Genomic DNA, 72,089 nt, shown 5'->3' on the forward strand with positions numbered 1-72,089 from the left:
AAAATATGCTGGAGCACAGTCTAGTTAATACCATAGTTGTCTGACCAGCCCGGTCCCCAGACCTAACACTATTGGACTTCTTTCTCTGGGGTTGATTGAAGGAGAAAGTGTACTAAACGGAGATAGTAAACAGGGAAGAGCTTGTTGCAAAGATTAACACGGCTGCAATGGAGATACACCAGCATGGAAAGGATAATGTGCAGCGAGAGGTCAGACGGCGTTCTGAAGCATGTGTTCGTGCGAGAGAGGGAAATTTTGAGCATCTACTCTAGACAACTAACAATTAGCCTACCTTCTCTCAAGCAGACAGGACAATTAGGTGTGGAATCAAATGGAGATTAGATACGGTACATGATATTCGTGTAACTCGGAAACGGGGATGAATATTGAAAAAAGTATATTAGGATTTTTTATGTAAATAAGGTCCTGAATCACCTCCTTAAGGATTGACTTGACCTTTTGATACATCCTGTATTTTATATCTTCGTATGATTCTACAACTGCTATAGCACTATTATGCTCCAAAACCAGATACATCACATGGATTTGTATGATGAAAGAATAGTATTGGTTGTAAATCCTTGGTTCCTTGCAAACGTTTTTCCTTCATACTGAAAATTATGTTTTAGTGATGTACCTGATTTTGCAACTAAACGTCTCATATGTAAAGTGTTAACCCTCTCAAGTAATGATTATATATACGCCACAAAAAACTTGGAAAAATAAATATCTATCACTACAATCACGATAATCTTAAAATTCTCGCTTCCATATTATCGATGCAAGGAAAGTGATAACGAAGCTAAGAACAAGGGCCCTCTAAGAGTAGAGTAATTTGCAGCATAGACCTAAAGGGAAAGGCATATGTCTATACAAGGAGTATACACCCACTAACTCATGAATCCGAGACCATCGTGGCTTGTCAAGCAGTAAATGGCGAGAGACTATCAAGATGACAGAAAATTGTTTCTGCAGTCAGATCTGTACTGGGACGATCTCAAATCGATTATCTTTATAGGCACTGCCGCAGAGATAGAAACCCTTGCGCATGTTTAGGGATCCTGCTCTCACAGTGATTTATTAAGGAATACGCGTTATCATAACATTCGCTCCATTATAGCTGGAGCACTAAGAGATAATGACTTCAAGGTTTTCGAAAGAAGTCCACGGCCTAGTAGAAAATGGAAGCCGCAGAAGAATCGATGTAATTGCCTTTAAAAGCAAAAGCCAAGGTTACATTATTGACTCAACCATCAAATTTGAAAGCCATCAGTCCCAGCCTTAAGAAGTCCATCAAGAAAAGCAGAGCATTTATACACACGCATCATTTCATATTATAAAGAAAAATACGATCTCGACGATATGGAGGTACTTGGTTTACTCGTTGGTGCTAGAGGAACAATTCCAGGCTTTCTAGCAACATTTTGGAAATCTCTTCTCCTGCCAACATCTATCTTAAAAGAAATAACTATTGCCACTATCAGGAGTTCCCTACAAGTTAAAAAAAAGAAAAACTTTCTATTATCCACCTTAAATATTAAGCATTTCAGGATTTTCACTGTTGTAAACTTGTATTTTCTTTAATTAAACACTGTATTTAATGCATTACATAAATTCATTATTATCTGGTATGCCTTGTCAACGACCAACCTCAAAATACGAGGAAGCAATAAAATAAAAAATGAAAATATATACACTATCTCAGCCATTTTTAAGGTGAATTCAGAAGCTCTTAGTTATTTTATTCCTAAAAACACATTGTTTAAAATGTCTGTAGCATTATTTTGATATTCGCTTTCATAATGTTAAAATAAAGAATACATCTTAATCAGTTTTAGAGATACTTTTATAGAATACATCTTAAGAATCAATTTTAGAGATACTTTTATAGAAACATGGGAGGATATTTTTCAAATGCAACAAAATAACAAATCTCTGTTATATAGAAAAGTTTCCTGATCGCCTAAGAATCTGTGCTCCAAATATCATGCTTGCAGCATTAATATTTCCGAAGTTATAAAGATATTAACTCTTCTGTGAGAATAAAGCAAAAAAATTAAGGTTACCAGAAATTGCAATCCAAGTTTATGGTCATTTAAAACCCTATGCACCAGAGCTTTAAAAATGACAGAAAAAAGGGCTATAAATGTGAATTAAATGTTGTGTGATGAAATTTTCACATTTCAAAGATTATTTTTAGCAAGCATTTTTGCTTGTGAAAATTACTGGTTTTCTACCACATTATGATTTCTGATATTTTATTACCTTACCCTTTTAACATTGATAAAAATTTGAAATTAAGAGATTTAAATGAGGAATTCTATGCGACCACACGTGCTTAATAAAATAGTCACCGCATTTATTGGAGCCAAGGGATGGAGCGTGAGATTCAGACATTATTTTAGTGCAAAAAGAAAAAGGCCGCCAAACAAAATGTAAGTTTTAATGGTTGATAACTTTAAGGAATGTACATAATGTACTAATACTGTAACAGAATTGCTTAACCCTTTCCAGCCCAATGATTCCATATGGCATCATACACTTTACCTGCTCTGAGAATGCATGTAAAATGCCAAATGACTCCATATGTTATCATAGCCATATTCTTAGTTATTATTTAAAATAGCTGGCATCCCTGAAATACCGAAACAAAACACTATCGGGCAGCGTTTCTCCTTCATGTCAAAATATATATATTTTTTAATTTTCAATTTAATTTGGACTGGAAAGGGTTAACTGTGAACAAGATGAGGGAAACAGAAACACACTAAAAATGGCTCTTAGACATCAAAATTTATAACTACTTACGCCTAAAAAGACGCAATAAGAATCTAAAACATGACCTGAAGCCACGCTTCTTTCTTCTCTTACCTTTTTTTTCTGTTGCTAGGTGCTCCAATGATGGTAGTGGCATGGGAACTGGCATGGACTTTTGCATGGGATCTAGTATGGGATCTTTCCTGGGATCTGACATCGAATCTAGCATGGGATCTCGTATGGGATCTGGCATGGGATCTTGTGTGAGTAGTGGCATGGGAGATAACATGTAATCTGGCATGGGGTGTGGTGTGACGGTTTGCATGGAAGCTGCCAAGAACGTGGGATCAAATCTGTCACGGGAGCTAGCATGGGAGCTCGTATGAGAGTTTATATGGGAGCTAGCATCGGATCTAGCATGGAATCTATTATGAATGGTGACATGAGGGCTAACATCTGGTCTGTTATGGGAGCTGGCATGAGATGTACCATGGGAGCTGGGATCAGATCTGCCATGGATGCTGGTATCGGATCTGGGATGAGAGGTGCTACGAAAGGTGGCATGGGAGATGGCATGGAAACTGACGGACCTAGCATTGGCGCTGGCATGAGAAGTGGCATGGGAGCTGGGATCGGATCTGCCATAGGAGGTGGAATCGGAGATGGTATGAGAGGTGGCATCGGATCTATCATGGGAGCTGGGTTCGGATCTCCCGTGGGAGCTGATATGAGATGTGGCATGGGAGATGGCATTGGATCTCGCATGGAAACTGATATCGGACCTAGCATGGGCGCTGGCATGAGGGGTGGGATGGAAGCTGGGATCGGATCTGCCATTGGAGATGGGCTCGGACCTGGTGTGAGAGGTGGCATGGAATCTGGCATCGGGTCTATCATCGGAGCTGGGTTCGGATTTCCCCTGGGAGCTGATATGAGATGTGGAATGGGAGATGGCATGGGAACTGGGATCCGACCTGCCATTGGAGGAGGGATCGGAGTTGGTATGAGAGGTGGCATGGGAGTTGGGATCGGATATGCCATTGGAGGTGGGATCGAAGTTGGTATGAGATATGGCATGGGAGCTGGGATCGGATCTGCCATTGGAGGAGGGATCGGAGATGGTATGGGAGGTGGCATGGGAGGTAGGATCGGATCTGCCATTGGAGGTGGGAACGGAGATGGTATGAGAGGTGGCATGGGAGCTAGGATCGGATCTGCCATTGGAGGTGGGATCGGAGATAGTATGAGAGGTGGCATGGGAGCTAGGATCGGATCTGCCATTGGAGATGGGCTTGGACCTCGTGTGAGAGGTGGCATGGAATCTGGCATCGGATCTATCATCGGAGCTGGGTTCGGATTTCCCGTGGGAGCTCAAATGAGATGTGGAATGGGAGATGGCACGGGAACTGGGATCGGACCTGCCATTGGAGGTGGGATCGGAGTTGGTATGAGAGGTGGCATGGGCGTTGGGATCGGATCTGCCATTGGAGGTGCGATCAGAGTTTGTTTGAGAGGTGGCATGCGAGCTGGGATCGGATCTGACATTGGAGGTGGACTTGGACCTGGTGTGAGAGGTGGCATGGAATCTGGCATCGGATCTATCATCGGAGTTGGGTTCGGATTTCCCGTGGGAGCTGATATGTGATTTGGCATGGGAGATGGCATTGAATCTGTTATGGAAACTGACATCGGATTTAGCAATGGAGCTGGCAGGAGAGGTGGCATGGGAGCTGGGATCGGATCTGCCATAGGAGATGGAATCGGAGCTGGTATTAGAGGTGGCATCGGATCTGTCATGGGAGTTGTGTTCGGATCTCCCGTGGAAGCTGATATGAGATGTGCCATGGGAAATGGCATTGGATGTGGTAAGGAAACTGGCATCGGTCATAGCATGGGCGCTGGCATGAGAGGTGGGATGGAAGCTGGGATCGGATCTGCTACTGGAGATGGGCTCGGACCTGTTGTGAGAGGTGGCATGCAATCTGGCATCGGGTCTTTCATCGGAACTTGGTTCGGATTTCCCATGGGAGCTGATATGAGATGTGGAATGGGAGATGGAATGGGAGCAGGGATCGGATCTGCCATTGGAGGTGGGATCGGAGTTGGTATGAAAGGTGGCATGGAAACTGGGATCCGACCTGCCCTTGGAGGTGGGATCAGAGTTGGTATGAGAGGTGGCATGGGAGTTGGGATCGGATCTGCCATTGGAGGTGGGATCGAAGTTGGTATGAGCGGTGGCATGGGAGCTAGGATCGGATCTGCCATTGGAGGTGGGATCGGAGTTGGTATGAGAGGTGGCATGGGAGCTAGGTTCGGATCTGCCATTGGAAATGGGCTTGGACCTCGTGTGAGATGTGGCATGGAATCTGGCATCGGATCTATCATCGGAGCTGGTTTCGGATTTCCCGTGGGAGCTCATATGAGATGTGGAATGGGAGATGGCACGGGAACTGAGATCAGACCTGCCATTGGAGGTGGGATCGGGGTTGTTATGAGAGGTGGCATGGGCGTTGGGATCGGGTCTGGCATTGGAGATGGGGTTGGACCTGGTGTGAGAGGTGGCATGGAATCTGGAATCGGATCTATCATCGGTGCTGGGTTCGGATTTCCCGTGGGAACTGATATGAGATGTGGCAAGGGAAATGGCATTGGATCTGGTATGGAAACTGACATCGGCTTTAGCAAGGGAGCTGGCAGGAGAGGTGGCATGGGAGCTGGGATCGGATCTGCCATAGGAGATGGAATCGGAGCTGGTATGAGAAGTGGCATCGGATCTATCATGGGAGCTGGGTTCGGACCTCCCGTGGGAGCTGATATAAGATGTGGCTTGGGAGATGGCATTGGATCTCGCATGGAAACTGACATCGGACCTAACATGGGCGCTGGCAAGAGGGGTGGGGTGGAATGTTGGATAGAATCCGACATTGGAGATGTACTTGAACCTGGTGTGAGATGTGGAATGGGACCTGGCATCGGGTGTATCATCGGAGCTGGGTTCGGATTTCCCGTGGGAGCTGATATGAGATGTGGTATGGGAGATGGCATTGGATCTGGTATGTATACTGACATCGGATTTAGCAAGGGTGCTGGCAGGAGAGGTGGCATGGGAGCTTGGATCGGATCTGCCATAGGAGATGGAATCGGAGCTGGTATGAGAGGTGGCATCTGATCTATCTTGGGACCTGGGTTCGGATCTCCTATGGGAGCTGATATGAGATGTGGCATTGGAAATGGCATTGGATCTCCCATGGAAATTGACATCGGACCTAGCATGGGCGCTGGAATGAGGGGTGGGATATAAGGTGGGATAGAATCCAACATTGGAGATGGGCTTGAACCTGGTGTGAGAGGTGGCATTGAATCTGGCATCGGATCTAGCAAGGGAGCTGACATTAGAGGTGGCATGGGAGCTGGGGTCGGATCTGCCATAGGAGATGGAATCGGAGCTGGAATGAGAGGTGGCGTCGGATCTATCATGGGAGCTTGGTTCGGATCTCCCGTGGGAGCTGATGTGAGATATGGCTTGGGAGATGGCATTGGATCTCGCATGGAAACTGACATCGGACCTAGCATGGGCGCTGGCATGACGGGGGGGATGGAACGTGGGATAGAATCCGACATTGGAGATGGGCTTGAACCTGGTGTGAGAGGTGGCATGGAATCTGGCATCGCATCTAGCAAGGAAGCTGGCATTAGAGGTGGCATGGGAGCTGGGATCGGATATGCCATAGGAGATGGAATCGGAGCTGGTATGAGAGGTGGCATCGGATCTATCATGGGAGCTGTGTTCGGATCTCCCTTGGGAGCTGATATGAGATGTGGCTTGCGAGATGGCACTGGATCTCGCATGGAAACTGACATCGGACCTAGCATGGGCGCTGGCATGAGGGGTTGGGTGGAAGCTGGGATCGGATCTGCCATTGGAGTTGGGCTTGGACCTGGTGTGAGAGGTGGCATGGAATCTGGCTTCGGATCTCGCATGGGAGCTATTATGAGATGTGGCATGGTACATGGCATCGGATCTAGTATGGGAGCTAGTTTGAGATGTGGCATGGAAGTTCACATCGGCTCTCACATCGGATATGGCACGGGAGCTGTCATGTAAACTGGTATGAAAGTTAGCATTGGAGAAGGCTTCAAATCCGACATCACCGGTGACACCAGTGCAGGCTTCGAAGCTGGCATCGGAGACAGCATCCAAGATACCGGAACTGATATCGGAGTCGGTTTCTGACAGGAGCGGTGGGATAGGTGGCAATGCCCTGCAGATTTCTTCGAACTCTGCGAGAAACAAAATAAACTTGATCGTTAAGCATGTGCCATTGCATTCATAGGCTTTCTGGGAATGGCATATTAATAGGGTGAGGATTCTTATGCAACTGTATATTTTTACTGTCCATTTACAAGTCGTAGAAAACCATTGTAAAGGCCTACCTGCATTGAATGACTGTAATGACGAATATTTAAAATTAATTGTATAGATTTCAGACGTTCCTGTATATAATCGACTATTGAGCATGTAATGTACCATATTTTCAGTATTTTGTGGCTAACGGGCCAAATTAGCATATTTTGTAAAAACAATAATATTCTAAATTGTTTCTCAGCACATAATTTTTTCTCTTAATTGTACTGTTTAGTAGGAAATTTCTTGCTTATGCAGTATGGTGTGGGAAACCAAAACAACCACACTATGCTTTTGTTCCATTATGCCACTGTCGGTTAGCACGTCTAGCCGCGAAACCAGGTGGCCCGTGTTCGATTCCCGGTCGGGGCAAGTTACCTGGTTGAGGTTTTTTCCGGGGTTTTCCCTCAACCCAATATGAGCAAATGCTGGGTAACTTTCGGTGTTGGACCCCGGACTCATTTCACCGGCATTATCACCTTCATCTCATTCAGACGCTAAATAACCTAAGATGTTGATAAAGCGTCGTAAAATAACCTACTGAAATAATTAAAAAAAATTATGCCACTGCACAATCTGCACAACAAGAAGCATTCCCAAACATCTCTACCTGCCTTACTTTATCATCATCATGATCATCAAAGGAGTCCACACCTGTGGAGTAACAATCAGCGCGTCTGAACAGGTGGCCCGGGTTCGAATCCCGGTCGGGACAAGTTACCTGGTTGAGGTTTTTGCCGGGGATTTCCCTCAATCTAATACGAGCAAATGCTGGGCAGCTTTCGGTGCTGGACCCGCGACTCATTTCACCGGCATTATCACCTTCATTTCATTCAGACGCTAAATAACCTAGATGTTGATGCAGGGTCGTAAAATAACCCAATAAAATAAAAATAAAATCAAATAACGGAGCAGAGTGACTGTTCTTAAAAGTTTACTTACTATTTACTATTCTGTTTATGTTGAAGCAGAAACGGTGCCTCCAGATGTACACAATTGGCGCGTACCTGCAATGTCCGTACAGTTGTTCAAAAGAATGCGTACACTGTGGTGTACATGACGGCTGTGAATTTGTACTCTTATAAAACACTGCATTGTACTTACGTGTAAAGTAAATACAACATAGTCTGTGCATTGCAGTGGACATATGCGGAGATTGTCGAAAGTGAACGTTCCGCGTCTCTCACTTAAACAAAAATTATATCGTGAAAAACTCCTTTCGACATCGCAAGACTAATAAGTGCATACGAATAATATATTATATCAGGAATATCAATATCAGTGTCTGATATATTTCTTTCACTGTTTGATCTGGAGGACTGTTTGTTTTTGCAGCAACACATCTCGCTCACCACACATGATTGACGAACCATGATTTTTTGCTAACAAATTCTGAAGATTCTCGTTCACTTTTTTCGTTGCTTCTCCGGCTTTGGTTTCCTTAACTTCGATAGATACTTCTTCCACTATTTTTATAGCCTTTGGCATGTGTAAATCTGAACAAAGTTATGGTTTTCGATAAGTGAGGCGTTCAGAAGTCAACATGATTAACTCCACTTTTGGTTATTTCAGAGTTTCTAAGTTGGCAATGTATTAAATTGACCATATTTTCAGTGGTCAAAGTGATTAACTCCATATTTCAGTAAAAAGCCAACAGAATGCAATATTCTTCTTGACTACAACACAGAATCAATTGTGTGTATTCAACTTTAACTTTGAATATCTCAAAATCTTTGGAAAAGGAGTTAATCATGTTGACTTCTGAATGCCTCAAGTGAAAAAAGCTATTCTGTATTAAATCTAAACTGCTCGCAAGATCGACTGAAATGAGAGATTTTGTTATTTCAATTGCATGTGCCTCTGTAGAATCTAAACTATTGATCACTTTCACAATTTGAACATATTATGTGGTATAATAGAAGGCAGCATGCAGCCAATACCCCATCTTGGTATTATGGGGTTTGGTGAAACGGGAAGGTGTTCTCAGAAACATTTTCTTGACATTGCCTATAAAGCTATCGACGTCACTATAAGAGCGATTACTTCCGCCACCCTATGGAGTCCATGTGCTACGCATGTTAGGTGAACCAAATGTCCTTGGTCGCCTTTATCATATAGGGCGCAGCATCTGTGACTAAAAGATAACAAACACCTTTAAGAACAGCTTAAAAGATAACCTTATTAGCATTTCACTCCAATCATACTGATTTAAAATATTACTGACTACACTGTTGCTTTTTTCTTTAGACATCATCCTGATTGTGCTGCATTTTCAAAATTGTCTCATAATAATCTCTTTCTATTGTCTAATATCATTTGAAATATATTAACATTCTACGTATTTTAGTTTAATTCTGCTACACAGTTTATTTCAGTGTTTAATAGTTCATAGTATTTTGTTGTTTAATTCGTAAATAACTCTTGTATACATGTAACTATCATCTAAATCAAAATGTTGAATTCTTTGTAAGTTCATGCATATGTATATACACTTTTTGCTGGTTGAGTGGAAAAGAAGGCCTTACGGCCTTAACTCTGCCAGCTAAAATAAATCATCATTATTATTATTATTATTATTATTATTATTATTATTATTATTATTATTATATCTGATATCAGTAGGCCACAAAATATCCATGGCATTAGAAAATATAGTTATCATTGTTGTGTGGTTCATCTTTTCCATCGTCTCACACGTTAGTAAATACTGTATTTCTTTCCAGTAGAGTTAGGTATAAGTGTTCCTGCAATTACATTTACGACGAACCTCCCTGTTACATCTGTTATTTGATCCATACTAACGTATATTTTGTTGTCACCCACTTCGTTTCTAATTTTGTTCATAACATCCTTGTACAAAGAGGGAAATAATTTTTCCGTAATGTTGACCCGATGGGAATATGTTGCTTTGTATATTTACGTAGAAAGTCTAAAATAATGTGGATTGTCTAATTTTACAATGGAATATTTGCACCGATCATCATAGCATACAAGTCGTTGCAAAATGTCGCATTTAAATTTGCATCCGATGTCGATGGATTCTCTTGCATATATTCCCTGCGATATCTTCTGTTGCAGTGCCTTTTCTAATTGCCATTTTTCGTAGCTCTTAACGTCACTTTACATATATTACAGGTAATTACTTCTCCTTCACTGCTGAAGATATTATCTCCGAACTGGTGTACAAGACGTTCACTTTTTTCACTTTGCAAATATTTTTCCTTAGGCATTCTGACAGTTTATACATAACAACACCAATATCACATACTTGTTTCTAACTGCTCTGTTTAACTATAGGCCCACTACTATGCGTAGTTCAGCAGATACGTCGTATTTCCAAATAATAACTCCGCATTTGCTTTTACTAGTAGTATCATACGCCACCTGTTTGCGAAGCGGAACGTGATGTTCCTACTACATGTTCCTATAATTTTTTACCCACTGTCTGTACCTAGGGAACAAGTGCCGAGACTTTCTGCTCTGCATCAGTAACGTGAAGTCACGGAACCTGTTCACTCTGATCCGCCCCCTGATCATTGATCATCATCATCCATACATCCCTGAGTGGCGCAGTTGGTATAGCGCTGGCCTTCTGTGCCCGAGGTTGCGTGTTCGATCTCGGCCCAGGTTGATGGCATTTAAGCGTGTTTAAATGCGACAGGCTCATGTCACTAGATTTAGTGGCATGTAAAAGAACTTCTGCGGGACAAAATTCCGGCACACCGGCGACTCTGATATAACCTCGGCAGTTGCGAGCGTCGTTAAATAAACCATAATTTTAAAATTTTTAATTTGCCATACAAGTATTAGGCCATGTAGCCTACTACGATCTCATAATAAAGAGGAATTTTCTCCCTAAATCTTTCCGGAACGTCACAAAGATCTCTCCCCATGGAGTTGATACTGAAGCATGGCGTTTGGGATTGTGTGGGATCTCATACATCACAAATAACTCATCCAGTTGTCCTGATATTTCTGTTTGAAATGGAATACTGATTCCATACCGAGTTCTTTCATTACTTTACCGTTGCGTTTATGGTCCCATTTTGTATATAATGCTGTTCTTCGCCCTCGGGAACGTAGTTCGTATAGCGCTGGCCTTCTATGCTCGAGGTTGCGGGTTCGATCCCGGCCGACGTCGATGGCATTTAAGTTTGTTTAAATACAATTTACTGGCATGTAAAAGAACTCCTGCGGGACAAAATTCTGGCACATAGGCGACGCTGATATAACCTCTGCAGTTGCGAGCGTTAGATAAACTATAATAATAATAATAATAATAATAATAATAATAATAATAATAATAATAATAATAATTATTATTATTATTATTATCATGCTGTTCTTCGCATAAACTCATTTCGTTGGCTCTTATTCTGCTTTCATTCATTTGCCTTAATGTCCATGCCGCACTCCTCCTACCATAACAGAGTACAAGGTTTGTAAAAGTCATATTCTAACACATTTTTGTATCAGGGAAGATTTAATTACCCTGTTTATTATTCTCATAGTTTTAGAAAATTTTACAATTTTGCTCATTATATCCAAATCATTATCAAATAACAATTTGTAGTTAATATATGTAAAATAATTAACTCTTTCTAAAATTTTGCATTCTAAGCATATTTTATTAGGGACAGGGTATTTTCTCCAGAAGGTCCTAACTTTGTTTTTATTGCTGCATTTATTTTCATGTTATATATTTTTGCAACGATATTTAAATTATGTACTGGGTATTGTAGGCTAAATCATTTTCTATAGGTGCTATTAAAACTAGTTCATCTGCAAATATCAATGAACCTATTTTTAAATTTCTGTTTATCTACAACTGACCATGTTGCATTTGTCTCCATTCCTGAAGAATTTCATTCATGTGCATTATAAAGAGAAGAAAGGAGAGACAGCAACCCTGTTTAAATCCTGTGTTAATTTAGAGGCATTCTGATGTTCTATTATTAATTTTATCTTAAATTTAATTTGTCCTACCTGACTTAAAAATCTCATAACCATCTTTTCTCTGTTTCACTTATTCTCAGTTGGCATTTTTTTTGTGAAGTTTATTTATAAACACTTCAACAGCTGGTCACATCACATGTGTAGGCAGTGGCGGATCGTGAACTTGTGGATTGGGAGAGCTGCAGTAGGTTTCGGTACATACAAATTTCACTTTTTGATACCATTACTAATAAGTAGACTCCGTGGAATTTCCAAGAGAATCGTAAGGTTTACTACGCACGCAGAGAAGGGGACGTGCAACGGATCGAGTATGCCTCTGATGTAAACACTGAGCAGTATACTGCGGTTACAATAAAACCTGTATCCTGCATTCAAGAAATGTGATGAATGATCATTGAAGTAGGAAATGTCTAAACATATAAATACACAATTATTTTGTAGTGAGATATATTAAATCTTAAAATTTAATGTAATATACTCACATCATCCTTGAATATGTGCATTGCAGTGAAGAGTTACGTACATTTTGAGCGAGTGCAAAGTGAATCTCCTCCGATGGTCACTCAAACAGTTTTTATATTGGCAAATGTACGTTCAACATCACACGATGTATTAGGTGCATATTTGAAGAACGGGAAGTCACTACTTTTTAGTACACCAACTTCAGACGTCTTGTCGTGACCTGATAGTACATCATTTATAATACGAAGTTGTGAATAGGCAGAATTTTTTAGCAATAACGTTTCTCAACTTATATTTTACTTTTCTGAAATTAGTAAATTGTTATTTTGGATAACGTTTTGTGATACTTTATACAATATATTAAGGGATTCTGAGAGTTGTAGTTTAGACGATACTAACAGGGTGATGCTTTTGGACACATTTTAAAATTAGAGTCAGTGAACAGAATATCTTCCAATAGCTGTTCAGAACGCAGCTGCAACAGCGGAACTGTCTATGCTATACAATGCATCAATTACCTCCATTATTTTGCCGTAATATTCTGCATAATAATTAACAGCATCCAACCACGTTTTCCAACGGGTCAAGACTGGCTGCGGGGGTAAGGGTATTCCAGCGGCAATTGTTTGGAACAGCAACACTCTCATTGTAGTATGTTTGATTTAATTCTTGTCTGCACTGAACAACCACAGTAATGCAAAAACAAGTGCTTACTTAGGTATACATTAGCTGTAGTTGCTCTATCTATTTGGACCGGTCACAACTCTTAATATGAACTGCTTATACTACGAGACCGGGCGGTCGCTCACCTCTTCTATATTACCGTACATCGGCAACCTGATTGCATGCTGCATGTGGCAATTCAACGAAGTCTACTAATAAGTATAGGACAAAAATAAATGCACTACATATCGAAAAACCAAAACTTCCTGAGTTAGTTGGGAGATGTCTGTGGGAACATTTGCTAATCCCTAAGAAAAACTAATACCATCTATTTCAGTCTGAATTTCAGATCGGCAGACACTCAACTTACAATCTACCAGTTCATTCTGAATTGTCTTAAACCTTAAACCGTGGCATGTTCCAAATTATTTTTGAGAGGCTCGTTTAGATTACTCACGAATTGTAGCAACCCACGAAACACATCAGGGTTCTTCGAATCGTTTTTTTCATCATATCCCCTAAGGTTAAGTTCATATTGGTCACAAAATTTGATACAATCAATTTTTTTAAATAATTTCAAAATTTTTTATCACTTCTTGATTATGTTTGAAAATGTTTGTTCTGTTCGTTTCATTTAATTGCACAGCAGTATGAGTTGCGTAACATAGCCAATGAAACAACATTTTTCAGGTGAGACTGCGAAGATTCGTGCATTTTGCTTTTTAGGGGTAAATGTCCTAAATCTGTCACACCACTCCTAGTCCGTGCAGTATCACCACCGAAGAGAAGGCAAGGAAAACAAAATACAAATTTTTTTTGTTCACATCCACGTAACCACAAATGCTTAGCGTAGATTTCATTGTTACACTTCCTTACATATATGCACTATTTCGGCTGGATGAAGCTAAAGTAAGATTTAAGTCGGGTAACGGACGACCCTTTAATTTCACTTCATCACATCAATATTCTCCGCAAGGGAAAAATAAAATTAATATTCTGTAATTCACACACACTCATGCCTGCACATTTGCACTGGCTAAGGAACGGTATTAAGACGTCACACTAAAGCAACACTCAGATATACTGATGGTCAACAATTTTCTAAAACTGGAAAAGCAGTCTCTCATTAAGTTTCAAGGGAACAGAGAATCCATTTGACGCAGCATTACAATAGCGGTGTGGGAGGAGAGGAAAGATCCCTTGTGGCCTGGCTCTGCAACCACTGCAGCGAAATATGGGTTTTAAACAGCGGCAGTTTTCCTCTGCTCCCCTTCACCTCTCTCCACCTGACCAAGCAAGACACACTCTCTATGAGCTGACCACCCTGCAGATCCCAGGACGACTTTGAATGCAGTGTCAATTCCAATACAGTCGACGCCCAAAAAGATTATGCATAAGATAATAGTACATATTCCCGGTCAGATGAAATACAAAGCAATTTACCAATAAAAGCTGTAAAAATTCTTCTAAAAATTAAAATAAATATTATTTTTATTTTCCTGTCAAAGCAGGGAGTGCTGCAGCTCCTATGGACGAGCCGCCCCTGTTTGTAGGTTCTTAAGATATATCAGTAGGCCGTGGACTTTTGTTCTGACTCTGTTTTATTGTCATGTGTTATAGGTGGCTTATGCCAATGTAACTGATTTCGATTTTGTTCCAATGTTTATGGTATTGGTGACTAAGGTGTTCATGAATCATGGTATGTAAATTTTCAATGCAGCATATGCTTTCTTGACTGAAGGATACCATGAAAAACCTCAATCACATTGGCAGACCACGGGTTTGACCCGAGATCTTCCGAATACGAGTCTTAAATACTACTGTTTGAGCCAAGTCGCTCGTCACTAAATCTTTCATCCAATATTAACACGCGAAAATTTCGGTACACTGTACTGGAATGTGGCGCTTTTTAGATTGTAATAATGGTGAGGTTATGCCTTGCTCCAAAACATGTCGGCATTTCTTTCTGGAATTGGTAAACCCTTATAAATTCCCATCTTCTCCTGAACCCTTAGGCATGTGGCAGAAATACAATATGACGATGACTTTAAGAATTTGCAATTGAGCTAAGTGTTTATTCCTTACTCGTTCTTGCAATTAAATGGTGAAGAGTCCGAGGAAAGGCCATCATGTTTTGGAGTAAAGTATAAATGTAAAGTTGTCGCCTTTACATGCACTGAAGGTATTTGCGAGCAAAGGAGGTAGAACATCACGCCCAAATTTCCTCCCATACGTAGTGAGAAGAAAATAACTAGGGGATTGTAAATAGACAGAATAATTAAATAACATTATTTCATAATATGAATACGTTACTTGAGGTTGTTCCACTAATTTATCTACATAGACCTATAATAAAGTCAGGCCTTCTCTCTTTCTGCGATGCATAGTGGTCTGTACTGTATAAAATTCCTAATAATAAGTGTGCATTATGATAACTTGAAATTACAATATTAAAACTTTCGCTTATGGACATGCTTGTTCAGCTTCATAGTCAACGCTGAAATCTCTCGTCATAAGGTTAACACATCGCAACTCTAGTAGTCACGTGCAGATACGTTGATATATCCAGTGGCGTCATTCTAATTCTCTGCGCTAATGACCACAAATTTAAAAATATTAAATAACATAATAATAAGCAGCTAAAAATAAATGCAAAGTGAAACTGCAATTCTTGCATAACAAAACTACGTGCATAATTTAAAATGCTGACTCACGTCACGAAGAAGGGGAGTAGACTACTGACACTTCATCTGTGCGCTCGGCCGACGTCAGAGCGGCAGAGAGTTGCCTCGCTACAACTCACTACAGAAATATATCATATCATTACAGCATCATACAGCAACATAATTTTATTTTTACTTCAATTTTACTGAGTTTTTTAATGTACTTCACTCCCACCCCGTCTACTAGTAAACTTCCAACCGTTCTCAACATAGAACTAAGCGCATACAATCAAAGTCGCTTTACGGTCATAGTAAAAACAAACAGTACTGAGTTAGTGAGTATAGTACGTTCCAGAAATATGTTCGAGTTTTCCAGTGACGAAACAGCTTTCAATATTGAATCGTATTTTCGCACAGGTACTGTCGTCCGTTTGCCTACGTCGCATCCCGCTTTCCCCCACCCACTTCTGCTCGCCCCTCTGTAGAGACTAGTGGCTGGGCTGTCTTAGCTATTTTCTGAAAACATTAATTTCTGTTAGGAATTGGACGTCTACGTAATATTGTACAACTGTTTAAAATAACTTAAATAAAAGGACCTAGTTAATTAATTAACTGTCACGTGATTTCCGTCCTTACTACGACCCTGCGACACCACCATTTGGACGGACAGTAGATAGCATGTCTGAGTAATGTTATCTTTTCTGATCTGGCAGAAGTGAAGATTGAATTTACAGTACGTTAGGTAGGGGAGATGGAGGCAGGTTGGCTATCGAGGCACGTTGGCACAGTTTATTTAGATAGTTATGCGATGGATTGCAGCACCACGCAGGCAATATGATCCCTGATTTATAAAGCACATTCCACGGAAGCGTCAGACTTTTGTGGCAAGCGATAGAAGAAGGAAGCCGTAAAGTTCTTTTTTTCAGCAAGGTAAATCAATTTTTACCATCTCGTGATTATTTTTTTACAGGTAACATATGTAATATTAGGTGAACTTTAAATACATCGTTGGAAAGTACATTTAATTGGTTCTGTTTCTTGCTAATGTCATCTCGATCATTCATTATTCTAATTCGTAATTTTTAACCCAAATCAAATATCTACACCAGTGGCAAGTTGGCACAGTTGTTAGGGGGCAGATTGTTACTTGAAATGATTATATAAATTATACAATAGATAATTTACTTATTCATACAATTTGTAATTATATAAGTTCAATTTAATTGATTGTAAATATAAAAAATATATGTTCATTGCAGTGAATGAGAAAATGAGGACTTTAATAAAACTGACAGAGCAATTACTTCTACTGATAATGTGATGATGCCACGAGCTGTCAGTGCTGTAAAGTCAGAAAACGCTCATATGAAAATTATGAAACTCGCTTGCGCTCGTTTCATAAACATACTCGCATCTTAATTACTACCATTATAGGCTCGTTGCATAATGTACTATTAGTTTTGTCTTATTGCTGCGACGCCCAAAACATAGACGGACGATCCACCAGGGCGTCGCGATGCACAGTTTGAGAAACCCTGCCCTAAAAGATAAATGTCGCCTCCCTCTTGTTGTTTCTAGAAATTCACCCTACATCATTTTTATACATCCGAAACCTCTATAATTTTTTAAGCAAAAACAAGTAACCTTAGAAACTGTAACAGGAACTATTAACAATGTGCATATACAGTACCCATAGAGTATGTCAAAATATGATATGCGAATATACAAATGAAACAAAGTAGTTGTAGCCTATGCCAGAAAAAGTATATCTAAGGTTGTGTCAAATTAAACTAGATGAAAACAAAATAAGCCAAATACTTGTATGCGGTGTTGCCACGACCTACTCACAAAAATCAGGAGAAAATCATCGAAAAAAAACAGGAGATTACAGTAGATTAAATAAACATGAATTTCCTCTTTGTATTATATTAATTACAAAACAATGTACTGTAAGAAAGATGATTCTGTTGTATTACTATAAAGCACATCCCTAACCAATGAAATGGAACAATTTTGCTAAATGAGGGGGTCAGAAGCAAAGGAATATAAGTGCACTTAAGTTATTTCTGAGAAAATGTGTTTGAAAGTACTTAAGATTTCGTAAATTCCGTGAAATTTTTTATTTCAATTTCAGTGTGTGATGTGATTAAAACATATATCTCTTTGCCACTAAAATTGTAAATATTTTAGCTTGCTCTGGATGCACTTAACTCATGTTTTTAGAAATGTCACTTCTATCCCTTTGCTTCTGACCCCCTCAAATATAATTACTGTCATTTCTACTCAGCGTACGTAACTAAGTATTCAATTTTGTTTTTACACAGTAATGTCTTATTGACAACGTTTCGCATTAAAATGTATTAATCAGGAATTTTTCGTGTATTTACAAAAGATTTTCAGTACGACGAGATTTATTTTAAAGGTGATATTAAATACAGTACTGCATTAGCTGCGATTATAACAGATGAAAAATTATCCCCTTTCCTGCTTTTGCATAACTATCCTTTAAATTGTTCATCATTTTCCCACTCTGATTTATAATATTCTGGGAGTATTTACTTTTCTTTCTTGCTGGGACACTTTCACTCATTTTAAAATATCACTGTGCAAGATATGTAACACAAAAATGTCATTACCTATACTTCACTCTCTCACTGTTTCACGTGCACACAATCAGAAACAAACTTCACTAATGAATAAGTTTCGTTCCTCCTCTGTTCCCCGGGTCCCCAAAGCAATAATGAAATAACTTAATTCTGTCGTCGATTTCCAAAAGGGGATACGTCCAAAATAACAAAGTGCTGGAAAATCTCAACTAAAAATTCATAACACACTTAAAATATTAAAATGTTCATGGATCCTGAATGTATGAATCCATAGTGATCTAATTAGAAAAAAATATATATGAACATTTTAATTCAACTTATAGTTTTTGCGATTTTCCAACACTTTGTTATTTTCGACATGTCTCATTTTGCGAATTGACTACAGTTATCACATGCTTACGTTGCATGAAGATTATATACTTGTGTTTGTGTGCGTGCGTGCATCCTTTCGTGGTAAGGTTTCAAACATTCGTTCTCCATGATTCTGTAATATTATGGAGAGATCCATAACTCTGAGCCATGGTCTTTATCTGCTGTGTGCTGCTATCATAATCCGTCGCTGCACTCCAGGCGAGGGAGACGAAAACATTGACTTGTGTATAAGATGCAAAAATAAGACATGATGACAATATATGTGTACTAAAGTAATGAGTTGAAAATCCGGGCGTAGAACTAGGTGACTGCAGCATGCCAAAAGGCAGGAGAAATTCGGACTTATGACAAAAAAATCAGTAGAGCAGTAGATTCAATGAAAAACAGGAAATCTCCTGCTAAATCAGTAGGTATGGCAACACTGCTTGTATGTAATATAGGTTTTGTGTCAAATTACTTTATGTCAAATAGAAGTAGGTGAAGTGCAGTATGTCAATCCACCCGGAACCGAATGACACCACTGGATATTCGCTACCAATAAGAATTCAAGTCTCCGAACTTGTGCACAGAGTCCGTGGATATTCAGAGTACTGCAATCCTTTACGCCGGAAATGCCGACAAATCAGCTATTTTTATTCCAGCACATGCTATTTGCCGTATACAGATATATAGGGAATGAATGTAGCCTAAATCATAATGAAGTTCTTTTAATTTTAAGTGCCATGGACACTGACCTAAATTGAGTTTTACTTTAAATGTTTCTATCTCAAGCGTGTTGAAATGGAATACCAATTGCGGCCGAATAGTTGATTGAGCTATTCTGGATATCCACGGACTCTGCTTGTGCATAGCTGAAAGCGCCACTACTTCAGAATGTAAACAATTACTTACCACTGTCAGTGAATTCTCTGTATAGGAAGCAATGAAACAGGTAAGTCTCCAGGAACAACAGCTTCCTCCACTCCTGCGTGCGGACTAACTCTTCCCACCTGGCGAACCGTCTGCTGGTTTTCTTGAAGTAGTAGCTCTTCGTGGTCTGAGAGGCAGCGTCTACCAGCCTCGGATTTCTATTTCGTCGCGCTGAAAGGTAGTGTAATTCTGAGTTGAAATTTTCGTAATACACTGATTGCTAACTATGAAGAGTCTACGTAAAGATTAAATTTTTGGTCCTACAGAATTTATCTGTTATGATAACAATGATTGCTAGAGGAGAAAAATTCGCTCTGGCGTCGGGGATCGAATCCGGGTCCTTGGTTCTACATATCAAGCGCTCTAACCACTGTCATCATAACAGATAAATTCTGTGGAACCAAAAAAAATAATCTTTATGTAGATTCTTATCCCAACAGTGCATATACATACTCTGGGATCCCGGCCACCAAATCACTGAATTGAGTGCGCTCCTTGTATCATGACTAAAGATGAGGGGTTTGTGCGCAGCACGAAAAACACGTTGACTCGACAGGGAGCATAGGTGGACAGACAGGTGAACGACTACGACCAGTGCAACCAAAAGAAATGCAACTACACGCTATCCATTTGCCTACTTGCCGTCTTATCATAACAACACGAGACGAACACAGGCCTTCATAGTCCAATGCACTGCAGTAATGAACGGACGTAGAGAGCAGTAGTTACCTACAATGACGGAAACTATAGGGCATAGCAATAATAAAAGAGGTGGCAGAAAAAATCAAGAAAGGACATGCAGGACCTTGCACACAGCGAATAAAGAATAAATAACAGAAAAATAAGAGCTATTTAACAATTTGTAACAGGCTGAATAATGCAAAATCATCAGACAATAGGACAGTATACTTAACGTCATGTGACGTTGAAAGAAGCTTTTCGCAGTTCAAAAACTGTTTGAGTGATCGACGACGACGTTTGACATTCGATAATTTAAGAGTGTTAGTAGTGCAGTGCAATTCGGCTTGTGATGGCTCTGAAGCTATGGATGAATCATAAAGGCAAGTTTCTTCTTCTAACTATACTAATGTTTCTACATATTCCTCATATATTTTGTAAATTGTCATCTGCTAGACATTAACGGAGTGTTGCATTTCTCATTTTTAGACTGTACGCTTCGCGTGGTTTGTTTACGTCGGAAGTCAACACAGGCACTGGTCATACAGCTGTATAACGTCTATGCACACGCAACGTGACGACAAACCGCACAAATCCCTCATCTTTAATCATGACAGTTGAATTAGTATATGTCAACATATGTCGAACAAAGAGTACGGTCACATAGGAAAAAACAATAGAAGAGGGAGATTCGATCCGGTGCTGTGGATTGAACTTCGGCGTAGCTCAGTGGTTAGAGCGCTTGGTACGTAGAACCAAGGACCTGGGTTTGATCCCCGGCGCCGGAGCAAATTTTTCTCCTCTAACAATCGTAACTATGAAGAGGATAAATAAGTGCTCTCCAGTCGAATGGTTATGTCGCATCCCGGTTTGCCCCACTGTACCTCATGTCCTCTCTGTAAGGGCTAGTGGATGAGCTGTTAGGTCTTCTCTGCAATTATTTGCTGTATGAAATTGAAAGTTTACGTAGTATTCTACAACTGTTTAAAATAATTGAAAGAAAAGGGCCCCCTTAAGTAAGTAACTGTCATGTGATTTCCCCCATTTTGACGACCGTGTGACATAACCACTCCGACGGACAGGAGCATGACAACACGTACGTCACCAAACTATTAACATTAACTGAATCATAAAAGTGAAGTATGAAAAGGAATCAAAACGATGAAGCACGTAGTAACGATTACTTCCAACGTAAAAATAAATTCAGGGAATTGAAATAAAAGAAGTTTAGACTTTTATTAAAAAATGAAATTAATTTATCCATATTCTTTTATTTACAGATGGCTCCTAAATGCTGCGTGGCAGTGTGCACCAGCAATTATTAGAGAGCTATAAGTGAGTATGTTATGTTCAGGCTTACACCCGATAGACGAAAACAGTGCGGTTTCAAGTTGGAAAGCAGGACGATAGTGGGAGGGGGCAGTGATGGTAGCGACCTATTTTATACCTGTCGCCCCATGTGCTTTATTCACTCAGATACTCATACGCAAAGCTCGGAGCTTGGGGACTTGTGTCTTTGAACGTGACTAAGCGACCGGACTTCAATGTCAACAAACTCCCGCTTCCCGCACAGAGGTACTGTCAGGTCTGCTATAAAGGTGGTTCCTGGCTGGAACAACATAATGATAATATTATGGTAGGTTGAAACAAGTTATTTTATAGCATATATATAAATAAACATGCAAAATATATCAAATTTACAGTTCTGCTCTGTATATCTTATTACAGTGTATGACTACATACCGTACATTCGAATATTTTTCGAACCCATACCTTCTTCGTCTGTTAGTTAAACATGATTTGAAGCGAAAGAAACTTATTTCCACGCCACATGAAGTGACGGGAGCAAAATTAATTTTTTTATTTTATTTACTTTAACTAGCTACGTAGTGAATACAAATTACATTTATAAAACAAAAATGTTTCTAGCCACTACCGTAAGAGCCAGGCTCGTGTACGGTGTGGTTTTAGTCAATAATATAACATAAAATTTACAAGGACAGTTTACTAAATACAGTAATTAACTTAATTCAAACCAATAAATACAACACACGAGCAAGAATAAAGAGGAAAGAGAAAAAGAGAGAAAAATACACATTTAATATAAATTGACAATTCGACAGAAGCCAGTGATATTCAATAAAAACAAGAACATAATAGACAGAAATAAAAGGTAAAAAAAATACATTTGTTAATATTATATTATATCGTGGATAATTTTACAAATTTACTTTTTAAAAACTTCAATTTTAAAAAATTTCAAATTTGGAAAATGGTTTGTAATTGTATTATAAAGTCTTAGGCCGAAATAAAGTATTGAATGTTTTCACTGTCACGGTTTCCTGTTCGATTTTCAGTAGTTGCTAGCTGATCTCGTATCTGAGAAAGATAAATTTGTCTCGAAAATAGTTTTCAATTTCTATGTCACTACTAGGGAAGGTTCCACTACGACTTGATCCATGGCTATGGACAAATTTTCCACCGATTTAAGGGACTGCGATGTATTTCAATGAATGCCCGTTTCCAATCTCTAGTTTGTGTTTGACACAAGTTACAAAATATAAACTCTCCATTCGAAGAAAATAATGTATCTCCTCAGAATTCCTCCACGAAATTCTGTACCTAAATTTTAAGAAATATATTTTCAAACGTATACAATACCCATTCGAATAATACGTATTTTCGGTATAATCCAATTTAATGTTGCCAAGTGTCATGGCGGACGAGCGCAAGGCTACTGCGTGATTCAAAATTATGCATGTATGCATGGCAGCCAACACTACACTATTTAGCGATGAGAGAAAGGCTGCAATCATGTATTTGAAAGGCAAATTAGTTGTAAGTATGAAATACCGGACGTAGTTTATAGACAAAACACCAGAGTCGCATTCATACGATGCATTCAGCTCAGGAAAACCGTGCGGCAAAGGAAGTGTTCACGTAACACATTAATACCAGGGTTCGATTCCCCCACTGAAGTAATTTCTTGAAACATGTAAGAGAGAATGGCAAATTATCGTAAAATTAGAATATATAAAGGGCCACTGCCTGGACAGAGTATGGACTGAAAAACGGAGAGTAAACTGAGAGAACAAAGAGTGGACTTCGGGGACAGACAGTGGATTGAGAGTTCATAGAGCGTGATAGGGCAGAGAGTGGAATGAGAGGAAACAGATTGAACTGAGAGGAGAGAGAGTGGACTGAGAGCACAGAGAGTGGACTCAGAAAACAGGAAGTGGACTGAGAGGACACAGAGTGTACTGAGATGACAAAGAGTGGACGGAGGAGACAGGGAGTGGACTGAGAGGACATAGAGTGGAATGAGAAGACAGAGAGTGGACCGAGAGGACATACAGTAGACTGAGAAATAGAGTGGACTGAGAGAACAAAGAGAGGACTGAGAGGACATAGAGTGAACTGAGAAGACAGGGAGAGAACTGAGAAGACAGGGAGTGGACGAAGAGGACATAAAGTGGACTGAGAAGACAAAGAGTGGACTGAGAAGACAGGGAATGGACAAAGAGGACATAGAGTGAACTGAGAAGACATAGAATAGAATCAAAAGACATGGAGTGCACTGAGAGGACACAGAGTGAATCGAGAAGACAGGGAGTGGACTGAGAAGACAGGGATTGGACAAAGAGTACATAGAGTGGACTGAGAAGACGGGGAGTGGACTGAGATGACACAGAGTGTACTGAGAGAAGAGAGAGTCGACTAAAAAGACATAGAGTGGACTGAGATGACATAGGGTGGACTGAGAAGATATAGAGTGGACTGAGAGGACACAGAGTTGACTGAGAGGACGCAGAGTGTACTGTGAGAACAGAGGGTGGACTGAGAGTACACAAAGTGGACTGAGATTACATAGAGTGGACTGAGAGGACATAGAGTGGACTGAGAAAACATAGAGTGGACTGAGAAAACGGAGTGGATTGAGAGCACATAGAGTGGAATGAGATAACATAGAGTGGACTAAGAGGACATGGAGTGGACTGGGAAAACAAGGAGAGGACGGAGGAAACAGAGAGTGGACTGAGAGCACATAGAGTGGACTGAGATGACAGAGTGGACTGAGAGGACGTAGAGTGTACCGAGATGAAATAGTGTGGACAGAGAAGACATAGAGTGGACTGAGAAAACAAGGAGTGGACCGAGAGGACACCCGAGTCTACTGTGATGACATAGAGTGGACTGAGAGGGCATAGAGAGGACTGAGAAGACATACAGTGGACTGAGAAAAGAGGGAGTGGACTGATAAGACAGGGAGTGGACTCAGAGGACACGGAGTGGATTGAGAATACAGGGAGTGGGCTCAGAGAACACAGAGTGGACTGAGAAGACGGAGTGGACTCAGAGGAAACAGAGTGGACTGAGAAGACAGGGAATGGACTCAGAGGACATAGAGTGGACTGAGAAGGAAGGGAGTAGACTGAGAGAAAACGGAGTGGACTGAGAAGACAGGTAGTGGACTAAGAGCACATAGAGTGGACTGAGAAAACAGGTATAAGACTAAGAGTACATGGACTGGACTGAGAGGACACAGAGTGGACTGAGAAGGCAGGTAGTGGACTAAGAGGGCATAGAGTGGACTCAGAAGACAGGTAGTGGACTAAGAGGACATAGAGTGAACTGAGAAGACAGGTAGTGCAGTGAGAGCACATAGAGTGGACTGAGAAGACAGGTAGTGGACTAAGAGCACATAGAGTGGACTGAGAAGACAGGTAGTGGACTAAGAGGACATAGAATGGACAGAGAAGAGAGGTAGTGGACTGAGAGGACATAGAGTGAACTGAGAAGACAGTAAGTGGAGTGAGAGCACATAGAGTGGACTGAGAAAACAGGTGGTGGACTAAGAGGACATAAAGTGGACTGAGATGACAGGGAGTGGACTGAGAATTAAAAGAGTGAAATGAGAGGACATAGAGTGGACTGAGAGGACATAGAGTGGAATGAGAGGACAGAGAGTGGACTGAAAGGCCATAGAGTGGACTAAGAGGACATAGAGTGGACTGAGAGCACAGAGAATGGACTGAGAGCACATATAGTGGAATGAGGGCACATAGAGTGGACTGAGAGGACATAGAGTGGACTGAGAGCACATAGAGTGGACTGAGAGGACGCAGAGTGTACTGAGACGACAGAGAGTGAATTGAGAGCACATAGGGTGGACTGCGAGCACATAAAGTGGACTGAAAGGAAGGAAAATGGACTGTGAGCACATAGAATGGACTGAGAGAACAATGAGTGGACTAAGAGGACATAGAATGGACTGAGAGGACAGAGAGAGGAATGAGAGCACATAGAGTGGACTGAGAAGATAGAGAGTGGACTGAGAATGGACTAAGAGGACATAAAGTGAACTAAGAGGGCAAAGAGTGGACTGAGAAGACAGGTAGTGGACGGAGAGGACACAGAGTCGACTGAGAAGACAGGTAGTGGAATAAGAGGACATAGAGTGGACTGAGAAGACAGGTATTAGGACTGAGAGCAAATAGAGTGGACTGAAAAGACAGGTAGTGGACTAAGAGGACATAGAGTGGACTGAGAAGTCAGATAGTGCACTAAGAGCACATAAAGTGGACTGAGAAGACAGGTAGTGGACAAAGAGGACATAGAGTGGACTGAGAACACAGGTAGTGGACTGAGAGGACATAGAGTGGACTGAGAAGAAAGGTATTGGACTAAGAAGACATAAAGTGGACTGAGAACACATAGAGTGGACTGAGAAGACAGGCAGTGTACTAAGAGGACATAGAGTGGACTGAGAAGACATGTAGTGGACTAAGAGGACATAGAGAGGACTGATAAGACAGGTAGTGGGCTAAGAGCACATAGAGTGGACTGAGAAGACAGATAGGGGACTAAGAGTACATAGAGTGGACTGAGAAGACAGGTACTGGACTAAGAGGACACAGAGTGGACGGAGAAGACAGGTAGTGGACTAAGAGCAGATAGAGTGAACTGAGAAGACAGGTAGTGGACTAGGAGCACATAGAGTGGACTGGGAAGACATGTAGTGGACTAAGAGTACATAGAGTGGGCTGAGAAGACAGGTAGTGGACTAAGAGGACAAAGAATGGACTGAGAATACAGGTAGTGGTCTAAGAGGATACAGAGTGAACTGAGAAGACAGGTACTGGACTAAGAGGACATATAGTGGACTGAGCAGAAAGGGAGTGGACTGAGAGGATACGGAGTAGACTAAGAAGACAGGTAGTGGACTAAGAGAACATGGAGTGGACTGAGAGGACACAGAGTGGGCTGAGAAGACAGATAGTGGACTAAGAGGACATAGAGTGGTCTGAGACGACTTAGAGTGGACTGAGAAGACAGGTAGTGGACTAAGAGCACATAGAGTGGACTGAGAGGACATAGAGTGGACTGAGAAGAAAGGTAGTGGACTAAGAGGACATAGAGTGGTGTGAGAGCACATAGAGTGGACTGAGAAGACAGGTAGTGTACAAAGAGCACATAGAGTGGACTGAAAAGACAGGTAGTGGGCTAAGAGCACATAGAGTGGACTGAGAAGACAGATAGGGGACTAGGAGTACATAGAGTGGACTGAGAAGACAGGTACTGGACTAAGAGGTCATAGAGTTGACTGAGAAAACTGGTAGTGGGCTAAGAGGACATAGAGTAGACTGAGAGGACAGGTAGTGGACTAAGAGCACATAGAGTGGACTGAGAAGACAGGTACTGAACTAAGAGGACATAGAGTGGACTGAGAATACAGGTAGTGTACTAAGGGGACACAGAGTGGACTGAGAAGACAGGTAGTGGACCAAGAGCAGATAGAGTGCACTGAGAAGACTGGTAGTGGACTAAGAACACATTGAGTGGATTGGGAAGACATGTTGTGGACTAAGAGGACACAGAGTGGACTGAGAAGAGAGGTAGTAGACTAAGTTACATAGAATGGACTGAGAATACAGCTAGTGGTCTAAGAGGACTGAGGAGACAGGTAGTGGACTAAGAGGACATATATAGGAGACTGAGCAGAAAGGGAGTGGACTGAGAGAACACGGAGTGGACTGAGAAGACAGGTAGTGGACTAAGAGCACATTAGAGTGGACTGAGAAGACAGGTAGTGGGCTAAGAGGACATGGAGTGGACTGAGAGTACAGAGAGTGGACAGAGAAGTCAGGTAGTGGACTAAGAGGACATAGAGTGGACTCAGAAGACAGGTAGAGGAGTAAAAGGACAGAGTGGACTGAGAAGACAGGTAATGGACTAAGAGAACATAGAGTGCACTGAGGAGACAGGTAGTGGACTAAAAGCACATAGAGTGGACAGAGAGGTCATTGAATGGACTGAGAAGACAGTTAATGGACTAAGAGCACATAGGGTGGACTGAGAAGACAGGTATTGAACAAAGAGGACATAGAGTGGACTGAAAAGACAGGGAATGGACTGAGAGCACACTAAGTGGTCTGAGAATGCAGGGAGTGGACTCAGAGGACACAGAGGGGACTGAGAAGACAGGGATTGGTCTCAGAGAACACAGAGTGGGCTGAGAAGACAGGTAGTGGACTAAGAGGACATAGAGTGAACTGAACAGACAGGTAGTGGACTGAGAGGACACGGAGTGGTCTGAGAAAACAAGTAGTGGACTAAGAGCACATAGAGTGCACTGAGGAAACAGGTAGTGGACTAAGAGCACATAGAGTGGACTGAGAGAACTTAGAGTAGACTGAGAAGACAGGTAGTGGACTAAGAGCACACAGAGTGGACGGAGAAGACAGGTAGTGGACTAATAGGACATAGAGTGGACTGAGAAGGTATGGAGTGGACTGAGAGCACACAGAGTGGACTGACAAGACAGGAAGTGGACTCAGAGGTAACAGAGTGAACTGGGAAGACAGGGATTGGACTCAGAGGACACAGAGTGGACTTAGAAGACAGGTAGTGGACTAAGAGTATATAGAGTGGACTGAGCAGACAGGGAGTGGGCTGAGAGGAAACAGAGTGGACTGAGAAAACAGGTAGTGGACTAAGAGCACATAGAGTGGACTGATAAGTCAGGTAGTAGACTAAGAGGACACAGAATGGACTGAGAAGACAGGTAGTGGACTAAGAGGACACAGAGTGGACTTAGAAGACAGGTAGTGGACTAAGAGGACATAGAGTGGATTGAGAAGACAGGGAGTGGACTGAGAGTTCACAGAGTGAACTTAGAAGACAGGGATTGGACTCAGAGGACACAGAGTGGACTGAGAAGGCAGGTAGTGGACTAAGAGTACATAGAGTGGACTGAGCAGACAGGGAGTGGTACTGAGAGGACACAGAGTGGACTGAGAAAACAGGTAGTGGACTAAGAGGACATAGAGTGGACTGAGAAGAGAGTTAGTTGACTAAGAGGACACAGAGTGGACTGAGAAAACAGGTAGTGGACTAGGAGGACACAGAGTGGACTGAGATGACAGGGAGTAGACTCAGAAATCAGAGAGTGAACTGAGAGAACAGAGAGTGGACCGAGAGGGCATATAGTGGACTGAGAGGACAGAGAGTGGACTGAAAGAACATAGAGTGGACTAAGAGGACATAGAGTGGACTGAGAGGACAGAGAGTGGTCTGAGAGCGCATAGAGTGGAGTGAGAGGACAGAGAGTGGAATATGAGTACAGAGAGTGGACTGGTTGGACTGTGAATGGACTGACAGGAAGCAGATTGGACTGAGATGAGAGAGTGTGGACTGAGTGCACATAGAGTGGACTGAGAGTTCAGAGAGAGTCCTTGTAGGAGAGAGTGGACTCAGAGGAAATAGATTGGACTGAGAGGACAGAGAGGTCTCAGGGGACAGAGTGGACAGGGAGAAGAGGGAGTGGAGTAAGAGGCCAGAGAGTGGACTGAGAGGAGAAGGAATGGAATGAGAGGACATAAAGTGGTCTGAGAGGACAGAAATTGGACTGACTGATTGAGGGCAATCTTTCTAAACATAATGTCCCATGTCCACGTATTAGCAGGCCATAGTTAGAATACTCTCCAGACATTATTTCCCTAGTTCGATCCATGTAAACTTATGAATGACAGGTACAGCCGGTACAGGTATGAAGAAAATGCTAAAAAAATTGTAGAATTTGTAAATATAAATGCCGTTACTGGAATGGTAGCAGGCCGTACTTTGAAGTAAAGAATAACTTTCCTAATTCATGTCTAGTGTAAACATGTGACATTAGTATGGCTATTAAGGAGTTAGTATTCTAAAAAATGCAGAAATTGTAAAGAAGTCCCGTTGCCAAATAGTAATAGGCAGTTGATTTAAGGCTGAGAGGGCATTAATCACTAAGTTCGAGCATAGTGAACTTATAAGATATAAGTGTGTCTATGGCGAGCCAAAAAAATTGGAAGTTTATTAGGCTTATACATGATATCTGCCCATATACTAAAATATCCTTAGTATCGCACATGGAAGGGCATTATTTTCTTGAGTGGAATAATGTAATGTAAAAACAACAGTTGGCAGAAATGGTAAGGATAGACAAAGTATGAGGGAAAGTGATCCACAGGGAAAGTGAGGCATTAATCATGAAATAAGTACCAATACCAATATTTATTGTACACATATTGAACAATTCTAACCAATACTTGTATAATCAATAATGAACAACAGATTAGAGTAAACAATATAAGAAGAAACTAATAAATAATGTTATACCAGTACCGGTACCTTATTGCAAGACAATGTTTAGGTAATGATGAATGCAATTACGGTAAAACATTAAAAACGCGTTGCAGATGCAATTATTTTACAACACCAATATAAACATTAAAAATAAGGAAATAGCGTAAACTGTAAAGGATGGTATTTCCATATAATTCCCTAAAGTAGGAAGAATGTGTTTGCAAAGAAAAAGTGAATAATGCACAAAACTGCACAGGAAATATTTTCATATGTATTAACATTAAGGGACAAGGTAACAGTGGCGAAGCAGAAGTGTCATAACTGAATAGGGTGATATAAATCTGCTATCCTATCATTTTATACATTAGAAGATTCACGGCATTTTTAAGACAAATATAGTTACATAATCCCCACAAAAAAAAAAAAAAAAAAAAAAAAAAAATCCAACAGAATACGGGTAAAACAATTTGTCTTCTGAGTCCACTCTCTGTCCTCTGAGTCCACTCTCTGTCCTCTCAGTCAACTCAATGTCGTCTCAGTCCAGACTATGTACTCTCAGTCCATTCTCTGTCCTCTCAGTCCACTCTATGTCCTCTTAGTCTTCTCTATGTCCTCTCAGTCTAGTCTATGTGCGCTCTATGTGCTCTCTATCCACTCTCTGTCATCTCAGTCCATTCTCTGTCCTCTCAGTCCACTCTATGTGCTCTCAGTCCACTCTATGTCCTCTCAGTCCACTCTAGGTTGTCTCAGTCCAATCCATGTGCTCTCTGTTCACTCTATGTACTCTCGGTCTACTCTCTGTCCTCTCAGTCCACTCTATGTTCTCTCGGTCCACTGTACGTGCTATCGGTCCACTCTATGTACTCTCAGTCCACTCTATGAGCTCTCACTCCACTCTATGTGCTCTCACTTCACTCTGTCCTCTCAGTGCACAGTATGTCCTCTCAGTCCACTCTATGTCCTCTCAGTTCACTCTATATTCTCTCAGACCACTCTATGTACTCTCAGTCCACTCTCTGTCCTCTCAGTCCACTCTCTGTCCTCTCAGTCCACTCTCTGTCCTCTCAGTCCACTCTCTGTCCTCTCAGTCCAATCTCTGTCCTCTCAGTCCACTCTATGTTCTCTCAGTCCACTCTATGTCCTCTTTGTCCACTCATATTCCACTCAGTCCACTATGTGCTCACAGTCCATTCTCTTTCCTCTCAGTCCAATCTATGTGATCTCAATCCACTCTAAGTGCTCTCAGTCCACTCTATGTGCTCCCAGTCCACTCTATGTGCTCTGTCCACTCCATGTGCTCTCAGTCCACTCTATGTGCTCTCAGTCCACTCTGTGTTCTCTCAGGCCACTCTATGTACTCTTAGTCCACTCTATGTGCTCTCAGTCCACTCTCTGTCCTCTCAGTCCAATCTATGAGCTCTCAATCCACTTTATGTGCTCTCAGTCTACTCTCTGTCCACTCAGTCTACTCTCTGTCCTCTCAGTCTACTCTATGTCCTCTTAATCCACTCTGTGTTTTTTCATTCCACTCTCTGTCCTCTCAGTCCACTCTATGTCCTATCGGTAGACTGTCTGTCCTCTCAGTTCACTCTCTCAATTCTAAGTCCACTCTCTGTCATCTCAGTCCACTCTATGTACTCTCAGTCCACTCCATGTGCTCTCAGTCCACTCCATGTGCTCTCATTCCACTCCATGTGCTCTCATTCCACTCCATGTGCTCTCAGTCCACTCTATGTCCTCTCAGTCCTCTCTATGTGCTCTCAGTCCACTCTATGTCCTCTTAGTCCACTCTATGTCCTCTTAGTCCACTTTATGTCCTGTTAGTCCATTCTCAGTCCACTCTCTGTCCTCTCAGTCCAGTCTATGTGCCCTCAGTCCACTCCCTTTCTGCTCAGTCCACTATATGTCCTCTTAGTCCACTACCTGTCTTCTCAGTCCACTCTGTATCCTCTTAGACCACTACTTGTATTCCTCTTAGTCCAGTACCTGTCTTCTCAGTCCACTCTATGTACTCTTAGTCCACTACCTGTCTTCTCAGTCCACTCTATGTGCTCTTAGCCCACTACCTGTCTTCTCAGTCTACTATGTCCTCTTAGTCCACTACCTGTCTTCTCAGTCAACTCTATGTCCTCTTAGTCCAATACCTTTCTTCTCAGTCCACTCTATGTCCTCTCAGTCCACTACCTGTCTTCTCAGTCCACTCTATGTGCTCTTAGTGCACTATCTGTCTTCTCAGTCCACACTATGTCCTGTTAGAACAGTACCGGTCTTTTCAGTCCACTCTATGTCCTCTTAGTCCACTACCTGTCTTCTCAGTCCACTCTTTGTCCTCTTAATTCACTTTATGTCCTCTTAGTCCATTCTCAGTCCACTCTCTATCTTTTCAGTCCACTCCTTATGCTGTCAGTCCACTCTATGTCCTCTCAGTCCACTGTCTGCCCTCTCAGTCCACTCTCTGTCCTCTCAGTCCACTCTATGTCCTCTCAGTCCACTCTATGTGCTCTCAGTCCACTCTATGTCTTCTCAGTCCACTCTCCGTCCTCTCAGTCCACTCGATGTTCTCTCAGTCCACTCTCTGTCCTCTCAGTCCACTCTATGTCCTCTTAGTCGCCTCTCTGTCCTCTTAGGAGACTCTATGTGCTCTCAGTCTACTCTAAGTCCTCTCAGTCCACTCTATGTGCTCTCAGTCCACTCTACGTCCTCTTAGTCCACTCTATGTCCTCTCAGTCCACTCTATGTGCTCACAGTCCATTCTCTTTCCTCTCAATCCACTCTATGTGATCTCAATCCACTCTAAGTGCTCTCAGTCCACTCTATGTGCTCTCAGTCCACTCTCTGTCCTCTCGGTATATTCTATGTGCTCTCAGTCCATTCTCTGTCCTCTTAGTACACTCTATGTGCTCTCAGTCCACACTATGTCCTTTCAGTCCACTCTATGTCCTCTTATTCCACTATATGTCCTTTTATTCCGTTCTCTGTCCTCTCGGTCCACTCTCTGTCCTCTCAGTCCAACCTGTTTGCTTTCAGTCCACACTATGTGCTCTCAGTCCACTCTATGTCCTCTTAGTCCACTCTATGTCCTCTCAGTCCACGCTATGTCCTCTCAGTCCACTCATTGTGCTCTCAGTACATTCTCTGTCCTCTTAGTCCACTCTATGTGCTCTCCGTCCACACTATGTCCTCTCAGTCCACTCTATGTCCTCTTAGTCCACTGTATGTTTTCTTATTCCATTCTCTGTCCTCTCAGTCCACTCTCTGTCCTATCAGTCCACTCTATGTGCTCTCAGTCCAACCTATGTCCTCTAAGTGTTCTCTATATCCTCTCAGTCCATCCTATGTGCTCTCAGTCCACTCTGTGTTCTCTCAGTGCACTCTATGTCCTCTTAGTCCTCTTTATGTCCTGTTAGTCCATTCTCAGTCCACTCTCTGCCCTCTCAGTCCAGTCTATGTGCTCTTAGTACACCTTCTGTCCTCTCAGTCCACTCTATGTCCTCTTAGTCCACTCATTGTCCTCTCAGTCCACTCTATGTGCTCACAGTCCATTCTCTCTCCTCTCAGTCCACTCTATGTGCTCTCAATCCACTCTATGTGCTCACAGTGCACTCTTTGTGCTCTCAGTCCACTCTATGTGCTCTCAGTCCACTCTCTGAATTCTGAGTCCAGTCTCTGTCATCTGAGTCCACTCTACGTGCTCTCAGTCCACTCTCTCTCTCCTCTCAGTCCACTCTTTGTCATCTCAGTCTACTCTATGTACTCTCAGTCCACATTCTGTCCTCTCAGTCCACATTCTGTCCTCTCAGTCCACATTCTGTCCTCTCAGTCCACATTCTGTCCTCTCAGTCCACTCTATGTGCTCTCAGTCCGCTCTGTCCTCTCAGTCCACTCTCTCTCTCTCTCCTCTCAGTCCAATCTGGTTCCTCTCAGTCTTCTCAAAGTCCAACCATTTCATTCTCTGAACTCTCAGTCCATTCTCTGTCCTTTCAATCCACTCTATGTCTTCTCAGTCTACTACTGTCCTCTCTGTCCACACTCTCTCTCTCATCTCAGTCCAATCTGTTTCCTCTCAGTTCACTCTCTGTCCACTGAGTCCATTTTCTTTCCTCTGAGTTCCTTCTCTGACCTGTTAGTCCTCTCTCCGTCCTCTCACTCCACTCTATGTGCACTCAGTCCACTCTCTGTCCTCTCAGTCCCATCTGATTCCTGTCAGTCCACTCACAGTCAAACCATTCCACTCTGTGTACTCATATTCCCATGTCTGAAATCTTAGTCCACTTTATGTCCTCTCAGTCTACGCTTAGTTTTCTCTGTCCATTCTCTCTCCTCTGAGTCACCTCTCTGAGCTCTCAGTCCTCTCAGTGCATTACCTGTCCTGTCATTGGGGATTAAGTTTGTCCCTGTCACGTCATTGGAAAAATCTTCGAATGTTCCTACTCATGCACTGTACAGGCCAGTTACTTTATGGTGACAGCTCTGGCCTGGCGACGCAGTGGTTTGGGCGAGTTCACTGTTTGTTCGAAGGGGTGTTCCTTTTAGTCTTCCCCTGGCTGCGTCAGCGGTCACATCTCGGGAGCATTAGTGTCGGCGTAGAGGCGCGCTAAGGACGTAGTACACCACCACTCTCTTCTGTATTCCAATTTAGTGTGTTTGTTACGTACATTTCATTTAGTTACTTAAATAGTTGTAGTGCTTCTATTTTGTATTGTTTAGTATGTAGTATTTATGTCTAGATTCACTGCTATTTTCTGTTTGTGAAAATGCTGCCTGTTAGAAGCAAACTGAAAGGTCGGGTATTGGATTCGCAGTCGCGAGAAGTCGTGAGCAAGGTGTAGCGCTTTATGAAGATAGCGTCGGAAGAAAAATCCTAACGAATGTTGGAAAACTTGTAGCAGAGTTTACAGCTATGTTAGCCAAATAATAAGGGAGACTAAAGACACTGATAATCGGCGCCAAAACCAACTGTGGACAACTTTAATGAAGCTGTCATAAGACGAACCAAAGCAAGAGTTCTATATTTCACAGAAATAGTGGCCCACACTTAAAAAAAAAAATATATATATATATATATATATATATATATATATATATATATATATTTGAAATTAGGATTTGATTGAAAAAAAACACAAAATAATTGCCAAATTGTGATGGAGCATCACAGCATTATGGCCGAAAGTTTGCTGTATTTGAGGAAAATAAAGAAGTACAGAGAAGAAGGCCGCTCCATCTTTTACATGGATGATGATGATGATTATGATGATGATGATGATGGCGATGATGGCGATGATGATGATGGCGATGATGATGATGATGATGATGGGAAAGCAGTGAAGCACTGATGAATATTACCAGTATTTCCGCATGAGTATATTTCATTGTTAATTAGTGATTCACTGTTAAATATAGTGATTCGATTGCTACTCATTGTATTTGCACATTATTGTTTGTTAGTGACTATTGTTCCAGAATATGAAGTGAACACAGTGACAGGAGCTCAAAATTATGCAGATGCTGCAACGTGCGGGAGAGCAACGTGAGACTTCATTTCTAATATGACTGTATTTCCCTCCCTCCTTTCAGAAAACGTAGCTCCGTCTCTGATCGGTCTCCCTCCACAGTCTAACCTTCTCCTCTCTCGCGTCGACGATCTGTCACCATAAAGTAACTGGGCTGTAATAAAATGTACAGAGCAGAACAGTAAATTTTATATGTTGCTCATGTTTATTTTTATTATATAGGATGCAGTAGCAGCTGGTGGTCAAAATAATGAGTGTGCTATAATCTCTATATCATCCTACTGCACACACTTATATGCATTTATCTCAATTTGAGACTCGCCTACTGACGAAATATGAAGTCCATACGATGTTCCTTCCTACTGCAGAACTTGTCAATTACCCTGGAGTTAAATCCCTCCATCTTGGACATCATACTCTTTTCTATTGACAGTATTGCAAGAGCAGTGAGGCGATCCTGGGACATAGTGTTCCTTAAAAACGTTTTTATGCGTTTTAAGCAAGAAAACATCTTTCTGGCTCAGCAGTGGTCATTGGTTTTGTAACCAAAATATTTAATAATAATAATAATAATAATAATAATAATAATAATAATAATAATAATAATAATAATAACAATAACAATAATAATAATAATAATAATAATAATAATAATAATAATAATAATAATAGTGGTTTATTTTAATTGGCAGAGTTAACAACTTCGTTACTTCACAGAATGGATCCTGTGAATTGTTGGAGGCTATGTTATGTATTGTAACAATTGAACAGCTGGATCTATATTTCGGAAGTCGGGTCTTCCATATAGAACTCCAAGTTGTATCTTTAACACTCTTTTGTTCAGTACAGCATAGCTGTTGACAGCAACTTCAAGTTCGCGTTCAGGAAAATTATGCGAAAAATTGTCAAAAAATTTGCTGTTTAACAATTTTGTTGTGTCTAGGTAGGTTAAAGACTGACACGATAAGTAGTTTCCTGAATTATACTGTCACATAATTCCTTGGCTTCAATTTTCTGGACCGACTGATTCAAAAGGAACCTCAAAAACCAGGTAGATGGCAGCAGCGGTCGGACACTTGAATTACCCAACACAATGTACATAGTTCCGAGTTCTTCCACAAACATGCATTTTTCCGTTACGCTTTATTTTTGTAATCTCCAAGCTGTGTTGTGCTGAAGCTGACTACAGCACTTCCCCGCGTAAAAATAGACGATCAGAGCAGTGATTTCAGCTTCGCACATGCGCATTAGTTGTCTACATTCTCATGTAGACCTTTGAGTAGCACAACGTACCGCCTGAGGCACCAAAGAGCGAAGAGCAAAGAGCGAAAACTAAACACTCTATAATGCGTCGTGAACATAACCACTGGAAATTGTCAAACGGCAGATGAAATAGTATGGTATTGCAAATACATTATTTGAGCAAAAATTATCATTGTGCTGTAGCACTGTAGCACATAAGGACGGGCCGCCCCTGATAGGATGTTTCCGAGGTGGTGTTACAAGCTTTCAGGGATGATGGCGAAGGGCACATGTATCAATTTGAGATAAGGAACCATGGTCCGGAAATGACTGAGTCGAAAATTATAAGCAAAAATAGTTGTGTGGAAATGGAATTGTAATTTGGCACCACGTGTCCTCCTTCCCTTAACCTTTGGAACAATCGTGGAAAGATGGTATGGGCAGGTTGTCTCCTACGTGGGTACTTGTACCCGATACAATCTGTGAGCTTGTCTACTGTTCTCATTGGCTCATCCGTATTCGAAAATCAGGTCTGCTTATTCCACTCTCGTGTACTCCTTCATTTCACTAGGACTGATCGTCTGGACACTGCATCTTGTACACATACACTGCCGTCTACAGACGTGCATATCAGGACCGACCATGTCCGTTACACATTATGCTATCTGCATTGCTTTAATGTAGTTTCCTGTCCCCATTCGCTCAGACAGGGCACTGAATGAAATACTGTAAACAACGTTGTATAGTGAAAAAGGGTTAAGAGAAGTGAACAAGTGACAACATAAAATTAGTACTAACTTCTGAACGTTGGAACAGTAAATAAATATGAGAGAGAGATAGGAGAAAAGGTCAAAAAACAAATAGGACAAATAATTCAATGTTAGGTTAATTTATAGAGAAAAACTGAAATTGAGATTTTAGTGAATAGTAGTTAGAGGAAAAAGTGGGCTTGAAAGACGTACATAATATTGGATATATTAGGATTAATGAACAAAAAGAGAATAGCAAATGAAATGTAGGAGAAATACTGAAGGGGAGATTGAACAAGTAATAAAAAAGATATAGTGTAATTGGGAGTATTTGTGTAGACGTGTACTGCAAATAATGTGTTACTGTAATATGTTAATGATGGCACCGGAAACATAAATGTGAGGTACACCATTACATGTAAAGAAGTGCTGTGACGAAATATATCATATCATATCATATCATATCATATCATATCATATCATATCATATCATATCATATCATATCATATCATATCATATCATATCATATCATATCATATCATATCATATATCATATCATATATCATATCATATCATATCATATCATATCATATCATATCATATCATATCATATCATATCATATCATATCATAAACAACGTTGTATGTGTAAGATGTACAGATAAATACACATGAATAAGGTGTACAGAGGAATAAAATTATTTCATTTTCACACAACTATTTTTGCTTGTAACTTCCGACTCGGTCACTTCCGGACCAGGGTTCCTTATCTCAAATTGATACATGTGTCCTTCGCCATCATCCCTGAAAGTTTGTAACATCACTTCGGAAACACCCTGTATATATGCTATAAAATTACGTGTTTCAATCTACCATAATATTATCAACATGTTGTTCCAGCCAGATCTAGCAGATCTGACAGTACGGTACCTCTGTACTGAAAGCGGAATTTGTTGACACTGAAATCGGGTCGCTTAGCCACGTGCAAGTTCCTAAGTTTCGAGCTTTGTTTATTGTTTAAACCATGAATTTAAATACAAAAATTGCTCAATCTTCCTTCCTTTCATACACTTCATTTTCATCTGAATTTACTTAGAAAATGTGGGAGAGAGTACCGGTATTTCGGTTTAATGAATAGGAAATTTGAAAGAAAAATATTAAAATTTTGCCCTGAAGGTAATATTGTTAGCCGTAACTGAATGTTTACGATAAATATAGTTGACTTACTATAGTCACTGTGTACAGAGCGCAACTCTTCACCATTATTCGGAATATTACCTTCATCATCTCTACGAGCATCTATGACGGTGTTCCTGTAGATGACGCTCGTCCTCTCCAGAGCCATCTGGATGTCAAGCTGGCTCTTGCTCGGCACCATTCCTGTCAGGCAATGCAAACATTGAACAACATAACTAAATTGCACACTTTGAAGTTTGTTTTCTCAAACATCTTACTTTGTTCGTATTACTTTGACCTTATAAGACATTTTAAAATCCACCCGTAGCCAGTAGCCAAGCCTATATAAATCATGAGTTGACTTACAAATCAGTGCATTGTGATGGAGGATATATTTTTTACAATTACCGTATTTACTCATATAATTTCCTCCCCTCGTAATTCCCCCCTCTAGATTTTTCATATATAATATTATAAGATAAAATATATGTCTCGCGCAATTTTCCCCTCTGATACAATGTGAATTACCTAGGCCTACAATTTTTCTGTTATAACTTTGGACACCCTTATGAAGATTTCAGATACAGCACAACGGAATTCGTGGAAAACCCAAGATCGAATCTATCTCCTTTTGCAGACCCCTAATGGTACCTCAATCTCCGTCACCTGCGCATCTGTCGATATTTGGTCAGTCAGTCAGACTACGGTTAGGTGTCATTGTGCATAGGTTACAATGTTATCCTGTCACAGCGCCAGTGTAGTTAAACTCAACTATGGGGAGAAAGTTGTCAGGGATGAGTCCGAAGTCGGTCACAAGATCCCGGCAATGTAACCAAGACATAGCATACAGGACGAAAAAATCGCAAAGCTTTAATAATTCGTTTAATTAATTACCAAAATTGTCACTGATTACAGTTATTTAGTACTAAAATTATTTAAGCTTATTACATTAGACCAGGCCTGCACAAACAAGCGCGCGCGCTCCTTCGGAGCGGGAGAGTCGTGTTTACCGCTCGCCGAAACGGAGAAGAAGATAGGCTACGTCAGAATGACATAGACTTGCCACAGGTAGAAGAGAGGGAAACAACCACTCAGTTATCTACTGGAGTGCAGTGTGTAGGCCTATTCTCAGTAACTGTTTCACGTTGCTTACTTACTGCTACAGTACAGTATGGAGGAATCTAGAAGGCGGAACATAACATTTAACATTTAACGATTTACAGCTCGAACTTATTGATCTTCAATGTGACCTAAGGGCTAAAGACCGTTTGAATAATACTACTAGCCTTTTGAGTTTTACAAGACTAAACATTAGCAATAATATCCACGACTACACAGGCTGGCTGTGAAAATGATTGCTATGTTCGGCTCAACATTTATATTTGTGAGCAACTGTTTTCTATAATCAACTTTAATAAAGGCAGACATCGAACATCTGTAACTGATGTTTCATTACCATCAGTAGGCTACTGTTCCTTTCAGCTGCCAATAGCATAAAACCTCGTTTTGATGTACTGATAAATAAAAATATAACAAAATGATATTGTACATTTAAGTAGCTATAAAAATTTCTATTATTTCTGTAAAATAAATATTTCTTTATTAATTAATAATAGTCCAAGAAGTTTTGCAAACACTGAACGGGAATTCATTTCATAAGCACTGGTAACAGTACTTCCTTTTCTGTATATTTTGTACGAGATCACCCCTTCTTCCAGTCCACTCTTACACAGAGCGCAGCTAATATCTGCATTCCGCTCATGAGCTGTGAGCCGGCTCGGAAAGCGCAAACGTTGTGCAGGCCTGCATTAGACTTTCAACAGTTTGATGTTATTTATGACCAGTTTACCCCTAATATTTTTATAGTCATCGCATAACTGGCCCCCCCCCCCAATTTTCACTCCTAAACCTAGGAAAAAAAAAAAAAAGGGAGAAATTATGCGAGTAAATATGGTATTTATAATTAGGGCTCGGAAGTTGATGGCCTAAAGGCACGGTTTGTTTATGGCGATCATCATCGGACGCACATCGCCGGCGATTATAAACGCTGGCGATGATCGCCGAGAAGTGGTGTCTTTATTGACGCACATCGCTGTAGATTCTCATTTGTTTATTCCTTCATCTACTACATATGGGCAAGTAAATTAATGTAGACCACGGACATAACCTAAAAATTATAATGAATAAATCCAAGATAATGAAGTTGCTATTTATTCTAGAAGAGGGAGATGACGATATCAAAATCTTGCATGCGTATTATAAAAGGAACAAGCTACAGACTAATGAAATATTCAGGAATAGGTTTACAGAATTCTGTTTTAACACACTGATAATGAGACATCTTTATAAAAACGCTACAAAATTTAAGGAATATTTCAGACTCTCACCGACCAGTTTGATTATGTTTTGAGTTTAATTGAAAATGACAATGTTAAATTACCTACAAATTTTGTCAAGACCCCTGTAACTCCAGTTGAAAGATTGGCAGTAACTCAGGTTATGAACTGATTATTATTATTATTATTATTATTATTATTATTATTATTATTATTATTGATACTGTATTACATTACATGGTATATTCCAAACAATAATTAAAAAAAAAATGGCTAAATTAGCGCTGAGGTAGTTCCCTTCGTAATTCGCTTATACACTTTACATGTACGAACACGTGATAGTTTAGGTTTGGTTCGTTTGGGCTTTTATTATGCCTTGTATATAGGATCAACTACATCTCTACAAAAAAAAAAACCGCTATATTTCAGAATACCGCGTAAGTACTTAGGTAGGCCTAGTCACAGAAAACTTACAGAAGAGAGAATTTCCCCCTTACCAACACTGAACGAAATTCTCTGGGGCTCGGGCGTGATAAAAATGTAATATGTAATGTAAGGGTTTATTGTTTAATTTGTTTATTAATTCACATGCTCATATTAAAAAGAACATTATGTTGTGACAAATATTCAATAATAATTTCGTCTTCAGACCGCGAAAAATTACAAAACGTCTTGATTTGTTTTGCAGCCAAAACGTACAGACGTGGTTAACGTAGATATTCCATATTACAACATGACCTTGTCTAAATATCGATTATTGAACACGAATGCGGCGATGTGCGTCCTGAATTTGCTTCAGAAGCAACCTCCAGCGATCTGCGTCGCGTCCAACGAACTGCGCTGGCGATCTTCGCTGTAAAGAAACCGTGCGCATTCATTTCAACTGCTAGCAACTCCGGCGACAATCGCTGGCGATGTGCGCCCGGCGATGATCGCAGTAAACAAACCGTAGCTTAAAAATCACAGGAAAATGGCTTATAAAATGACCTTAACTTAGTGAAAATGTGACATCAAAATTTAAGAAAATGACCAAGATTTTAATAATAATAATAATAATAATAATAATAATAATAATAATAATAATAACAATAACAATAATAATAACGATAATGATGATTTGTAGAATCTAGGGTTTGAAGGATCGCCGGTTTTCTTGAAAATTAAAAAACTCCTCTCTACTTCAACTGACGTCATGGGCATATACTTGAAGTGACCAAAGTCCGCTGGTGAAAAATATTCATCAAAAACACTGAAGTCAATGTTTTTACCTTGCAGAACTTTCTCGACTTTAGACATTGACTGGTATCCAATGTTGTTTTCCAATACTTTTTTTTTTTTTTTTTTCATTTTTTCTCTAACTTCTTGTCAAATTTTTCTTACTCACTCTTGTAAGTGTTTTTCAAAGCCTTTAATCTTTTTAACAGCTGAATGAATGCTCCCATCTCTTTTTTATAGCCATGGTAATGTTTTTTTGCTAAACTTGAATGACACATCCCTTAATTTGAGGATCAGCCAGCAAGTCTTGAGAAACTATAGAAGCAGCACTTTCTCTATCAATGCTGTCTTCACTTGTAAGATACAAAATGCTGACTGCGAGCACTGCAGCTGCAGTACTTGTACTGTTGCGTTGAATGGGGGCAATCACGTTACACATACCATCAGGAGTTAAGATTTTTCCTGTATGGTGCAATCTGCATTAGGTTTTGGAATGTAGGCTATGATTACATCGTAAAAAAAGTCCGTTCAAAAGAACAAATGTAACAAAAAGTAGAACATTTCCTATAAAATGACCTATAAACAATAGAATACCAAAAAAATGCAAATAAACTCAAAATAAAATTATGCTATATTGGTTTGTGTTGGAGTGAAATGAATTTATATTGCATCCTTCATTGTCTGTGATGTCTCAGAAAAAATATATTTCATCAATTTCCGAGCCCTATTCATCACTCATCAACTCACCACTATTTTCCCACCTCACTTCTTATATTCCCATCACATCCACTCTGTTTTTTCTCATTGCTTCCTTCATGTTTTCCAACTTACCTGGCAGCAGCGGTGTAGTATCCACATAACTCGGTGCAGTATTCGGTCTTCTCTCCCACGTTGCAGTCGTCGATCTTCTTTCCAACGGTGCGCTCTTCAATCTTCCATTCTTCTCTGTGTTGTGATACGTCATGACGTGATCTTGCCCAGTATCTCCCACCCGGACATCCGATTGGGGAGATAGTTTACGTCCGGAATTTTTTACCAGGTAAGATCTCATCATGCAATTTGTTATCATATTCTTCTTGGGATGTAGAAAATGCGGAAGCTTCCCATTGCTTTCCGCATACCACTCTCTCTTTCGCATCTTAAAAGATCCCAGGGGGCCCCAGCGTGGCGGTGAGGAGAGTGGATTTGACTAATTAGGCCCTCCGGACTTCACCGAAATTCACCACAAGGGTTAAATATCAGTTTCATCAGGGTTTTTGACCCGATCAGAGACTGGGAAATCCCAATTAGCCTTTGCCCCCCTTGAGTCTAAAGCATTATAAAGGTCATCAATGTAAAAAGATAACTAAGATACTTATCGAGCATGACACAAGAAAGTTAGTCTTCCAGGATGATCTAATATTAAAGTTGTCATTAAAATACTAGATATGTAAAATTAACGTTATAGGAGAATGAGAGAACTAATGGCTTCATTGTCAAAGCCAAGCATTTGATAACAACAACAACAACAACAATAACATTATTAGTAAAAAATAAACATTATGTTCTATTTACAGAAAGCTTTACCTGAAAGATTAGATTTGCATAATATATACGTCACTGTGTACGTTAACAGAAAACCACAATTTCAAGTCACACAGAGTTTGTGTGCACTCGATGTGGGTCTCTGGCTTTTCGTCAGCCCATGCGAGTTGTGTGAATATAAAGGGAAAAGTTGAGACGGTGTCGGGTGGAGTTCCCAGGTAGCTCAGTTGGCAGAGCGCAGGTACGATCAACCAGAGGTCTCGGGATCGATACCCGGCCCCGGGGAACAAATATCCCTTGAAATTATTCAAATCTGCTTTACAGGAAGCTTTACCTGAAAGATTAGATTTGTATACCGAAGAAGTTAACAATGTATCTCTTATTAGGGCCCTGTCTCTTATTCGGGCACTTTACCTATCTAAAGTGGATTCTACAATGAGAACTGTTTCAGAGACAGAATTTGATTCTGTCTCTAGTTCTAGTATATTGTTGTGGAAGACTGACAGTAATGAGTGAACAAATAATAATCTTGCTTCACTCAGTTCATTCTCATTGAATCTTTTAATTACTACAGGAATAGAGCTTTGAGAAGAAAAGTATGATTTCAAAGCTGGAAACACATGGATCAGCTGTATTTTCCAACAAAAGCGCAGAATACTCATTCCGTATGCAACACAGCGAGATTACACTTAAAAGTAATTTTTTTCCTGGAGTAAAAGAAGAGGACATATCGCCATTTTTCGTAAAATCCGACCGGACACTTTTTTTTACTTAAAAAAAAAAGAGGACATGTTCGGGGAAAAGAGGACATATGGTAACCCGACACAATATCCTATACAGAAGAACATACTGTTTTATCGTCGTTAAAATCTACATATTTCCACGGATTCGAACATAGCTATCAAAAAATCTCTACAAACTAATTTCAAGAATTAAGGAGAATTGCTCGTACAAGATGTTGTGAAAATGCATTAATTTAACATGAATACTTGTCAAAGCGACCTGTTACTAAATCTACGTATTACTCTGTGAAAAGATTTATTAAATCTACATACTTAGACTTCAACAAACAAAATTTGATAACACAATCCCAAGGGAAAAAATGGAACTCTCTGCATCATAATCCACAGTTAATTCCCGATTTACCACGAAAATCGTCTGTAGCTGCGTTTAGATTGGCAACAGGCCATGATTGTTTGGCCAAACACCTGCATAGAATTGGAATATATCAGTCCCCTAACTGCCCATTGTGCAACTCAAACCAAGAAATGGATTCGGAACACCTCAAAATCTTTGCTTCAGTGGCTGACCATGATAATATCTTTGAAAAATATTGGAGTGCAAGAGATCAAATGACTTTATTGTCAAACGCCTGGCATTAGAAAACAACAACAGCAGCAGCAACATATTTCTCAAAGCAAAAGCCTTGTATTTCTAAAGGTAAATAATCTTAAACACTCAGTTTCCTGCTACTGTAATGCGGACCAGGAATATTGCTGGAGTAATAGTTCATGCTAATTCAATTATTTGACCCAATAAAAGGATGAAGCCGCAAGGTCTTACCTTGTTAGCGAAACATTTAGTCCACCATCATTTCTTCCGTTGGTATCCCATTCCATTGTCTGGTATCGTGTTGCAGTCAGATGTTCGACTGGTTTAGTTAAAGGGCTCCACTCCATGCACTGCAAGTCATTCTCGACGTCAAAGCCTTTCTTCTGCATGGGCACCTGTTGTTCCTAGAAAATTTAAAAAATGTGGAATAATAAAATGGTAAAATTTTAATCGACGATGATGAAGTTCTAAGGGCCATAAATTTGGCTCACTTTGGAATAAAAATAAAGTAAGGTGTCCCATGTTATAGATCAGGCATGTAAAAACCCTGCACATTGTGCAGTAGTCTCTGTGCGATGTGCACTTTCTATTCCCCTACCTGGAGGGAGTGAATCGCCTCGGAGGGGAACGCGACAGGGCTATACACGCCTGCAATGGTATATCAGCTTTTCTTTCAGTAAGGCAGTTTCAGTACGAGTACTGATTTGGCTGTCTGTGACTGAGTTATGATAAATAAAGTGAGGAGTTCACAGATAACGAAGAAGGGAAATTATGAATCATATAACATAATTGTTATAATGTTTTCCTCAGCCAACAATAATTATTTTAAAATGAAAGGTTTTGATCAGCCCATGTCGAAGTAATAGTATTGTGACAGTATAGATCAGATTAATAAAGTTAATCAGTACTTTCACGGCAAAACGAACTTGACATTGGCGTTGTTTTGGAGTCTGTACTAACACAGCCATCAAAGATTAGACGACTTACGACTTTCATTTCATAAGCTGGTAAGTGATGAGAATATTGTGAGGAATACATCCATTAATGCCCATGGCAGGTTTTCCTACCAATCAAGTTTTAAATTTTTAACACTGTATAAATAAATTATTTTGTTATGAATACAGCAACAATAGATTCTAAGATATACTCCGCATAGTATTCTCGAATTTTAACAACATTAGTTCATTGATTGCATCGGTACATTGGTTCGAAGTCACGGTTCAACTTCTCTTCAAAAGATGGCTTGCAACGAGGGAGAAAGTGTGTAAGTAGTACACATTTTTAAAGTAACAAATGACGCCTGATTATGAAAATACATCTATACTAATAATAAATCTGTAGCCGAAATTTTTCTGGTAATTTTCGATTTTTCAAAAATAATTGGTCCTAACATACATAATAATTAATCACCCTGAAACCGAAAATCGCTTTTTTGAAATTTTTGTTTGTATGTCTGTCTGTCTGTCTGTATATTTGTTACCTTTTCACGCGATAATGGCTGAACCGATTTATATGAAAATTGGAATATAAATTAATTTCGCTGTAACTTAGATTTTAGGCTATATGACATTCAAAATACATTGTTTAAAAGGGGGGTTATAAGGGTGCCTGAATTAAATAAATCGAAATATCTCGCTTATAATTGATTTTTGTGAAATATGTCACATAACAAAAGTCTCTTTAAAAATGACTTCCGATGAGTTTTATTCCTTGCAAAATTTTGATAGGACTGATATTTAATGAGATAAATGAATTTTAAAATTAAAATACAATGCCATCTAAGGTGTAATGAAATGAAAAATGACTACGTCTCTAAGGGGCCTTGGACAACAACAATCGAAAGCTATGAAACATAGCCTACAGAGAATGTTTCTGTTTGTATGAAGTAATATCGAAAGCTAAATTAACTGATTTGTATAATTAGGCTAATGGTATTATTTCACCATTGGGAAGTGTAGTTTCTCTATATGGGCATAATGCTATAATGTTATTACAGTAACTTCTGAGTGCTCTCTGGATCAAAATGTCCGCATTTTAATTATTTAAATACAATTTAAATTATGTAACATATTAAACGATTTATCCTTCTATCAAACCCGAATGTTCCCTGGACCAAACGTTCTATTTTAATTACGTAATTACTTTATATTTATTTCTAACGGGTGCAGCGGAGCGCACGGGTACGCCTAGTAGTCAATAAACCATACTACTTGAATAATTTGTGACTGACATCGTTTCATAATTTATAACGTACTTTATTGTAACCTAAACTTTGATGGCAGGTTTTCCTACCACTGGGATATAACTTAGTCATTTATATTACACCTATACTGATTTGAATATTTTTGCAGTTCAGGCTGCACATTGTCAATGAAAATTGTTATATGATACAAATACGGAGTAATGAGAATCGCAGACGACTGAATGTTGTCATTCTTCCTCCACGGGAGCAACCTGAGGCCGGAACAATTGAGGACTCTGTCATTTACCTTGGCGTGTGCTGCAGAGTGACGCCATATTTGATTCTGATTCTGATAACGAAAGTAATGCACCACCACCACCACCGCCGCCGCTACCACCACCACCATCGCCACCACCACCACCACCACCACCACCGAGCTCATAGATTTGATCTTGGACCAAAGTAGGTTCTACTTTATTCAGAAAAATCTATCTACTCATTCTACTGTCTCTACAACAAAAGATAATATTTTAGTTTTTCTTCGCATTCTTTTGATTTCTGGCTATAATAAACTCCCACACAGGCGACTTTATTGGAGTACATTACGAGATTTACATAGCATTTTGATTTCTGATTCAATAATGTGGAACACTTTTGACGATATTATGAGACGACTGCATTTTGCTGATAATATGAAAATTTCTAATGATCGCTAAGTTGGACCAATTTTCGATATACTAAATAAGTCATTGAAAGTCTGGACATTCCAGAACACCTGAATATTGATCAAACAATTGTCCCGTCATGCCATGGTATGAAAGAAAAATTTCACAACCTCGAGCGGGAATCGAACCAGCGACTTCCTGTTCTCCGGTCAGGCGCTCTAGCACTGAGCTATCGAGTTCGTCTCACGCCAAAGGCTTGGAATTATCCTTTCATACTGGCGACTCTGTTATAGAGTACTGTCCATAGCGTCTGATCTAGACAGCACTGCTTATGGCTTGAAAGAATAGTATGAAAGGATAATTCCAAGCCTTTGGCGTGAGACGAACTCGATAGCTCAATGGTAGAGCGCCTGACCGGAGAACAGGAAGTCGCAGGTTCGAATCCCGCTCGAGGTTGTGAAATTTTTCTTTCATACCATGGCATGATTGTGACTATAATAGTATTTAAATTCATTAATATGTCACATCAACGGACGTGTATACGTCACCGAACATCGTAAGATGAAGATTACAATTGTCCCGTATTATGGCAGACATGGAACCAGACATTTCATTCGAGCGAAACCAATAAGGTTTGGTTTCAAGCTCTGGTCTCTTTGTACTGCAGATGACTATATGCTGCATGCGGAGCATGAGACAATGGTACGAACCTACGAATTTCAGGGAAAGGACAGGGGTTTGATGTTGTTTTTGGACTTCTAAAGAAGACTGATATCGAAAAGGGCAGCCATGTATTTTTTATAACTATTTCACGTCCATTGATCTTATGCATGACCTAGCTGCTGAAGACATTGGAGCAACAGGAACAATTCGCAACAGGGTGCATAAGGCTCCTCCTACAAATAAATTAAAAATTCCAAAGATAGAGAGAGGAGCTATGGAGACTGTTGTTGCAGATGATGTAATTTTATTGCAATGGAATGACAATAGTGTAGTTCGAGTCGCCAGCAATGTTGGTAAAACGACTTGAATTTGAAAAGCTAAACGTTGGAGTCCCAAGACAAAGAGGACGATTCAAATAAGCCAGTAACATTCAGTTGCACTGTATAATAGATATATGGGTGATGTGCATTCCGATGATCAATATGTAGCAACCTACAGAAACGGTGGTGGACCCTGTTTGCATGGGGTCTAAATGCGTGGAGGCTTTATCGCACCCTGGGACATCACTACTAACTTTCTAACAGCAATGCAATCCGCAACTCCTAGTCCAGTACGGGAAACCTAGAAATTCTCCTCGCTCAGCACTTCAAATTCGAGAAGTAGCTCATGATAATGTTCGTTTCGACAGGATTGATCACTGGATCATCCGTAGTGAACATTCTAATGCACGATGCAAGCAGTGTGGACGTCGTACAACATTCGTATTTGAAAAATGTAGTGTACCACTGCATCCAGGATGTCAGAAAATCTATCACACTGAAAATTGAGCAACACATTGTAAAATGTATTGTTTTTGAATATATTTTTCCTATGTAAACCATTATTTCAACATCTGTAGCCTTTGTACGCTGTATAAATTATGTGAAAGGATTGAAAAGTTCATAACATGTATGATTTGCAAACATATTTCGAGGTTTTGAATATGATAACTTAATAAGTACATTTTTGATGCCTTTATTTCCCAGCGGCAGGATTTCCCGCCACTTCAATAATAGGCCTATAAAAGCCTAATAATGTCCGGATTTTCTGGAAAAATATTCAGATGTTCATTTCATATCATTGTGATGGTAGAATATGAATATAAGTTCTAAAAACCACAAAAAATGTTCTGGGCATTAATGGGTTAAGGCGCTTGAGATTGTAAGGAACGAAGAAAGCAACAATTTGCAAGGCGGAAAATTTTTCTGGAAAAATACATAATGGCAAATTTTCCGTCTCACGTCACTTTATTATGCTAATATATTTACATTAATAAATATTTAAACCTAACATAAATAGAATATCTTCGCTTCACAGCTTGTGAACTACACTTTTAATTTCCTTCAGTAACGCTTCCAACTTGTCGATACTTGCTCTCAACGTTTTCTAAATAAACTATATGTGGATTTAAATTCTAAGCTTAATTTATATCATTTATTAACATTAATGTTAGAATTTATAAAACAGTTATATTACCGGTTCTTCTGTATGGTTGTGAAACTTGGACTCTCACTCTGAGAGAGGAACATAGGTTAAGGATGTTTGAGAATAAGGTGCTTAGGAAAATATTTGGGGCTAAGAGGGATGAAGTTACAGGAGAATGGAGAAAGTTACACAACACAGAACTGCACGCATTATATTCTTTACCTAACATAATTAGGAACTTAAAATCCAGACGTTTGAGATGGGCAGGGCATGTAGCACGTATGGACGAATCCAGAAATGCATATAGAGTGTTAGTTGGGAGACCGGAGGGAAAAAGACCTTTAGGGAGGCCGAGACGTAGATGGGAGGATAATATTAAAATGGATTTGAGAGAGGTGGGGTATGATGATAGAGACAATGTCCTACTGCATGTAATTAATTGGGAGTATATTTTCTTTAACATTGGGTACCAATGGTCCCAATAAATAATAATGCTTGACGAACAATGAAAGAATATGGTCTATTATTTAAAATAATTAGTACCTTACTACGTAAAATGAAATACTGTGTTCGTTTTTATTGTTTCGAAATTACTGCAATATTCTTTTTCTTCAAATACCACAGGGACATCATTTTATTTTTACTAACATTTTTAACCCATTTTAACCATATGGTAACGCAGTGCAGAAAGCAATATAACTTGCTTCATACCCGTCCTTAATTAATAAAACTGGAATTTTTCTTTGTGAATCCAAGCTACATGATTGGTTTTTTCTTACTACATTATGAAATCACAAATTTATTATACCAGTTGGGCAAGAGCAGCTGCGCGATTTAGACGTTGCTTTCTCAGCAGCAATTTTGGAGAGCAACAAGAAATAAGATAATTTATTTGTTACTTTGATGAACTTGATTGTAATGATTGTTGTGGTATTTTACTTATTGTTGATTGAGTATTCGTGTACATCAAGCACAAGTTTACAATCCGTAACATTGTTGTGGATATAATACATTGTTTCTTACGTTACCATATGGTAACGCTAGGCTAATATGTTGTCACTCATTCTTTGTGCTCACTTGCTACTAACAGTAATATGGAGTTGCAAGAAAGTACAAGTAACAAAATGAATGTTACAAACAGGTGCGTGAAAGTGCATGAGATACTTTTGGAATTAGACAACGAAAAATTAGAGCATTCTACATACAGCCACCAAAGCCCAATTTTGTATCTGACGAGAACTCTGCAGATGTAGAGGGTGGCATGTTCGACAACCTAAGTGGAAGGAAACTAAGTACTGAAGCTGGGGTTATTTTTGTTAATAGCGACAGAACAGGTGGACCAGACGATATTTCTTTTGTAGAAGAAGAGGAAATTGAAGAGTCATCTGTGATAGAAAGAGAATGATACCATCAACATTGCAATGTGTGGAAATGGTGCCATCAGGGAAATGTAAGTGGATAAAACAGTATGTTATAACAGTTCAATCGATTTCTCCTGAGAGTGACTTTTAAAAACAGAGATGTGACAAATTTTGTTTTCTTTATAAAAATTCGCTTTATCTATCTAAAAACTGTTTTAGTCCATTTCCATATGATTGTTAGATGTTGCTATACAAAATGCTTGGCAGCCAAGTAGATCTGGCTCACCATTGAATGAATTAGAATTCAAATGGGAGATTTGAAGAAGTCGGGAGCACCCCAAAAGGCAAGTGGTGACCATCTACTTCCAAATACAGCGACATTGGAGCTACGAGACGTGTCCAAAAAGTAAGTTTCCCTGGGGCCATTTGCAGAAATAAAATAAAATTTTATGGAAAGATTTATTCGAACAGATACAGGAAATGTTGAGCTATTTTTTCAACATATTTCCACCTGAATTGAGACTTTTTGATACCGTAGGATCAACAGAGAGGTGCAAACGGCTGTCACACACTGGTTCCGATTCCAGGCGGGAGACTTCTACGAGGGACAAAAGTTGATACCACGGGGGGAAATATGTGTAAAAATAGTTCAACAATTGCTGTATCTATTCCAATAAATTTTTCATGAAATTGTGTTTTCTCTCTGTAAACGGCTCCGGATAAACTTACTTTCTGGACGTCACTCGCAGAACATTTGATTATATAAGATAAGATGGAATGGAACATTAGTGATTCCGATACACGGATGTGCTAATGAAAATGCTCTTCTGGCATACAGCTTTCTCAAAATTTGATGTAGGTCTCTGCCTTCGAGCATTAAAGTAACTAGAGAGGGCGTTCAATACTACTCTACCGGATGAACGTGGCACCAAAATAACAGCTCTCTCAGATCAGCTGATCTCGGGCAAAACATTACACAATATGCTGTACGTATATGCAGTTTATTACAATGATTGTGGATATGACAGCATATCCTAGAATGTATTAAGATAAAAATATGTTTCGGTAGATTCTAATTGAACAAGTGTCTTGTTTTAATGGCTTGTTTTATAATAAAACATGAAATAACTTAAAGATAAGCCTGCTATAAGTGTCTTATTAGCATATAGGATACTTTTACTGTCGACGTCTTATTAAGGAAATTGAAGTTAGAAGTTACTGAAAATGTATTAAGTAAGATTGAAACGAAGGAGTTGACAAAAGAAAGGACACTATTGTTTTTTTTTAATTTAATCATGGTAATTTATTTACATTTGACAGTACTTTGCATTTCTTAGTCTGACAATTACCCTTTATTTAGGGGGAGTGAAAACATAGGTTATGTAACTTTTATTGATATGAAAACTGTAATAGTGTGAGAAAGTTGTGTCTTACAGAAATATTAAATCTAATAGCTTTGATTTTGTGATTAACATCTTGACGGCTCTACCGAGCCTTTTATTCTAGAAATTATTCGTAAGTTCGGCAAGTTTATTTACTTGTAAAACTGGAATATAGGCCTACCGTGTCTTTATATAATACTTTAATTCGCAGATTAATAAAAAAATATAATTATGTAATCCCATAAAAAGGAATAGGTCACAAACTGGTAGCTACTTATAGAAAGAGTAATGGGGAAAGAACATGATTTTTCGCTCTTTAGCATAAAATGAATGTTTGAAAAAAAAGTAACGAAACATGTTAACCCATTATGTTTCAGAGTTTTAAAATCCCTTGGTAATTATACGTAGGTAACAATGAAACTGGATGTCTTGTAAATTATAATTAAATCCTCACAATAGACCTTATAACTAAATATAAAATAATAATAATAATAATAATAATAATAATAATAATAATAATAATAATAATAATAATAATAGGCTGGATAGTGTTAAAATGAAAGCTTACAAATGAAATCATGACACAATAATTATTTATATAAAACCTAGAGGAATATAATATTTCTACGTTATGTCACATAAATTGGATATTTATACTGGAATAAAAACAATTTAAATAACAGTGTACGCCTAACATTTTTTTATTTTTATACAATGTATTCTGGTTTTGTTTCAAACCTGGATGAAACTGCTCTTGAATCAATTCATGTCCTTATAAATTATCTATGTTTTTTACCCATAGTGGAAGTGGAAGCCTCAGTCACAAGCTTCTTGCACCTCTTTCTAGATCATTGAGCAGTACTTCGATGCCATTTTCTTGACATAGTTTTGAAAATTGGTGGTGCTGTATTCAATTTTCGGCTAAACTAGCACTGAGGTAGTTCCCTTTGTACTCAGTTTATACACCTTGCATATTCGAATCTGAGAAAGGTTATGTTTGGTTAGTTTAGGCGTTTGTTATGCCTTGCATATACGATCAACTGCATATCCACAAAAAAATTCCTTCTAAAATGAAACGATTTTCACTTCCAAAATCACGGGAACTACCTCAACGCTAGTTTCATCTAGATACTTTCAGTTCATCCATAGACGTATAGCCAAGGTGGGGGGGGGAGACGAGCGGGTGCAATTATATGCCATTACCATTTCTGCAATTTAATAGGACACTGTAGTTACTTTGTTGAAATAACCTGAGACATATTGAAGATTCGATTGCAAAACTGAAACAGGAACACGAAACGAATAGGGTAATTTGGCAACTTGAAGTAAGCCTAGGCCTATTTGTTTTTCTGTATTTGAATTCGTAAGCGTAATGATGCGCATTCGATAAACACACACAAATCTGCTCCTTTTTTAAGATAAATTGCTGGCAGTGAGGAAATCGTACACGCACTGAAGTTTTCCGAAATAAACATCATTAAATAACTTTATCGCGCTTTAATACATTGCAGTGAGGTTATTAATGTGCATCAAGTGTACCCACCTACGAAATATTATCGTTATTTCTAATATTTTTTGTGCCAAAATCAATCCAAAACATTCATATTCCACTAGATATACATTGGCCTTTCTATATCCCATATCGCTTCTGCCCTACATCAGCTGATCGAACTCTGGTGCCACTATCCAACAAGCCTTGCCCCTTCTATCTATTTTATGTTCGAAGGTCTCTGCAGTCCATGTTTTTTGTCATATAAGAAATGTTTTACCTTACTGCCGAAATATGTGAAAATCACACACAAAAATTAATGTAAAACGTTATGTTACGAAAATGTGTTTTGTTCATACGAGTATATTGCAACAATAATAAAATTCTATTATGTATATTTGTTCAGGTATTGTGAAAGTAATTTTCTTATTTTTGTATCTTCTGTATTATTTGTATGGAGTGTGGTATTGTGTGGGGCAGAAACGTGGACATTACGACGAAGTGAAGAGAAACGAATAGATGCATTTGAAATGTGAATAAGGAGAAGAATGGAACGTGTTAAGTGGACAGATAATAAGAAATGAAGCCGTGTTGGAAAGAGTGGGTGAAGAAAGAATGATGCTGAAACTGATTAGGAAGAGGAAAAGGAATTGTTTGGGTCACTGGCTGAGAAGATACTGCCTACTGACGGATGCACTGGAAGGAATGGTGAACGGGAGTGAATGGTGAAGAGTTCGGAGCAGAAGAAGATATCAGATGATAGACGACATGAAGATATATGGATCATATGAAAAGACAAACAGGAAGGCAGAAGATAGGAAACATTGGAGAATGCTGGGTTTGTAGTGAAAGATCTGACCTTGGGCAGAACACTGAATGAGTGATGAATATATTATTTGTATGCTAAAGTTCAGTTAAGTTCAATAAATTGCTTGAAAGATGTCATTATAAGGCAATAACTCATTCTTTAAGATTTGACAACATAATGACCTAGCGTTACCTGTAATTCCACATATTCACTCCAACAATAGAAAACAAAAGCATTGTTGTGTTCAATTTCATCCATTTAATTAATCTATAACGAAATAAACGAAAAACTTGACGAAAAATAATTCAGGCTTTTAAGGGTTAATATTAACTTGCCTATACCTCTGGATCAACGCCGTTTGCTACCCCGTTCCACGACTAAAGTTCGATGATACTGGCGTAATACAGTCGGACACTAAAGTCTACATACACCCTAAAAATAACACTTAAATTCAAAATCAATAAAGAAAATATTATGTATTCACTTTCTGTGACATAAACAGACATTTTGGAAATGAAAAACAACATATATACTGCATTATTCATAACAATTCCATATAATATCTTAAGCACACAGAAGAAAAACCGTTCAGGTACAAAAGTCAACATACATTTTGATTATTTTTATTTTCAGGCACCATTTAATATTTTGTATTTCCACCTTTTGCTTCTATCACAGCTTCCAAACGTCGAGGCATAGATTCCACCAATTTTTTTGTGTCCGCTGATGTAAATTTATTCCACTCTTTCACTAAGGCAGCTTTCAAATCCTTCTTGCTTTTTCTTTTGTATTTTTTTATCCTCTGTTTTAGTTCCCTCCCCAAAGATGTTCAATTGGGTTGATGTCTGGTGACTGGGGAGGCGAATGCAACTGTTTTGGTACATTGTAAATTAGCCATTCTTTTACGACAATGGCCGTATGCTTGGGGTCATTGTCTTGCTGAAACACCCAGTCTGTTCCTAGTCCCAGTTTCTCAACAGATTGATTCAAATTCTCCTTTAATATGGTGAGATACTTCCATTTATCCATAATATCCTCAATAAATACTAAATTCCCAACCCCAGCTCCAGACATGCAACCCCATACAAGAATATTTCCACCACCAGTTCTTTTTGGATCCATGATACGCGATCAAATTATGTATTGTAATACACATCTACTGTATCAACAAACTGCACCAATTTTACTGTGTTCACTGCAACGTCTCTCCTACAACTGACGAAAGAATCGAAGTGTATGTTGACTTCTGTACTTCAGTAAACACAAACAGTTGCATCTATCAAGCTTGTAGTGCAAGATACTGGTCTGAATACCTTGGTTTTTGTTGTTATGGAAGTGAACGCAGACATAGAGTTTCACGTTAACATCTGTGCATTCAGAGTTGTACAAAATATGCTAAAAATGGGAGTGTATGTAGACTTTAGTGTCCGACTGTATACAAACAAATCACTTTACTAGGTATAGGAGGGAAGAAAAGTAGTTCATCCATTTACGTAAACTATGAAATATTGCGCTTTTGAGTTTGATAATTTTCATTAGGTTTTTGTTTAATCAAAATATGGTACAGTATTAACAATGAATGTTTTTACTCACGAACTGAGCTGTCCATGTTGACGTATTCATTATGCAGTGTATATTATACTGTCGACAGCACATTAGCGTACAATATAGATGTTATGCCCCAGGGCTAAAGAACGCCCTGTAGCATGATTTCCGTTTTTCTGTGGAGTATTAAATTTGAAACGTGGAACAGTGTCAGCGGAATACACGGTCGAGCTGCTCAGCCAGCGATATAGACAGTCTTGTCGGGCGTGTGGTAAAATCACTGCCTACAACGAAAGTATTCTTACGCTTCAGATCGTTGCTGGCCCAATCCCATTGGTCCAGTAGGATTAAGCATGCATTTTAATTGGTCAAATTATATCACGCATTGTTCGGACTCTTTTCTTGCGCGTAATCTCATTATAGTGACTTGTCACTATAATGCACTAAATTAAAATTAAGTATAAGATATTATTGATTAAGACGATATTTGTAAGTGCGTGAAGTCAAAAGTGTTTTAAGACCATCTCACTTGGTGGATGGCGTGGTCGATACCCCGGGCGGGAAACGGGTACCGAAACATAAAAAGTGTTGGAGAGGAGACGCGTCAGTTAGTTAGTTGGTGAAGACTGGCAGAGAGCGTGAATCTGAGCGGCATGGCGTCATCTGATGAAATACCCTGTAAGTAACCTTGTATATTTTTGTTGTTGTAAATATAGAATAAATCAAGTAGTGTACAATAACGAAATCATTTTCAGACTGAGTTTAGTAGCCATGTAGTTTCCTATAGTATCCTGAGAGCTCCAGTTATTCCCGAAAAGTAGTTTTCCATTGTTGATGGTGGTGTCAGAAATCCTGACGAGAATGAGCAGAAGATGAACGCAGTAGCCATCCAGCTAGCAATCAGTGCGACAAAAATGGTGTTCAGAAGCGGGATACGACGCGAAGTGCTTATAGACGCGTTCTATTCAATATGCAACTGTCTATCAGGATACAAGGGAAACTACTGAATAATAATGTCTATTCATTTCAGGCTGATAATAATGTGTTTAGCAGTTAAGTTATTTTGTAAGAAGTGTGTGCTATAATGTATAGTGTGTAATATTGTGGTACGTAACAATTTGCGTGTGGCGGTTAGTGACTGATTCCCTCTAGTAAAACAAAATGGCGCACAATCTCGAAAACGCCATTGTTAGATTACAAAGCGAAGTAGAGGCTTTGCGAACACAGCGGAGAACTAAAGATCTATCTCCAGCTACCGCCTTGAAAGAATGGACAGGCTTACCAGACAGCTTACCGGTTTATGAATTTTTCAACAATATTGACGCCGCTGCGCGATTAGGAAATTTAAATGACGAAGATAAGAAATACATACTGAGACTTAAATTGGCAGGACCCGCATTCGACTTTTTGCAAAGTAGACCGGATCTTACTCAAGATGGCGCCAACTTCGCAGACATTAGAGCCGCGTTTGAGGAGAGATTTAAGGGGAAAATGCCTGATAATTTCTATTATGTAGAGCTACAAACAGCCACACAAAAGGAAACAAAGTCCAGAAGCATTTGCGGATAGGGTTAAAGCTCTCAGCTTAAAAACCTTAAAAGAGACAAGGGACCCGTTAGAACGACGCGTCCTCACAGAAGAGGCGGAACGTCGATTGTTCGCCGCATACGTAGCAGGCTTAAGAGGGGAAATAGGCAAATATGTTCGGTTAGGAAGGCCGAAGAATATGAAATACGCTGTAGAGTTAGCCGTCACCGCGACGAACGAAGCGAGACAGGAAACAAGTCATCGCGATGTATTCGTAGTAGCAGAGCATAAATTCTGTCACAAATGTCACCGCAACGGGCACATGACTGAAGATTGCCGTGAGGAAAAGTCACTTTCCACCCCGCGTCACCAGCAGCGCAGAGACGCTGAGAGAAACAGTCACTACCATTACACCAATAGAAATGGAGGTGCTGCATATGGATTTCGCAGGGATAATAGTGTGTTACTCTTGCAGAAAAAGGGGTCATATAGCAAGAGAGTGTTTTCGTAATAGATATGATAGACCAAACCAGGGAAACGGGGATGCCTTGGCTCCAAACCCCGTAAAGTCAAGGCAATGAATAAACCATCCGCTTGTACTCCCCCCGTTACCGGTACACGCGTGGCAGGACTCCTAGCCATAGCAAGGGTAAACGGGAAGGCAATTAAGTGGTTAGTAGATACAGGGGCAGCCATATCAATCATCCGACCAGGGTTAGCAAGGAATCCGATTAGTGATACCGATAAAAGGGCGATAAGTATTACCGGGAAGAGTCTTGAGGTAAAGGGAATCCAAGATCTTTAATTAGAATTTACAAATGCGGTAAGGATCCCGCATAGTTTTATAGTGTGTCCAATAAATGCAAGCCCGGAAGTAGGTGGATTGCTAGGTCTAGATTTTCTACAGAAACATAGTTGTATCCTCGATGTAGGAAGCCGAAGGTTGAAGACGAAGGAAGGCTGGGTCATAAATTTGACAAACGAATCCGCATGTCACGAAAAGATAGGCGTAATTGACGTTGGGACGGCCGCCCAAAATAGGTCAATGACTCGAGCGCAGCAGCCGCAGAATTTGATTCCGTCGCATCAAGTAGGACACTGTGAGAGGGAAAAGCCAAAATGTCTTAGGACAGACCGAAATCCTAAATCTAAATCCGGAGGCGTGATTGTTCGAAATAGCAAGGAAGCTATTATATCGCCAAGAAGCGAAGTAGTGCTCTTAGGACGAGTCAATCGAAATACCACCAGGGTAGGGGTAGGTTCCAATAAGAGAAATACGAAGACGTTTGAAGACAAAATTCCGATTATTCTCGAGCCGGCGAGCTTCGGAATTAATGGTGTATATGTTGCTAGAACCCTTAATGAAATCGAGCCAAGTAAGAGTCAGTTAGTCCCTGTGAAAGTCATAAATTGTACGGGAGAAGAAATACGAGTACATAAGAGACGAATATTAGGAGAAATTGAGTACCCAATTAGTGATGCCTCACCACAAGATCAGACGAAAAGTCCCCATCGTGATGTTGTAAGTGCAGTATGCGAAAACTCAGAGAATATTGTAGAATCTATCAGTTTAGACCATTTGAGCGAAACGGATCAAGTAATAATAAGAGAAGTTCTTCACGAATACAGAGATGTTTTCCAGGATCCTATACAAAATGAATTAGGGTGCACCAGTAAGGTGAAACACAGGATTAAAGTAGGAGATGCCCTACCGATCAAGAAACCCTATAGGTTGCCGCACAAGTATGAAGAGGTATTCAAGGACATGTTACAGGATATGCTAGATAAGAACATAATCAGACCGTCTGCCAGCCCGTGGAGCGCACCCATAGTGCTAGTCCCAAAGAAATCACCTGATGGAAGAGAGCAAATGCGATTCTGTACTGATTTTAGAGGTTTAAATTCTGTTACCCATGGCGATTCATAGCCACTCCCTAATATCGTAGAAACACTCGAAAGTTTATCTGGTACTAAGTACTTCAGCAAAATCGATCTATTCAGTGGCTTTTGGCAAGACGAGATTGAGGAAAAAGATAAAGAGAAAACTGCTTTCGGTACACCGATGGGAACGTTTGAATACAATCTAATGGCGTTTGGTCTAGTAGGAGCCCCGAGTACTTTTCAAAGACTAAAGGATGGAGTCTTAGCAGGCTTAAAAGGCGTATCAGCATTTGTTTATATTGATGACTCATTGTCTACAGTTCAACAATAGAGGAACACGCAGAGAGATTAAAAGAAATTTTGCAGCGTTTAAGAGACGCGAATCTGAAAGCACATCCTCTAAAATGTACTTTTGCAGTACCCGAAATCGAGTACTTAGGTTATGTAGTGGACTCTAGAGGCGTACGTCCCGACCCAGAGAAAATTCAAGCAGTAAAAACATTTCCACTTCCGAAAAACGCAAAACAAATACGATCATTCCTTGGTCTAGCAGGCTATTACCGTAGACATGTCGCTAACTTTGCTGAAATTGCTAAACCCTTGTCAGATCTCACAAGAAAGGACGCTACATTTGTTTGGACCGTAACACAGGAAAATGCATTTAGAACGTTGAAAGAAGCACTGTGTAGTGAACCGATCCTGAAATATCCCGATTTCAGTAAACCATTTATACTAGCGACAGACGCATCAGGAACTGCGCTAGGAGCCGTTTTATCTCAAAAGATAGGAGGAGAAGAGCATCCAATTGCATATGCCTCACGAGTACCACAGAAATCTGAAAGGAACTATTCCACCACAGAACGTGAGCTATTAGCTCTAGTAGGGGCTAAAGTACTTTAGGTGTTACCTATACGGTCACGAGTTCACCGCAGTGACCGATCATGCAGCTCTTCGTTGGTTAATGAGTCTCAAGGAGCCGAGTGCGAGACTGCTCCGATGGACTATCAGATTGTCTGAATTTAATTTCCAGGTTCAGTACAAACCAGGAAAGAAACATCAGAACGCTGATGCCCTATCTAGAATTCATGAAATACCCTTTGTTAAGGTCGACGAGATGGGACCTCAATCCGTTCGAAATCTGCAGATTGCCGAACCACAATACGCGCAATGGATGAATGACACAAATCAGTTTAAATTAGATGACAATGGTGTTTTGTTTCGAATCCAAAACGACCGTGAACTTGTTTGGTAGTACCTAAACCGATGAGATCGACAATACTAATGACATATCATGATTCACCAATTGGTGCACACCAAGGTCAAAGGCGGACCTATGACTTATTAAGTCGACGTTTCTATTGGCCAGGTATGAGATTCAGATGTGGAAAATTATGTTGCGAATTGCATGTCATGTTGCGAAAGAAAAAGAGGAAAACACCCTGTAGCCCCTCTTCAGGAGTTCGGTGAAGTGGTGAAACCCTTTGAATTAGTTAGCATGGACATTCTTGGTCCATTTCCAAAAACCACTTCCGGAAACGTCTATCTATTGACTTTCATGGATGCCTTCACGAAGTGGAGTGAAGCTATTCCGATATCCGACCAATCTGCGGAAACTGTAGCTAGGGAATTTGTTACGAAAATAATTGCTCGTCATGGAACCCCTAAACAAGTATTAACTGACCAAGGAAGAAATTTTGTGTCCACATTGTTCAAGGAAGTTTGCAAATTGCTACGCATAAAGCAAATACAGACAAGTCCGTATCACCCCATGGCGAATGGACTAGTTGAACGTAGTCATCAAACGTTCACGGCCATGATGTCTCACTTTGTGCGTAAAGACCAAAGAGACTGGGATAAATGGATAGCCATTGTACAAATGGCGTACAGAAGTACACCCCACTCAGTGACCGGCTACTCCCCTTTCTTTCTCTTGTATGGCAGGGAAATGCCTCTGCCATTCCCAGTCGATATCAGCCCAAAATTTCCGAGAGAAAGTATAGAATCCGACCTTGTAGTTGGCCTAGCCAAGAAACTAGAGACGGCCTATAAAGTGGTTAGAGATCGACTAAAGCAGAGTAAGACAACGCAAGCGAGGCAGTACAACAAAAGACGAAATGTGAGACTACAAACATTCGAAGTAGGAGACAAAGTATTCATACATAGCACAGTGTTGAAAAAAGGAGTAACAAAGAAACTAGCTAAACCGTGGACAGGCCCCGTTGAGATAGTAGAAAGACTAAATGAAGTCAATTACCGCATTCGATACGGAGACGGTAGAACACAGGTACTGTAGTTCATGTGAATAGGTTAAAGTTGTGCCCTGGTAGAGTAGATGAGCAGGATAACGACAGTCACCCTACCGAAAGTAATACTGAAAGTATGTACACGCATTATTGGGAGAATTATGAAGAACCCCTGACAGCGGAATCGAACAGAGAACCCCAAGGTGAAGAGTTAGTTAGTTGGTGAAGACTGGCAGAGAGCGTGAATCTGAGCGGCATGGCGTCATCTGATGAAATACCCTGTAAGTAACCTTGAATATTTTTTTTGTAAATATAGAATAAATCAAGTAGTGTACAATAACGAAATCATTTTCAGACTGAGTTTAGTAGCCATGTAGTTTCCTATAGTATCCTGAGAGCTCCAGTTATTCCCGAAAAGTAGTTTATATTGTTGTGTAGAATGGTGGTGTCAGAAATCCTGACGAGAATGAGCAGAAGACGAACGCAGTAGCCATCCGGCTAGCAATCAGTGCGACCTAAGTGACGGTTGCACAACATAGAGAATGAAGTTAAATTGAAAAATAATCATAATATGGATATTTAAATGCATTTTTTTAAATGCTGGCCGTTAATTTCGATATAGGCTTCAGTTCTAATGTGCATATTATCGCACTATAGACTATTGTACCTAATCCCAATTACCAGTTTCGTTCTTCGTACTAGTAACTCATGTTGAAATAATTCTGTATCTACTCTATAAAAGAGTACCTTACGTACTGTAAATTCAATCTTCACTTCTGCCCGATCCGAAAAGATAAAATTACTCAGACATGCTATCTACTGTCCGTCCAAGTGGTTATGTCGCAGGGTCGTAAAAAGGGAGGAAATCACATGACAGTTAATTACTTAACAAGGCCCTATTATTTAAGTTATTTTAAACAATTGTATGGGTATAATATTACGTAGACGTCCAATTCCTAACAGAAATTAATGTTCTCAGAAAAGAGCTAAGACAGCCCAGCCACTAGCTGGCGAATAAAAGCTGGTGGGGAAAACCGAGATACGACGTAGGCAAATGGACGACAGCACATGTGCGAAAATGATTCAATATTGAAAGCTCTTTCGTCACTGGAAAACGCGAACATATTTTTGGAACGTACTGTTTACTATGACCGTAAAACTACTATGACTGTATATGCGGTCTTGGATCTGTGTGGAGGACGGTTGAACTTCATTAGTAGAAGGGGTGGGAGTGAAGTACATTCAAAAACTCAGGTACAATAAAAATTGAAGTAAAATAAAATGACGTCCCTGTATATAAAAATCGTTTTAATAAATTATGCTTTACAAACCACTACTTTGACAAGTATAACTGAGTAAGCCTAAAGTTTCTTGTGTTACAGTTGTCAAGTATAGGCACTGATAATAACCGTGCTAAGTGTGTTTATAATGTCCAAATGCCTATTTAATCCAACCCTAGAAGCGCAGAATAGATTATTGTACACCCCTCCAGCTAAGAACTGGTAAGAGCAACGCTTGAATGATGCAGTCTGCACAGACCGGCGATCCGCGCACATAACTGCACATTCAGTCTCATTTCTGGCAAGCCTGTTGTAGATTGACGCAATTACATTAGTCTTATTCCCGATTCTATGAAACGAAGGTGAAATCACACTTTTACCAGGGCATGTTTCTTCTGTGAGATCATATAAATTGGAAAGCACGTGCTGTGCCGTGTTGTGTGCACATCGCCACGCTATTTCACTTCACACTTGCAATCACTTCACTCGCTCTTTATTCAGCAGTTTTTCTGTAGCAGAAATGAAAGGTGAATGGATTAGTAATTCCAGCAGTTCTTCAGAGTTTGAAGAAGATATCGAAAATGTGGCTTCGGCTATTATCATTCAGAAACGAAAGTGTCGGAAGTGGGTGTATGAAAGCTTGAAACGGAAGGAATATGGTGATTTATTTCATACCTTGTTTAAACAACTGGAACAGTCTTTTCATATGCACTATAAAATGAATAAAGAATAATTTGAATTTATTCACAATCTAATAGAGAAAATACAGAAACAGAACACTAAATTTCGAACGACAGTTAACACTCGAGAAAAATTAGTCGTAGGCCTATATTTAAGGTGAGTACAGGCTACAAATTTAAATAATAATACACTTTAATTACCTCTGATTGAGGTTTTGTCTGATATATGCATCTATTATTATCAAACAGTATACATCTCACTTGACGATATGTGTCAGAGAAAGAAAAATAAATAATTATATAAATCTGAAGTCTGATTAGTGTAATATGTAGCTAGTCGGTGATGAACCGGTATGCAGGGCCGCCGAGAAGGGGGGGGGCAAAGGAGGCGAGTGCATATGGGCCCGTGAGAAATAAGGGCCCATCAGATTAAGTGAGTCTGATAACGTACTTTTTATTATCATGAATAATATTATTCGTAGATACATACGGGTACTATAAAATTTTGTAAGAACATTTGTTACATAAATTTGACATATTAACTCAACAATAGTAGAATTAATAATACAAATTGCCACTTCGTATGTAAATATTTGACTTTTATATAATAGAATATCGGTTTCTCGCATTAACGTTCACCGACACTACACTTGAGGGCCCCGGCATTTGCCTGAACTATGTTCCAGTCGCTTGTACTGAACACGTTCAATTATTTATTGGCTTGTCCTTTTTAACCACCACTGCACCCCCACCGCAATATGCTAGTGGACTCTTCCAAACCGAAGTCCCAGAATACATTTCCTTTTCAGTACATTGTATGTTTCGTGTCGAAACTTTCGTCTTTTCGTTGTCATTTGTCTAGTAACTTTCGTTCATTAGTGTTACCGGTTATAGTTTAACTGCACAATGGATAAATATAGGCATAAGTCGGGAGCTGAGAAGCACAAGGAGAGACAGAAAAAATTGGAAGATATTAATATCGTCGTTCCAATGGCAAAGTTGCGAATCTGCATTTTTGGAGAAATTTGAATTTTAACATTACCATCATTGTTACTAATCAAGGCACAATTTGGTAAATTTTCGGAAGTGTATAAAAATAACTCTTCCTGGAATCACCAATAACAGTTTTACGAAACTGTGAAAGCAAGGAACGTCAACCATGGTAAATTTGCGAAACGAGACTCTACAGAGAGCACTGGCTCCCCTCTTGGAGCATGCGCTCTGCTTTGTTGATGGGTGGGAGGGAAGAGTCAAATGTGTTTTCGCGCGGATTCTGACTGAGTGGTATTTTTGTGCTTGTTTTGCTGTGTTTCTGTTATAATAGAAAGTTTTAGTATTTTTATGTTTGTTTGTTTTATTATGTATGCTTGCGTTTGTGGTGAAAACTTTGGGTACGGTACAGTAATAAATTTAAATAATAGAAAGTTTTAGTACATGTTTTTTGTTTTATTACGTTTGCTTACTATGCTTGCCTTTGTGGTGAAAACTTTGCGTAATTGAGATTTGTTTTATTTCACGTATTGTTATGGTTCCACGCAGTTTTTGTTTATATAATATAGTATAAATTATTGACATTACATATTTTATGTTTCGTTTCGCAGTACATCGTGATTTGATTTTGGTGTTTGTGCAGTTAACTTTATGAGTTTATATTTTGTGAACGTACTACCAAAATGCCACCTCAGTTAACCTGCCATTTGTGTGATAAAACATTTGAAAAACGTTACAACCTAAGGCGACACTTTTCTAATATTCATCCCGGCTGCGACTTAAAAGAGCCTCCAAAATTAGTGAGCAAATCATTTAAATGTCCTCTCTACCATCATAATTCTTGTGACCACGAAAGTTTTAAACATCACGTACATGAAGCCCATGATATCACATTGAAAGCAGAAGCACAAGAGTTTCCGACGCATTTAGACTTCTACAGCTGGAAGAGAACGGTTAAAGATCGCGACGTTGCTTTGTTTGTCAAGACGAGAGCAGAAAAGGTCTTAGCTTGTAAATCAAAGTCGGCTACTTTCTATTGTCATCGGTCTGGGTACTACACTCCCAAAGTTTCGCCCGATAGCAGAAAACGAGAGCTGAAAATACAGGGTTCATAAAAAATCGATGGCTACTGTCCTGCAAGGATGAAAACAATTTTCCATGATGATGGGCGGGTACTTGTGGAATATTGTGCAACGCATGTGGGTCATAAATATGACTTAGCCCAGTTACATTTACATTCCGACGAACGCAAAGAAATTGCCACTAAAATTGCAATGAAAGTGCTATATGACGAAATCTTAACAAATGTACGGTATTCTGTGACCAAAGAGGAACTGAAGCGAAAACATCTAATAACAAAACATGATCTGTATAATATCGAGAGAGAATTTTCTTTGAACAATGAAGCAGTTAGACACTCCAATGATGCAGTCTGTGTAGAGGCTTGGGTAGAGGCAGAAAAATAGTCGGATAACAGTTGCATTTTAATGTATAAGCCACAAGGAGTCATTCTACCCGAATATCCACAACTTCTGAAAAATTATTTTATTCTTGGAATAATGACAGAGTCACAAGAAGAAATACTTAAAAAATTCGGGTCAGACATCATATGCACCGACAGTACTCATGGCATGAATGCTTACGGCTTCGAAAAGACAACTTTGCTTGTTCTTGACAATCTAAGGCAAGGATTCCCTTGTGCCTTTTTTATATCCAATCGAATGGATTCTACAAGTCTGAAGATATTTTTCGAAGCTGTGAAAAGAAAAGTTGGCAATATAAGCTGCAAAGTATTCATGTCAGACATGGCAGACACTTTTTATAACGCTTGGCAAGACATAATGGGCAATGCAAATAAACGTTTATATTGTACTTGGCATGTACTTAGAGCCTGGCAGAAGAATCTTTCCAAAATTAAAGATTCAGAAAAGCAGAAAAAAACATACGATTTGTTAAAGACCCTTTTACAAGAGACCGACGAAACTGCATTTCATCGTATGTTAGATGCGAGTATGCAACAACTGTATGAGGACGAACTAACAAAAGATTTTTCATTTTATTTTCAGCAAAATTATGTAAAGTGTTGTAATTTTTGGGCTTACTGTTACCGGCTAAACGCTGGTATTAACACAAATATGCATTTGGAATCTATGTACAAAACCCTGAAGCATCTCTTCTTGAAAGGCAAAACAGTCAAAAGAATGGACAAAGCAATACATGCTATCATGCAATTAATTAAAACAAAATTATTTGACCGCCTAATCATTTGTGAAAAAGGGAAAGTAACTTCCAAATTGAAAAGCCTTCGAGCCCGCCATAATAAATCCATGGAGATGAGTTCTGACCTGGTACTCGAAAATGGTGATAATAATTGGACTGTTGCCTCGTCATCATCTCAAGTTCCTCAGTTGTACACTGTGAATCTTGTTGAACCCAATTGTCAATGTTCTCTTATATGGAAACACTGCTGTGCTTGCATTCATAAGTTTAGTTGCACATGTATTGACGCAAGCATTAAGTGGAACATGTGTAAGCACATACACTTAGTTTGTCGGTCACTGGGTACTACTTGTGGGCCATCAGATGCAATCAAAGATTCAGATGTGCTGATATAATTGAAGAAGATCCAAATTTTGGCGAAAAAATGCTATATTAAATGAAGTGGGAAGCAGTTCATTTACAACAAGTGATGTAGAAAAACTGAAGGCCGAAGTTTCAGGAGAATTTAATTCTATTTTGGTGAAATTGAATTCAATAGATGAAATAAATACACTCAGGAAAGCTATAAAAGGTGTAGCCCCGATCATTAATGCAGCTAAGCAGAATTCTGTGAAATCAGCCTTGCCACAACCATCTAAATGCAACCCAAACAGAAATATTGATCAGCAAATCAGTTTCATTTCAAAGAAAAAACATAAGACCGCAAAAAAGCCTTTCAAGACACCTTCAGAACAGGAAGTACTGAAACTTGCCGTTAAAACAACAATGTCGTCAGTGAACTTAGAATAAAGTGTTTTGTACGTGTGTGAAAAGGAGTGAACTTCTACTATACATATTATGTATTAGGGCCTATAGGTAATAGGCTCCAGATTAGTGAATTTTTATTATCCGATGCATTGAACATAATTACAATTTAAAAAATGATATAGATATGCACGTGGAAAGAAGTGAGCTTCTGTATGGAGGCACGTGTTGTATAAGCTTAATAGGGCTATTGTATTTTATCACGCACCGTACCATATCACCACAAAACTAAAGACTCAGAAATCGTGTTGTGAATGATTAGTTCTTTTACATGAACATTTTAAATCCAGCTTTGAAAACTACGGCGTCATTCCAAGGTACGTGCTGTATTTTGTTATTTTAGAAAATAAGCACATTCTAATATGCCTTTAATGACCATGATTTCTATTTTAACATTTACGGTGTATATGACGTAAGTTCGATTACAGTAAACATAAACACTTAGATACTGTTAGTACCAAGAATTATTTTATTTGCCATTGCAAAATAGATTCAACTTTAAGTATCACTAAATTTATTTCGCTATATGCAAACCTAATACCAAACACCTACTTCCCACAGCATTAGTGCGCATGCGCCAGCCGAGAGCCGGTGCTGTCCGTAGAGTCTCGTATTTGCGAATAGTCAGTTTCGCATCTTTACCACAGAAGCTTTCGCCGGATTATTACGGAGACTGACCACAGTAAATTTGCGAATTACTCGTATCAGAGATATTTTAATTCAAGCAGGTTGATAGTAGTGTGTAACACGATAGTACTTTTTTCTAATTAGGGAAGGCATCCAGTTCACATCTTTTGCACTAATTAGAGCAAGAAATCTATTTATATTTGTTCTTTGAGACAGAAAGTAAATACATAAGGAACCCATGTCTTTCAAACTACCTTAGGTAACTAACTACCGTATTTTCTAGAATGAAATCGACCAGTACATTCTCTAAGATATGTTTAATTATTTTGATTAGTGACTTCATAGGCAACAATTGCATTATTAATTTTTATGTTATTGTCATTCGAAGTTTTATATCGCCGCGGTAGTTGTGAATGCTAATAATAAGACTGGTTTTTTAAGAGTTGCCGAATTTTAGGTTATGTTACGGTAGTAAATTGTACCTCGGCGCACTTGTATTAGGTGTTGAATTATCCGACAGGTGAAGTTTTATAATGTGATTCGTTACTATGTGATATCATCTCGAGTATTCATTATGTTCAGCCCGGTAATTTAATAATGATTGTTGTATTATTGTTAGTTCTTAAAGCAACCTTTTGTTGTTCCCGTTTCTGTTATAGGTGAACAGTTAAGGCTAATTCACAATAAACGGGAACGGAAACGACAACGAGAACGGAAATAATGTTAAAATAAATGTATTTAAATATGAGCATTCACAATAGTTAATTGTGAATGCTCACATTTAAATACATTTATTTTAACAATATTTCCGTTCTCATTCTCGGTTTATTGTGGACTAGCCTTTAGGCCTACGACTATGAATCCCAAGGAATCTTCTGATAGTCGTGGACGCAGACTTGTAAAGTTAGCTTTTGAAGTTTTAAATAACAATCCTGAAAGTGAGTATAAGGAGGAGTATGTTATGGCGAGTGAAGAAAAGGATACTCCAGCACGGTCTCGTTATGCACCTTAGCCAATAGAGCCATTAAGGAAACAGCCAAGGAACCGAGTGATTTTAGCGGTGATGGCTGTGATGATTATATACCATTGTCATTTGAAACTTCAGACTCAGATGAATGTAATGTGCCAGATATCCAGTCTCTTCAAACCAATTGTCTCTTTTCAACCAGCGTACATGAAAATGATGTCCTTACAGATCAATCCTCCAGAGCTGGCAATTGCAACAATGCAAGAATTCTCAACGGAAATACACCTTCTGCAGCATCTCAACATTCGCCAGCAAAGTGGAAGCAAATTTCTGACCCCAGTAAGTGGAAACGAAATGCACAGCGACTGAAGAGACTCAAGGGAGAAGAATATTTAACGTCGAAGGGAAAAACGGTACCTGCTAGACCAATGAAGCATCCTCCTTGTTTAAACCGTCCGAATCACCAATGCTCTATCATTATTACGCAAGAGAAAAGAGAGCAGATTTACGAAGAATTCCGTGAGTTAGAAAACCTGGAACAACAGCGTCAGTTTCTTTGGAAAACGTTAGACTTAATACAACAGCAAGAAAGACTACTGGTGGACCCCTAAGGAGGAAGAGCACTAAAGTTTATACTTTTAATTTCGATGGCGAAAATAAAGCTGTTTGTAGGGAATTTTTTCTGGCAATATTGAATATAACTGAAGGTCTTGTAAGAGGTGCATTCAACATACTTTCACCATCAGGGGTTCTGCAAAAGGATAAAAGAGGGAGAAAGCCACCTCCTCAAGAACTTAAGAATGATGATGAACAGTTGGTTAGAATTCATATTCTGTCCTTCCCATCCATGGAGCCACATTACTGTCGCAAGGCATCAGATTCTTCGCTCAACGTATCAACTGTGTACAGCATGTACAAAGCAAAGTGTGACGAAGCTGGAAAGAAACCAGTTGGAACGGAAAAGTACCGGCAAATTTTTCGAGAATACGAGCTGCGTTTTCATAAGCCAAAGAAAGACCTATGCAAGTGATGTGTCGCACACAAAGAAATTATATCTGGACAGGGCAAAATTATGACGAAACACCTTATTTGAAGCATTTGGAACGCAAAGAAGCTGCTCGTGTACACAGGAACGAAGACAAGGAAGCTGCCAAAAATTATTCTAAAGTAATTTCATTCAACTTTGATTTACAAGCGGTTCTCAACACTCCCAAAGGAGCAGCTGGACCATTTTTCTATGTGAGAAAACTTGCCGTCTACAATCTCACCATATACAATCTTGGACATCAAGACGTGAACTGTTTTACTTGGGATGAGACAGAGGGAAAACGGGGAAGTATAGAAATCTCCACTTGTATTTACAAATACTTGATGGCTAAACGTGGAATACAACATGTTAGGATGATGTCTGATAGCTGTGCTGGGCAGCAGAAAAATGCCACTTTTGCTAGTATGTCTCATGTTCTAAGAAATCATTCAACCATACAGCTTATTGACCTTGCATTTTTGAACCTGGCCACAGCCAAATGGAATGTGACTCCACTCATTCAAAAATTAAGCAGAAGTCAAAAGCTATCCCTATTTATACTCCAGATGGATGGGCGGAAGTGATGAGAACAGCTGGCGCAAATCTACGACCTTACGAAGTGTCAACCCTTCTGCATGACGACTTTGAAGACTTCAATAGCACCAAAGAATATTTTCAGTGGCGTAATTCCTCAAATGCAAGAGAAAAAGTGAATTTCCGTGATGCAGTTTGGCTACAGTATCGAAAGGAGAAAAAAGATAGTCTTCATAAAAACAGACTACACAGCTCAGAATTTTCAAGAATTGGCACTTGTGAGGAGAAGGGGCCGTCCACAATCATCACAGTCTGTACATCTATACTCCAGCAGATTCAAAATCTCTGCTGCGAAGAAAAGGGATCTGATAAAATTATGCAGAGATTTGCTCATTCCAAGAAATTATCATACCTTCTACGCAAATTTACCATCATCGTCTGATGCCCGTGATATCTTACCTGTACCTGATGCGTTGGAAGAATCTGACAGTGACGAGTGATCGTGTTTTCCACTATAGCTTAAGACATTTTCATGCCACATAAAACTATTTTTTGCACTTGTAATAAT

Source organism: Periplaneta americana, chromosome 8 (genome assembly GCF_040183065.1).
Source record: "Periplaneta americana isolate PAMFEO1 chromosome 8, P.americana_PAMFEO1_priV1, whole genome shotgun sequence".
In the NCBI taxonomy this organism is placed as follows: Eukaryota; Metazoa; Arthropoda; class Insecta; order Blattodea; family Blattidae; genus Periplaneta; species Periplaneta americana.